We start from the raw sequence: 72,089 nt of genomic DNA on the forward strand, positions 1-72,089 counted from the left end.
TTAGAGTCCGGAAGAGATTTCTTTGGGACCAATAAGAGTGGGCTATTGTAAGGTGAAATCGATGGTTCAACAATATTTTGTTCAATTTCTTGTTTTCTTTTCTACTTGTTTTTTAATTTCTTCGGTTTGGCTATGCGGACATCGATAGTTTTTTACATATACTGGCTCTTCGTCCTTAAGTCTCAATTTTTGTTTATAAAAGTTGTTGGTTGTGATTGGTTCCGTTTTGAAGTCCGAACACATCACTATACTCGGTGCATATTTCCATAAGTTGCTTTTTGAACATGATTGGAAAATTTTTCTTTAGTTTACTAATAACAGACTCTGTTCTATTGTTATTTGAAGTTTGAACCACATCGTATTTTGAGAGCGGTTCGTATTTTATTTTATTAATGCCTACTAGTTGGCATTTATCTGTCGTATTTAAAAATCGGACAAAAGTATTTTTGGTTTGGGCAATAGTGTTTGCAATATAAACACCATGCTTGATTTCTTGATTTGGGATGAAAATGCTTTCTTCTGAAGACAAATCTATTTTGCGTATCACTTGGGATCTCGCTGGCAGAAGTGTTGAATTATTACCAGAACTAAATGTTATCGGTACATTAATGGGATACGTTAGGTTTGAAGGTCTGATTATAAACCAATCCTCTGAAGTATTATAATCTAATTGGCAATTAAAAGTCTTTATAAAATCTAGTCCTATTATTCCATCGCAAGGGATTGCAAAATCTGAATGTAGTAAATGAAATTTATATGGAATAATGTATTTCCCTGTTTGTAATTCAATTGAGGCTAGTCCTTTGGAGTTAATTACTCCTTCACCTATGCCTCGAATGTCTATGATTTTATTGAATTGTATGTCATGAAAGACATCGGAATTTTCTGTTATAATTGAAATATCTGCACCTGTATCAATTAGGAATGTAATGATTTTATTTGTCTGAACATTTGTAAATGATACAAAATTATTGAGACTTAAGTTTACAGTATATATTTTACTTTTTAATTTCGAGTATCTGGAGGTGTCTGCGAGTTTCCCGAAGCATCTTGGGCTACTCGGACATAATTGTTTTCGGTATTGCTATTGTATCTGTTTTGGCTGTTACCTCGGTAGTAATTATTTCTACCTCGGCCATTACCTCGACCACCTCTATTGTTGTTTCTGTTATTGTAATTGTTATAGTTGGAGTTGTAGTTTCCGCGGCCATTGCCTCTACCTCTTTGGTAATGGTTACTACCTCCTCTATTATTGCGGCCTCGTTGAAATAATACTGTATTTGCACTTCCAGTCATTTCCGTGCTGCAATGGATATATTTACCCATTACATCATTGAAAGTTACAAAGTTTCCAGCTTCTAATATTACTTTGAGTTTTTCGTGCTCGCAATTTTTATTCATTGCAGAAACAGACTCGCTTGTAGAGAATTTTTCCGCATTGATTGGGTCTAATCCGTTATCAATAAAGGCTGCCTCCAGTTGCTTCCGCAAATTATCCATTTCGGTTGCATACTGGGAAGCAGTTTTGCTTTTTTGTTTTATGTTCATTAGTTTCGCCTTTAAAACGTCAGGAGATTCTCCTTTTACATTTTCTTTGAGCTTATTTATTATCCCTGCAACATATTGCCTGTCTAATTCCACTTGGTTAGCCATTGTACTTTCTTCAAGTGTTTCGATGTCACTATCGATATCACTTTCAGTATCAATAATTGGTTTGGACTCGTCCAAATCTGCTAATTGGCTTTCGTCAAATTCAGCTGGCTGACTTTGATCTTCTGGAATTACTATTACAATATTTCGTCTAGTACTAATATTGTTCAATCTTATTTTCAATGATTTTATCAGTTTTTCACACTGATGCCTATGCTCTTTTGCTAATTTCTCATTAACTTTGTTTACTATTGATAATATGTTATTATAATGTGTTATTAGTATTTGAGCATGGTTTATCAAAGTTTCCGGTCTTATGACTTTATCTGAGTTAATACATGTAAAAGATTTTTCAAATTTATCTTTATGATCATTAATCTTTCGTGCTATCGTACTCCACTTCATATTTTGTCTACAACATTCAGCGGTGCAATCGTACCAAAATTATTGTTGTAGAACCAAGTATGTCATGGTTTTCTTCTACTGTTTTTACCATTACACATGGTAATGTACTCATTACTATGCCCTTTTCTATTTTGTTGTTACATATTATTAATGGGCTTGCTGCACAATTAAAAGTATCTGTATTTTCGTCTTCGAAATCACCAATTTTTATAAATTCGTAATATTTACTCAATATTATCAAAGAATTTATTCTAAAGTTGGGTTCTCTATTATACACTTTTCTACTATGTCTATCGTCTTAAACAACATCTAGGTTATCTGCCCTACTGGAATATTTTTTCTTAAGGCACTTATTGTGCATCTTATATAGTTTTGTTAAAACGTTTGTTAATAAAAGAATAACAATTATTACAAGCATTAAGGTTATGATTTTCAAATCAACCGAGACAGTTTCGACATTATTTATGACATTCGCGGTTGAATCCGCTACTTTAGATTCATGATCTAACATATTGTCAACTTTTTCTATGTTACTGTCTTTTGGAATCGCATTAGGGTGCATATAGAAAAAAAAAGAAAAAAAAATACTAACTCAAGAATATATATATATATAAACATTTTTTTTTATTTTTCATTTAAAGTTTTGTTTTTTTTTTTTTTTAATTATTTTTCTTGAAACTATTTTTCTAACGCTGCTGAGTTTTATTCTCAGCGCCAGAGACATGGAAAAGTTATTGTTGTGTTAGTTACACACGATTGGCTGACTTTTTTTATTTAAACAATTAATTGTCCAATCGTGTGTTTTTAGTAGAAAGCCTAACAGTGGTTCTCTCCATATTATGCTGAGCTTCCTGACGAACGTTAGTGCGTTCAACTTCCAGCTCTTCTATGGCTTCCTCTTCCAAAAGTTCTTGTAACTCAGGGAAACTATTAGCCCTCATCTCAACCCCGATTAATAATTTTTCTACTGTTGAGTCCACAATACCTTTATCAACGAAAGATAAACGCGTAGGCCGTTCGTATACTGGGCATTCGTCACTTAATAATATTTTCATTTCGACTGGACTCTTCTTTGACGGTTGTGGTACATAACTGTGAATAAGCTGCTTGACTTCTTTGACGTCCGATTTAGTTATATGGCACAAATCTAATTCACTCTTTTCTTCTTCAGCTAATAAAAACAAACTCTCAAATTCCTGTAACATACCCTTCGGAGTTTTCACTTCATTGTGTGCAGTTTCTTTCGCTTCTGTGTTTGGCATCACTTCTTCTTCTTTAGGCTTAAAAGTAGCATTTCCCTTTGTGATAACCATATCAGCTAATTCTAAAATGTTGTTTCCAATCACTACTTCATAGTCAATATCCTCTTTTCTATAAACATGGAACGTTAAGGGCCATTGAACACCATCAATAGTAACCTGCGCTTTAAAACTACCTATAGTAATTAACTCACTTTTACACACTCCCAATAAACGGTTTCGTTCATCGCTTAATTCTACACCATGAAGTTTTCTGATAATATCATCTCTTATTAAACATAGGTCACATCCTGTATCTATGAGTGCCGACAGCTCAACGTTTTCACATGATATTGTTTTGAAAATAGCTTTTCCTTTTACATTGATTTCCTTTGACATTGTACTTTCGGGCATACTGATGCTTTACGCCCTATCTGATCGCATTTAAAGCACTTAATCTTCGGACACTCACTCATCAAATGAGATACTTCGCCACACTTAAAGCATTTTCTCGGTTGTTTAGATATTTCCGCTTTTCTATCATACTTCTCATTATGATTTCTGTTTCTATTTACCAGTTGATGGCGACCAAAGTAAACCTTTTGGTAAATTGTAATCTGTTCCTTCAGCTGAATGACTGTCTTTGCCTGATACAAGTTACTTTTGTTAGCTTTTGAATCAGGTATTCCTTCTATGAAATATTCTATAAGACTAGCTTCATCTAATTTATGGAACTGCCTATTTCCCTCAGACTATACGGGTACTCACGAAAATCTTAATTTGGGCGTTTACGTCTATTTCGCAACAATTTATGTACTTCAATTGCTGATACTTCTGAGCCGAACTCGCTTAACAAAATTCTTTTTAATGATATCCAATCAGTCACTCCTCGCTCACTACGCACAAAAACTTTTGCTGCACCTTTTAATAATTGATTCGCATAGATAAATTTCTGTAAAGAGTTCCATTGAACTGCTTCTGCATTATCTTCAAAATTCCGTAACCAATTTTCTATAGACGGTTGACCTGACCCACTGAACGAAGAAAGAGAATCCTCAATGTCGCGCAAAGTAAAATTATTTCTAACTGCAGTTGGTGCCGTAGACTGAAATGATCCCGCATCATCACTTTCGGATTCAACCTCGACTTCGTCAGCCACCAAACTGAAATGTTCGAGAAGACGATCTTGCAACGATTGCTTTCTACCAGTTATTGCCAAATTCAAACTGGCCAACTTTGCTTTGAGCTCATTTACATTTAAACTTAATACTGCGTATCTATTCGCAGTGACGCCACCAATCTTGTGAGTCTAATGCTTTCTCGCTCTTGCCGCCAATTGTTGTAGCTTCTCTTGTCGCCAATTTTTACAAGCTTCGCTTACCACCAATTCTCAAGAATTTCCCACTCTAGGTCATTTGCCACATAAATCTACCATCTCAGTGAATAGTTCCCACCACGATACTCCAACACATTTACAAAAATTACGCTATGCCAGCCTCATTGCAAGTAAATTTTCGCAAAATTTCAACGATCGTCAATCTCTTTGCGCTTTCTGCTTCTTTGCCACGCAAACTTCAGTGTTCTCTCTATTCTGTTCGCACCTCCACACTTTTCATTCTCACTTGAACTTAGACGTTTCACTGTCTCTCTCTAACATACAAGCATTCATCAATTGGGGTGGTTTTTTTTACCGCTGTTTGTACATTAAGGTTAAATCAAACACATATTTTTTTCGAACTTTTTCTGTCCTTGGCGACTCAATTTTAATGAATTTTTCGCTTCGAACGTTTTTTATACCCTTGCAAACAGGGTATATTAATTTTGGTCAAAAGTGTGCAACGCATAGAAGGAAGCATCTCCGACCATATAAAGTATATATATTTTTGATCAGCACGACGAGACGAGTTCAAATAGCCATGTCCGTCCGTCCGTCCGTCGTTAATTACACATATAAACGACTATGCCAAATTTGATCAAGATCGGGTGACTATATCATATAGCTCCCATAGGAACGATTAAGAAAAGTAACTTCGTCCTTTTAACGCGATTGCTTTCAAATTAAATATTTTTTAGTTTATTATATCTGTTAATGACTGTGCCGAATTTGATAAAGATCGGGTGACTATATCATATAGCTCCCATAGGAACGATCGGTGGAAAACAGTGACTTTGATCAATATCTTCGTTATTTCTTATGCTAAGATTGTAGGCCGTTCTTTCGGAAACTTTAGCATTTTTAGGAAAAACGTTTTTCCATTTTGATGGCTATAGGTAAGGAATGAGTTACCAAAAAAGTTGCAAGGGTATACAAACTTTGACGCGGTCGAAGTTAGCCCCGGCCCTAAGTATAATTAAAAAAGTAAATATATTGAAAAATATGAAAGAAACTAACTTCGGCTATGCCGAACTTTATATACCTTTGCAGTATGCTTGGCAATAATATTTTTTCTTTTTGAAATTTCTTGCCCTGCAACTCTATTCATCAATTCACAAACACAATATTACTTCTCTTTTAAGTACAATTTTTTCTTGTTCCATTATTCCCTAAGCAAAGCACGGCACGCATACACATACAGTTCATGTAGCGTTGCGTCTCTGTGTGTGTGCGTTTGCTCTGTTGATTTGATGATGACGTAGTAGGCAGCAAGCAGCGCTGCCGGCAGCGTTTAAACCGATTTATATTGACTGTAACTTGTGTTTTATTTATACGATCAGATTCAAATTTTGGGATCTGATATTTTATTCAATACTATCATATTGGTAAATTTCATGGGGATACTCCAATTTTTGCGAAAATGTTTCTTCTAGAGCTATATGATATAGTTTTCGATCCTAAAGATTTTCATACTTTATCTTACCCGGGTAATATAAAACCCAAAAAATTTCATCCCGATAGCTCTTAAGACGGCTGAGTAAAACGCATACGCACAGACGGACATGGCTATATCGGCTCAGCTTCTCATGCTGATCATGAGCCAAATGACCTGTTTTCAAGGAACTTAGAAGGCGGTATAAATTTTCAACTAATTTTCAAAGTTTCTCATATCATAGCAAGTCAATCTAGTTACCTAGAAATACTCACTCACAAAAGGTCATATGAGTTGAAAGAAAATATTTCAGTCGAATAGTAACATTATTGCTGCGAGCTTGAAAATTATTAAAATAAAAAGTTTCAAAAATTATCGTGTTTGTGCTTGAGACAAAAATTAAAAAATAGATAAAATCCTCACACGAAAAACACGCGAATTTTAAAAAATATATAATAAATTTTGAAGTCCAGTCCTCGTAAAACAGGAAACAGATTTCTTCCTTTACATCAAAATTACATACCTATGTCAATTGCAAAAAGTTACAAAAGTTGAATATTGTCCCTTTGGCCACACTTAAGTTAAACATATAAAATTCTACATCAAAATTAACTACAAATTTTAGCATACATTCATCCCTCTAATCTAAACATTTTAAAAATCCTTATTGTTCCTTTTTGACAAAAATTGGGAAATACAAATTTGGAACATAATACCCAAAAAGTTACAAAAGTGGTTACGTTTAATCCTTTATATCAAAATTAAGTAAAATTTTAACACGGAATAAGAATAAAACTCTTCATCAAAATTAAGTACAAATTTTAAAATTAATTCCATAAAATGTTACAAAAGTTAAAAGTTATCATTCATTATACGAAATATGTGGGACTGGGGTATTGTATTATGAATAAACACAGTCCCGGTTATAGTTTTATATTAGTTTTATTTAATGTTAAGATAAGTATTGATTTTTAGTTAATAGTAGATATAATTATAATTAATTGTTTAATGTCTTTCGCGTTTTCGTCGTGTGTACGTCTTACACTTTCGGCTTTTCGTCTTAAAACTCGTCTTTTCGTCTTTAACTTTGTCTTCTTAATGCGTCTCTGTCTGACCGGCTTGCCAGATTGTCTTGAGCTTCTTCGAGTCAGCTGACTCAACTAGGGCTGGCTGAATAGGATTGCCAGACCATTCCCACAAATCGGCCATCCTACACTTCATTCGCCCCGAATGCATCGTCGTCGTCGTCGTATGGTACCCATGGTTTCATATACTCAGCGCAAGTGCTCGTCTGCCTTGGGCCTTTGTAGCTGATTGTAACCTCCGCTTGCTTACAGAAATCCTCGCCAAGAACAATTTCCACATCCATAAATTGTTGCTCCACTGAGAGAAATGTCAAACAGTATTTCTCACCGTTAACATCGACCGTATATTTAAATGAACCCGATGCTTTGATCTTGTCTGTGTCTTTTTTCTTTCCGAAACCGATTAAATAAACGTTAGAATCACTCAACATTGGATTATTCATGTTTTTCAGCATTGCTTCAGATATTAAATTGTACTTGCTACCGGTGTCTAAGAACGCGTTATAATTAATATTATCGATTTTAACTGGGATAGACATAAAATTTTGAGTTGACGTAATTTTGCATGTATTGGCTTTATCATTTTTGGCACTGCTTGTTGGGCAATCTTTGGCAATATGTCCGAAATTATTACACTGAAAACATTTTCTGCCCTTATTTTTATAATCGCAATTAACTGATGTATGGCCCTTGGCGCCGCAATTAAAACATTTGAGTTCTTTGTTTGCACTTTTCTTTTGCACTGCTTGAAACTTATCATCGTTTTTCGGATACTGCTTGCCAACACCATTGTTATATTTGTTGTCATTTTTCGATTTCTCGCGCATAACTTCAAAAATTTTTAGCTTCTGCTTGAATTCATTTATATTATTAGACCCGTATAAAATTGATTTGTTATTCACCGTATCGTCTATGCCATCGATCACATATTGTATCAGCGAAGAGTCTTCAATATTTCCGCGAGATGACATTTCTTTCATGCACAAAAAATACTCCTGCAGACTTTCGTTTTTCTTTATTTTTCTATCCGACATTGACTTATGTAACTGTGCGCTATTTGTTGTTGATTTAAATTCAGCAAGAAGTGCGACTTTTAGTTTAGACCAGGTCGTTACATTTCGCTCACTATTAGCAAACATTTTTGCTAGGCCTTTTAACGATCGTTTGGCAAAAATAAATTTTTGTAACTCGTTCCAACACATAACAGTTGCCATATCTTCAAAATCTTGGACCCATATTTCGATAGATAGATTATCTTCGCCACTAAACAAACGGATTGAGTCTTCTATATCGCGAAAGTTTAAAGCGAACCTCGGGACTTCGGAAAAACTGCTTGGATTTTGCACACAGCATGTATTTTGCACACTGCATGAATTCTCGCTTCGCACACTTATATTTTCGCACACTTCGTCGTTTTGTGACTCTTCGTCTTCACTTTCGTCGTTATTTTCCGTTTGAAAATCGGCATCTTTGAGCAAAGAATTCTTTTTTAAATTGCAAAATATGTGTTTCGTTAAATCGTTTTTATTGTGAGGCAATCGAAGCAAATTACAAATTACAGCCAGATCCATATCTGACAGATTTTCAGCAATATAATTAACTTTATCATTATACAAATTGTCCGACTCAGCAAACTCATAGCCCTCAAACTCGCGCACCCGTTTTCTATTATTTCTATCTCCTTCTTTTTCAAAAATAAACTTGTGCAACAGAACGATATTCTCTCTCTTTTCCAGCCGAAGCATCTCACTAATACACTGAAAGTCATTTAACTGTGCCATTTTCCGTTTCGTTTTTGTTCGTTGCTGTGTGTGTATGGGTAACCGACGCGGTAAAAACGCGGTAAAATGTGGCGTCTCTTTTTGGCTGATGCAATTTCCAAGAAATTGTGAAATAAAATTGTTTTCTTTTATACCGATTCGACTTTTATTGAACTTTTAGCATTATTCACCATTTTCATTAAACTTTTAGAGAGACTCGTATTATTTAATTTTGCGACTTTTTACACTTTATTTTAATTTTCCGTTATACTTTGTTTTTAGGTTGAGTTCACTTATAGTTTTTTCACGTCAAGCCTCAATATGTCTGGGCTACTTCTTTACACTTTTAAATCTTTTTCACTTTTTTTGTGTGTGTCACCTCTCTTTCACTTTTTATTCTTTTAAAGTTGAGCCCAAATGTGAGGGTCACTTTTTTTTCACGTTTAATTCTTTTTAGGTTGAGCCCCCAAAATGTGTGGGACTGGGGTATTGTATTATGAATAAACACAGTCCCGGTTATAGTTTTATATTAGTTTTATTTAATGTTAAGATAAGTATTGATTTTTAGGTAATAGTAGATATAATTATAATTAATTGTTTAATGTCTTTCGCGTTTCGTCGTGTGTACGTCTTACACTTTCGGCTTTTCGTCTTAAAACTCGTCTTTTCGTCTTTAACTTTGTCTTCTTAATGCGTCTCTGTCTGACCGGCTTGCCAGATTGTCTTGAGCTTCTTCGAGTCAGCTGACTCAACTAGGGCTGGCTGAATAGGATTGCCAGACCATTCCCACAAATATATATTTTTTAAATTACATTACATCAAAATTAAGAACACATTCCATAAAAAATGGTTAAAGGTTACGAAACATATACATAATCCTTTATATTATATCATTGTGATTTTTAATGTCCCAAAGTTACGAAGTACATATAATTAGGCGAAATTGTAAAAATAAATTCTTTTATTTGGAAATTTGGCTAAATTTTAAAAGATCCTGTAACCTGTATCCTGTAAGCGTACCAGTCTTATCCAAGATTATGTGCAGCAAGGCGACAGACCGTCAGCGCAGATTCTAGGATTGCAGGATGCTCACAGGCATGCTCATCGGACACACAGCTCATGTGAAGGACTGCAGAAAATGAAAGGTTGCGGATGTTCCAGAAACGCTTGCACACCTCCTGTGTAGCCTTGGCAGCGATGAGGCTTAGGTACCTAGGAGTCCATCTGCTGAAAACGCTTCAGGATGCAGCCAAGCGAACAATATACCAACTCTTGACATTGTGGGATGTTCCGGATGTTCAAGAAATGCTTAGACATCCTGCGCAGCCTTGGTTACGAGGCATAGCTACGCCATCTAAGAACTGGCTTCAGGATGCAGCAAAGCGAACAATTTATCAACTCTTGATGTTCTGTCAGCCCCCGCTCCCGCACCGCACGCACGAAAATCTGTCTGTGGGACTCCTAGTGGATGGCCTGCTTAAACTAACCTAACCTATATCTAGAAAATCTAACCATTATATTTAACAATTGCAAAGTAATAACTTCTTTACATCAAAATTAAGTGAAAAACAAACGATTCTTCATCAAAATTACACAAAAGCACAAAAATCGGGAAGTAATTTTTTAATTAAACTTAGTGTTCGTTAAAATTTCAGAATTTAAAAATTTAAGTTTATGGTGTTTCGTGGTTGTTTTGTTTAAAAGTATCTATATATCCCGTTTATATTAGTGTTTCCTAAAAACGCGAACTAAATTCAAACTTCGAAACCGCGTCTACGATATTCATACAACATTCAAACATCGTTTCGAAAACAAGTCACAAATTAAAATTTATGACCACATTAAATTTTTCGCAGATATTTACTTTAAGGTGCACGAAATTCGCCAAATTCGTCTTGTTCTCTTAGGTTCAAAATCAAATGTCAAAAACGTGCAGCAGCAGTTTTGAATTACGACGGCTTTGATTTTATATCGATTTGGAGGATTTTGCAATTTGATTGAACCGATTACTCATTGAGGTATTTAAGAATATAGGCATATCATTTCTATGAATATATTTGTGGAATTAAGTCCAGCATCATATATTTAAGAAGCCCTTTTCTATGGTGAACAAATACTGACTGCATACAATGGAAACTTGCAGTCTCTGCAGTCAACGGATGTCCGACTTCCCATACGAAATCTAGTCCAACTATTGAATCTAGGTAGGTAGGTGCCTTTTGGCCACATTGTTTGCCAACCAGTTGGGCAGACAAATTACAGTTTGAAAGGTCGCCAGCGGCAAACTTGAAAAGGCCGACGATGAGATATGCATGTATATCTTTTGTTTTGTCAATCTCTATTGCATATTTAAAATTCTTTTATTTTCCACCAAAATGAATTCAGTTTTCTTGTTCGTTTTCATGAAACGATCGTTTTGCAAAAAATTTTTTGCTTTAAAGGATGGATAAATTTTCATTCGTAAAAAAAATTGTGTTCACTCCAATCAGCTAAAGCTGCAAGGCTCACATATAGAAGCTAATAATGCAGTGTCAACGGAATGTAAGAATGAACGATTTAATCTATCTTCAGCGGATTAGAGTTAATGATTATTAAAATTACCAAAAACTCTTGCCAGTGCATAAGCTGAAGGTACAAACAAAGTAGTAAAATTTCGAATTTTTCTGTGGCAGCGGCAAGGGGATTCGAACCCGTTATCATCGAATATATATAGCGGAGTAAGCAGCTCAACGCGTTCGACCATCGTATGAAAACAACTTATTGCTCGGTCGGCAACAGTTCTAAATTAACAGAGCTTTCTTTGCATCTGAAATGGCTCGCAAATGATGCTGTTAACTTAACATTAGATACAACTATTTCCGTTAAGCACCGAAATAATTTATTCAAACTTTCTTTAATTTGTGATTTAGTTACTAATTTATAACCTGCAATTATAGATTGAACAGTATTTCAGGTGTTTAGGTCAAACTCACAAACATGGGAGTTAAAAATTAGTAAATAACATGAATTCGTAACAATTTTTAAAAATAGGCAGAAAATAATTAGTTTTTTGTCAAGACATAAAATTTTGTGATTTATTTTTAACCATATCCTTGCTCAATAAAATTTTTAAACTGCGAAGTGCGAAGATCGAAGCTTAGAAGCAGTGTTAAATTGCTCTAGTCGAATTAGCAAAAGTCATAAACTTTGTGCTATTCATTGCTGTGACTGTTTAGAAAATATGAAAACAAATACTTTGTGTTGCTTTTGCTTCCGAAAAAAACCGAAATTAGAAAATCTGACAGCAAAAGCAGCAGCAAATAACCGAAATAGAAAATTTTGAGAGCAGCAGCAAAGAGCAAAAATCCGAAAGCAAAAAACCCGACAGCAGCAGCAATAGCAAAAACCCGAAACAGATTGCTTCGATAGCAACAGCCAAGTTATACATTTTAATACTAGGTACTGTTCCGACTGTTGCTATTGGCCAAATTCGGAAGTCGACGAAAGCAGCAGTCGGAAAAATAGTCGCAGCAGACTACTTGATTCTTAATTTTTGACCTACTTTGATTTTACCTATACATACGAAATGACCAATTGATAATTTACATGTATTTAAAGAGTATTGAGTACTTTCATGTGTTCATAGTTTCCGAAGCAGAAGCAACAGCACACAGCAAAACTGTTGACAGTTTTCGCAGTTTTCAAACCCTGCTTAGAAGTTGGTTTCTGGTGTTAATTGTTTAAACAGTTTCAGTTCTGCCTTGTCCCATTTTGTTAAGATTTGCCTTCTTGACATTTCAGATAATTAATCAAACTCTCCAACTCGAAATGTGTCAGTGGCATGCAGCAACGCCTCGTCACGTTCTTGCATGTGACAATAAACGGCAATTATTTGTATATTACCAAGTGCTTAAACAAAAAACAAACCGAAAAAAATAATGTGTGAAATTCAAAGTAAGGCTTACATATGGTGGGCGTGTTAACCCATTGCACTTCAGTTTACTTTACTTCACTTCATTCCATTTGAGGCTTTAGGCTCTTGCATAAATTTTGCATTGCAATATTGCGAGAAGTGACGCATGGTAGGAAAAGTGGGCTTAAGTGTGTTATTAAGTCGTGCCTGAAAAGCCACAGAGATGGCTCAGAGCACTTTCCCGAACGGCTTGTTAAGTTTCCTAAAAACGATGCTGTCCGTCGCCAGTGGGTTTCAAAATGTAATTTGCAATCTGACGTCAATGTTGACAAGGCGTTGATTTGCAACTTACATTTTGAAAAAAAATTTGTCCGCGTAAAATATCTGAAAACAGGTGCTTTACCGACTCTTCGCTTATTTGAAGAAACCGACATAAAGTTGAATATCTCGGAAAAAGATAATAATTATGAATTGTGTGATTTTTGCACAGAAGAAGATTTTGAAATTTTGAATTTTCCAAATGCTGCAACCCAGGTTGGTAATGGAAATAAGAATAATTGCAGCTCTATTGAGATACAAATTGAAATTTGTGCAAATTGCCTTAAAAAAGAGCAAAATGAAGCGTACTACAGAAAAAGTACTTTGAAATGTCAGAGAATTTAAGAAAAGAAAAACAAAAAGTCAAACTTTTCAATAAAAAAAATCGACATTTAAGAATTCTTTTGCAAACGGAAAATGCACGAAAAATTAAATATCTTTAAGAAAAAAAGACCCAAACAAAAATATTTTTGAAAATATAAAGAAAAAATGCCTATCAAAGAATTCAAACATGATTTGCACTGTTACTGAAAAACAAGCTATAATTGCTCAAAGCATTAATTATACTATACACCCATAGGTATTAGTCGCCAAAATGTATGTAACAGGCAGAAGGAAGCATCTGCGACCCCATAAAGTATATATATTTTTGATCAGGATCAACAACCGCGTCGATCTAGCCATGTCCGTCCGTCCGTCCGTCCGTCCGTCTGTATGAACACCTAGATCTCGGAGACTATAAGAGCTAGAGCCACCAAATTTGGTATGCAGTCTCGTGTAGTATGTACGCTTATCGAGTTTGTTTCAAATTTTTGCCACGCCCCCTTCCGCCCCGGAATTCACAAAAAACAGATTTTCTTAAAAACTATGTAAGCTACCGACATTAAATTTGGTATGTAAGCTAGCTTAATAGACGCGCAGATATTGACTATTTAAAAATTTTTCCACGCCCATTTCCGCCCCCAAAAATTAAACAAAACTGATTTTCTCGAAAACTAACAAAGCTAAAGTCACCAAATTTTTCCTTTTTGCAACGCCCCCTTCCGCACCCGAAATTTACATAAAACTGATTTTCTTAAAAACTATCAAAGCCACCGACATTAAATTTGTATGTAAGCTACCTTAATAGACGCGCAGATATTGACTATTTAAAAATTTTGCCACGCCCATTTCCGCCCCCGCCAATTAAACAAAACTGATTTTCTCGAAAACTAAGGTCACCAAATTTAGTATGTGTACTGGCTTAGTATGCGCGCGGAATATATATATATTTTAAAATGTTGCCACGCCCACTTACTCCTCCATAATTTATAAAAAACCGATTGCCTCTTGCAATTTTTTGACCATCGCAATAAAATTTGGCGGACTAATTAATCTTATCTATTTCTACCAAACTACCAAATTTTAATTGAAAAAATTGAAATCGGACTAGAATCATGCAAAATATGCGTATGAACGTATTTTGCTACGCGATCCATAAGGGCAGAATTGGCCGTTGGCTAATGGCGGCGTTAGAGTGCTCGTGTGTTTGTAGAGTGAGCGAGATAGCATATGGTTATGAGGCATGTTAAAACAATTTAATAGACATACATTTTGTTTTCGAAATTTCAAATATTTGTTTCACCTGGTGTATGGTATACCCAAGTCGACGAGTCGACTTACTTACTTCATTTTTATTCTTCGAAGGCCTACATGACTGAGATTGGATAAGTGGAAGGATTTGTGGATGATGGCTACGAAAAAAACAGACTCTTTATATAAGCAAATATGTGTTTTCATGGTAAGAGGGCTATATGCCAACTGGAAATTTGTATTGAGCTATGTAGCCGCATCTACTGGACTCTCTGCTCATAAGTTAACACAATTAATAGATTCAAATATAACAGCCGCAAGAACCCTAGGCTTTTTATAAGAGCAGTAGTATGCGATCAAGGCCCAACAATCGAGGGGGATTCAATAAACTTGGAATAGTTAACGAAGCACCCTATTTTTCTCTGGATGACCAGAAAATATAAATGTCTATATCGCAGAAAAGTTTATTGTTTAGATGGAATAGTTCTATCAATAAACGCAATACTAATGCTTACAAGCGATATTTGGAATGAAGGGCACGGAGTATTCTTTTTAATGTTGTCACGTCTAAACCAAGATGCGCTAGAACATGTATTTTACCTAATAAAAAGCAGGGGTGGCACAAACAATAATCCTATGTTATTCGAATTCAATGCAATAATATCAAAAATGTTGTCAATGAAATTAATAACTTTAAAAAACGACAACAGGTAATTGCGTGCCAGATGAAGATATGCTAATAAATGTTATTGAAGAAACAAAGCATGAACTGGCAATTGAAAACGTAAATGACCAAGATCAGGTGTATTACGAAGATTTTAACATAATCTTAGATGAAAATATGAAGGATGAAGTAACCGAGGCTGATAAAGAACAGCCAACTGAAATCAGTATAGCCACTGAGAAATCATTGAAATATTTCGTAGGATTTGTTATGCATAAAGCCCAACAAAAAATCAATTGCGATACGTGCAAAGAACTTTTAAAAGAAGAGATCGCAAATTATGAAGAATCGGAATTTTTTATCATTAACAAAAATTTTAAAACTATAAACAACAACCTAAAGCTTAAAGCCCCACAAAATCATTTATTTAACCTGATGAAGCAGCATTATAAGTTCTTTAAAAATTTCCCACATGCGCGCAAACTAAAAGAAAAAAATATTATTGAATGCCTTTCGAATATTGAGAAGGACCCGAATTACTTAGATTGGTACAATGAATCGCATGAATGCAGCGAGCATCGAAAATTTATTCTAAATTTAAAAAAAATAGCAAATGGCTGATGGAAATTTTATGCGGTGCTTCTAAAAAGCACAAAAGCAATAGGAAAATAGAAATTTTACAACGAATTGCGTACACACTGACTATTCGCAGCAGACGAGACTTACGGTCCGAGTTACAAGTCTTTTCGTTTGACAATAAGCGGTCCAGCTCATCAGACGATTATTCAATTGCAAAGCGTGCTAAAACGTTGTCAATCAAATGTTACTCATGTGGGAAGCTTGGACACAGGAAGTCGGAATGCAGAGGGCAGAAACCTTCTACATCTGGAGAAGATCAGCGAGCTTCGTCAGTGCGTGCTAAAGTCGTGACATGCTATCGATGTCACGAGCCGGGACACATCTCTACTGAATGCCCCAAGAGTTCGGATGGTGACGCAGGATCACGTGTGCATAAGAGGGTTAACCTATGTGTCGTTGATAAACCAAAAGCAATTATGTTGCGCCCAGGTAAGATTTTTCCGATTACATATGATTCAGGCGCAGAATGCTCGTTAGTCAAAGAGAGCATAGCACACAAACTGTCTGGGAAAAGAACAAATAACGTAATCATTAAGTGGAATTGGTAATGTTAGTGTAGTTTCGTCAATTCAAATCACAAGTAATGTAATGATAAATGGAAATTGTATCGAAGTAGTATTTCATGTAGTCCAACATAATAATAAGAAAAATAATATTGTAATTTGCCGCGAAATTTTAGCACAAGGATACTCTGCAATAGTATCAACTATTGGTGTGGAAATAATTAAAGACAAAACAGTTAACGAATGTTCTGTAAAAAGTTACGAAAATGATTTTAATAATTTAGCAACTGAAGCACAGGGAGAAGATTAAAATCAATTGTTAAGATTGTTAAGAAAGCATTCAAAATCATTCATTCGCGGAACTCCTTTAACTCGCGTAACTACTGGTGTAATGTCAATTCGATTAGTAGAACCCACCAAGACTGTGCAAAGACGCCCTTACAGATTCAGTCCCAGTGAAAGAGAATTACTCCGGTCAAAAGTTCAAGAGCTAATAGATTATAATGTTAAAAGGCCGAGCAGTTCACCTTATGCTAGTCCAGCACTTTTATATATGGATGATATAAAGCATGATCGTGGCGTCTACTAAGGAAGAAGCTATTGAAAGATTAGAGATCGTCTTGAATATTTTTACTAAAGCAGGCTTTTCGTCTAATGTAGAGAAATGCTCATTTTTGAAGGATTCTGTTTAGTATCTAGGATACGAAGTACAGGCGGGTGAGATTCGCCCAAATTTGCGTAAAATTGAAGCATTAAGCGCATTGCCACCACCCAGGTCAATTACAACATTACAACTATTAAAATTAATTTTGATTGGACGAATGAACATGAGAAGGTTCGCAAAAAAATTATTGATATATGAATAGGGATTCCCGGAGAGAAGGAAAATAACCCAATCTTCATTCGTTGAATTCAAAATATGAACTGATTTTATTTACTAAAGTACGGAGTTTATATAGGAAATCTTAGGCTCTAGTAGGTAACAATTGTTCTTAAGTAGATCTTATTCTAGTACGACTCACCCCACGCATTCGGGGGTTTAAAAATTATGATTATTTTGGGCACACCGTCGGCCACTTGACATCCTGCCGTTGTGATCGTTTTGGGTTAGTTTACAATTATAAGTGCTTGTTCCCACAACATGTGTGGCTGATTGTAATTCTAGTCATATGCTAGGTTAGTTGTTTGTGACAAAAGTACAGTTGTATTATATTTTCTTTAGTGCATCTGATTTGGTGAAGCCGCTTCAGATGAACCCGATGTTTATTCTTAAACATTCTGCAAGGGGCCACCAAATGGGGCGAGTGGGATTTATTTGTATAGTATGTAATTAGTTTTTTATTTAAGCGACCTTTAAATTGTTAGAAAACCATGCTTTGCCTCCGCTCGCCTCTCCTTAAACTCGTTCGAACTCCGCTCGCCTCTCCGATCTGCTCCTGCGGCCACCTGGCACCATCCTTTTCGTCTCTGAAACTATGTTGGTGCTCTTCTGCTAACGTGTTGCCTCTTTGCAAATATTTCATTGCTCTTCTGCTGTCCTTTGTTGGCTAATTGCAACTGTTTCATTGCTCTGCTGCTGATCTTTGTTGCCTACTTGCAACTACATACAGCGTTTGCAACGATATTAGTGTACATACACACTGCCGAAATTACTACAGTTGCTCCACTAGCCAAACTGCCTTAAGGGATTCCCGGAGAGAAGGAAAATAACCCAATCTTCATTCGTTGAAGTCAAAATATGAACTGATTTTATTTACTATAGTACGGAGTTTATATAGGAAATCTTAGGCTCTAGGAGGTAGCAATTGTTCTTAAGGAGATCTTATTCTAGTACAACTCACACCCACGCATTCGGGGGTTGAAAAATTATTATTATTTTGGGCACGGCGTCGGCCACTTGACATCCTGCCGTCGTGATCGTTTGGGTTAGTTTACAATTACAAGTGTTTTTCCCACAACGCGTGTGGCTGATTGTAATTCTAGTCATATGCTAGGTTAGTTGTTTGTGCCAAAGTACAGTTGTATTATATTTTCTTTAGTACATCTGATTTGGTGAAGCCGCTTCAGATGAACACGATGTTATTCTTAAACAATATCCTTACAAGCAAACCAGTCTTGGTAATATTCGATCCTAAATACCCCATAGAACTGCATACAGATGCAAGTGCCATTGGCTATGGAGCCATACTTTTGCTTCGAATTGAAAATAAACCGTATGTGGTTGAATATTTCAGTAAAACTACTAGTGTGTGTGAATCGAAATACACGTCTTATGAGTTAGAAACACTTGCGGTAGTTAATGCAGTAAACCCCTTTAGACATTATCTACATGGTAATAGGTTTGTCATTCGTTAAAGGCTTCGAAAACAAAAATTGAGCTATCACCTAGAGTGTATCGCTGGTGGGCATCCCTTCAAGCATTCGATTTTGATATTCAATATCGCGAAGGCAAACGTATGGCCCATGTAGATTTACTGTCAAGGAATCCTTTGCTTGATAAGATAAAATTGAATCAAAATAAACCAAGTACATGAATCGATCTTACACTTAGGTTGGGAAAAGACCCTAGATAAAGTGTACGAGCATTACTGGTTTGCGGGAATTGCGAAGTACGTTCGAAAGTTTGTGGAGAATTGCATCACTTGTAGGGTGACAAAATCAGCGTCCTGAAAAGTCCAAGTGGAACTGCATTCGATTCCGAAGATTAGCATTCCTTGGCATACGTTGCATATAGATATCACTGGAAAACTAAGTGGGAAGAACGATTGTAAAGAGTATGTCATTGTTCAAATCGATGGTTTTACAAAATATGTTTATTTGTACCACACTTATAAGCTTGACGCAGTTAGTTGTATTGACGCATTAAAGTCATCGATTGCGCTATTTGGACCTGCTCAATTAGTGGCTGATCAAGGCAGAAGTTTTACGGGATCGAAATTTTTCGAATTCTGTGCTTCTCAGAAAATTCAGCTTCACCTGATAGCTATAGGTGCTAGCCGGGCAAATGGACAGGTCGAAAGAGTGATGAACAACTTTACAAAATCCATTAACTATCGTTGAATCCAGTGAGCGTTCATGGCAAGATGCTATAGGGAACGTTCAATTAGCATTAAACTGTACAGTTAATCGAGTTACAAAATCGAGTCCGTTAGAATTATTAATCGGTAAGAGTGCTCGACCATTAGGATTAGTTCCCATTGATGATAATGAGACAGCGATAGATTTAAATGACCAAAGATCTCAGGCTACAAGAAATATGGAAAATGCAGCAAGCTATGACAAACTTAGATTTGATAAAGACAAGGCAAAAGTAGTTAGATTCAGTAAGGGAGATTATTGTTCTGATCAAAAATAGTGAGAGACAACAGACTAAGTTGGACACTAAGTTTCGTGGACCTTTTATGGTCATAGAAGTATTAGAAGGCGATAGATATACGTTAAAGTCCATGTCAAGTAAAAGACAGTATAACTACCCACATGACAGTTTACGGAGAATGCCAGAGGTGCAGGTACCAAGCGAGCTGGATATCGACGGAGATGAGTATGATTCATCTGGTGAAACAGGTGAAACAGACCGTAATGGTACAGTTGGAAGAGACTGTGTTGAAACGGGTGAAACAGACCGTAATGGCACAGTTGGAAGAGACTGTGGTGAAACGGGTGAAACAGACCGTATGGAAACAGTTGGAAAGGACTGTGATGAAGAGACGGGTGAAACAGACCGTATGGAAACAGTTGGAAAAGACTGTGATAAAGAGACGGTTTAAACAGACCGTTTGGACTAGTGAATGAGGCACTAGGGGAAATGGGATGGAATGTAGGGATGTTTTTAGAAAGAGTGTTGTTGTCCATGCTACGTGGTGGTACCTTGCCGTGGATTCTTGAAACGTAAATGAGAACATAAAGAAAAGACAATGTTTGTAAAACTAAAAGCGAAAATGTTGTTTGATAAGAATGAAAATGTGGAGGTTATAAAATAAGAAAATATTGAAAACATTGTAATGTTTAATGAATTGTAAAAGAAATATGAACAAACAAATGTTGAAATAGGCAAGTAGAAAAATATGAAATAAGAATTTTTAGTTACGATATATGTTATAGCAAATAAGAGATTTCGAATTAACATTAAACTGGATTTGTCAAACTGCATAAAACAGAATGTTTTTTCAGATAGTTAAAACAAAGATGTGAAATTGATGCTTGTAAAAGTGGTTTATATTCCTGCTACACGAGGACGTGTAATTTGTCAGGATGACCGTGTCAGAGATTGTAAAGGTGGTTTTTACTCCTGCTACACGAGGACGTGTAATTTGTCAGGATGACCGTGTCGGAGATTGAATTAGGCATTTCTAATAATTTGAATTGTGTGCCTACTGTTAAGGCGAATTGATCAGTGTTAAGTAATGAATATAATGACTGATGTAGAACGGTTTAACACTAGATATGTGAGAGAGAATTCAGTCTCTTTTCCTTCTGGAAGTCAACCGTAATGCACGTCGAGACTCGCTGCACAAAATTAGTGGAAAAATGGAATCCAACAACGGAATCAACGATTCCGGAAACCCTGAATTCCTCTCTTCGCCGATAAGTACATATAAACCTCTACATCAAAATGAAGTCCCACAACAATAAATTCTTTTGGAAATTAGGCGAAATTGTAAAAATAAATTCTTTTATTTGGAAATTTGGCTAAATTTTAAAAGATCCTGTAACCTGTATCCTGTAAGCGTACCAGTCAGATCCAAGATTATGTGCAGCAAGGCGACAGACCGTCAGCGCAGATTCTAGGATTGCAGGCATGCTCATCGGACACACAGCTCATGTGAAGGACTGCAGAAATGAAAGGTTGCGGATGTTCCAGAAACGCTTGTACACCTCCTGTGTAGCCTTGGCAGCGATGAGGCTTAGGTACCTAGGAGTCCATCTGCTGAAAACGCTTCAGGATGCAGCCAAGCGAACAATATACCAACTCTTGACATTCGTCTGACACCCATATCCTGTAGTCGGTCTATGTGGGATGTTCCGGATGTTCAAGAAACGCTTAGACATCCTGTGCAGCCTTGGTAACGAGGCATAGCTACGCCATCTAAGAACTCGCTTCAGGATGCAGCCAAGCGAACAATTTATCAACTCTTGATGTTCTGTCAGATATAAGCCCCCGCTCCAGCACCCCACGGACGAAAATCTGTCTGTGGGACTCCTAGTGGATGGCCTGCTTAAACTAACCTAACCTATATCTAGAAAATCTCACCATTATATTTAACAATTGCAAAGTAATAACTTTTTTACATCAAAATTAAGTGAAAAACAAACGATTCTTCATCAAAATTACACAAAACCACAAAAATCGGGAAGTAATTTTTTAATTAAAAATTAAACTTATTGTTCGTTAAAATTTCAGAATTTAAAAATTTAAGTTTATGGTGTTTCGTGGTTGTTTTGTTTTAAAAGTATCTATATATCCCGTTTATATTAGTGTTTCCTAAAAACATCGTTTCCAAAACAAGTCACAAATTAAAATTTTATGACCGCATTAAATTTTTCGCAGATATTTACTTTTAGGTGTACGAAATTCGCCAAATTCGTCTTGTTCTCTTAGGTTCAAAATCAAATGTCAAAAACGTGCAGCAGCAGTTTTGAATTACGACGGCTTTGATTTTATATCGATTTGGAGGATTTTGCAATTTGATTGAACCGATTACTCATTGAGGTATTTAAGAATATAGGCATATCATTTCTATGAATATATTTGTGGAATTAAGTCCAGCATCATATATTTAAGAAGCCCTTTTCCGTGGTGAAAAATACTGACTGCATACAATGGAAGCTTGCAGTCTCTGCAGTCAACGGATGTCCGTAGGTGCCTTTTGGCCACATTGTTTGCCAACCAGTTGGGCAGACAAATTACAGTTTGAAAGGTCGACAGCGGCAAACTTGAAAAGGCCGACGATGAGATATGCATGTATGTCTTTTGTTTTGTCAATCTCTATTGCATATTTAATATTCTTTTATTTTCCACCAAAATGAATTCAGTTTTGTTCGTTTTCATGAAACGATCGTTTTGTTTTCGCTTGTCCACATGTTTATTCAAATCGCCACACTGAACATTGTCCATTACAATAAATTCCAAAGTCATCATAGGTAAACTTTTATTATGCCACTGTCAAATTCTCTCTTTAGAATGTAGGCAAATGTATCACCATTTTGGAATATAAGAATTAGTTAGATGGTTTTTCAATTGTAGGTCAAATATGCGAGTAGAAATTGTAATAAATTTCAGTTTTTACAATTCGGTAATAGATAGAGAAGCATAAAAAATTTTTTGCTTTAAAGGATGGAATAAATTTTCATTCGTAAAAAAAATTGTGTTCACTCCAATCAGCTAAGCTGCAAAGGCTCACATCATATTGAAGCTAATAATGCAGTGTCAACGGAATGTAAGAATGAACGATTTAATCTACCATCAGCGGATTAGAGTTAATGATTATTAAAATTACCAAAAACTCTTGCCAGTGCATAAGCTGAAGGTACAAACAAAGTAGTAAAATTTCGAATTTTTCTGTGGCAGCGGCAAGGGGATTCGAACCCGTTATCATCGAATATATATAGCGGAGTAAGCAGCTCAACGCGCTCGACCATCGTATGAAAACAACTTATTGCTCGGTCGGCAACAGTTCTAAATTAACAGAGCTTTCTTTGAATCTGAAATGGCTCGCAAATGATGCTGTTAACTTAACATTAGATACAACTATTTCCGTTAAGCACCCAAATAATTTATTAATTTGTGATTTAGTTACTAATTTATAACCTGCAATTATAGATTGAACAGTATTTCAGGTGTTTAGGTCAAACTCACAAACATGGGAGTAAAAAATTAGTAAATAACATGAATTCGTAACAATTTTTAAATCAATAGGCAGAAAATAATTAGTTTAACTATATCATTGCTCAATAAGATTTTTAAACTGCGAAGTGCGAAGATCGAAGCTTAGAAGTTGGTTTCCGGTGTTAATTGTTTAAACAGTTTCAGTTCTGCCTTGTCCCATTTTGTTAAGATTTGCCTTATTGACATTTCAGATAATCAAATTCTCAAACTCGAAATGTGTGAGGGGCATGCAGCAACGCCTCGTCGCGTTCTTGCATGTGATAATAAACGGCAATTATTTGTATATTACCAAGTGCTTAAACAAAAAACAAACCGAAAAAAATAATGTGTGAAATTCAAAGTAAGGCTTACATATGGTGGGCGTGTTAACCCATTGCACTTCAGTTTACTTTACTTCACTTCACTTCATTCCATTTGAGGCTTTAGGCTCTTGCGTAAATTTTGCATGATAAAACTTTCAATTGGCTGCGTCTGCTGCAATTTCGTTTGAAATATTGCGGCTATATGATATTTCACTTTCAATTAGTAAGACTAAGAAGTAAAACCAGAGGGCCGGGGCTAACTTCGACCTCGTCAAAGTTTGTATATTCTTGCAACTTTTATAGTAACTCTTTCCTTACCTAAAGCCATCAATGTGGAAAAACTTTCAAGCTAAAAAGCCTAATGTTTCCGAAGACCCTTAAGAAGCAGTCCCATTCTCTACGGCTGGGCTGAGCTAGCGCGGCCAACTTAACGAAGGGCTTGAAAGTTTTCGCTGCCGCCAAGACAAGGAAAATAAAGAGATTGAATAAACGAAAGAAACTATCTCTGTTTTCTTTGCGATTCTGCTGAGTTATCTTAGGCCTGACGATCGAACGCCCAACCGTAAACCAACCGCTCGGCCACGGGTGGCGTCATTTTGTTCCACAAAGGCAAAACACGTTACAATACTATACACCCATAGGTATTAAAGTCGCCAAAATGTATGTAACAGGCAGAAGGAAGCTTCTCCGACCCCATAAAGTATATATATTTTTGATCAGGATCAACAACCGCGTCGATCTAGCCATGTCCGTCGGTCCGTCCGTCCGTCTGTGACTCGTGTGATATTTAAATATATAGGTAGAGTTAATTGGAATTTTGGCCACGCCCCCTTAAGCCCCCAGAATTTACACAAAACTGTTTTTCTGAAAAAGTATAACAGATAGAGACATCAAAATTGCTTTGTATACTCGTTTAGTTAGCGCGCAGAAAAAAATTGTTCCAACTTTTTGCCACGGCCCCTTCCGCACCCGAAATTTACATAAAACTTATTTTTTAAAAAACTAAGCTACCGACATTAAATTTGGAATGTATACTGGCTTAGTATGCGCGTAGAATATATATATTTTAATATGTTGCCACGCCCACTTACGCCTCCTTAATTTATAAAAAACCGATTGCCTCTTGCAATTTTTTGACCATCGCAATAAAATTTGGCGGACTAATTAATCTTATCTATTTCTACCAAACTACCAAATTATATTGAAATCGGACTAGAATCATGCAAAATATGCGTATGAACGTATTTTGCTACGCGATCCATAAGGGCAGAATTGGCCTGTTAAAACAATTAAAACATGTTAAAACAATTTAATAGACATACATTTTGTTTTCGAAATTTTAAATATTTGTTTCACCTGGTATATGGTATACCCAAGTCGACGAGTCGACTTACTTACTTCATTTTTATTCTTCGAAGGCCTATATGAATGAGATTGGATAAGTGGAAGGATTTGTGGATGATGGCTACGAAAAAACTGACGCTTTATGTAAGCAAATATATGTTTTCATGTGCTATATGCCAACTGCTCATAAGTTAACACAATTAATAGATTCAAATATAAGAGCCGCAAGAACCCTAGGCCTTTTTATAAGAGCAGTAGCATGCGGTCAAGGCCCAACAATCGAGGGGCATTCAACAAACTTGGAATAGTTACCGGAGCACCCTATTTTTCTCTGCATGACCAGAAAATATATAGCATATATGATGTCCCCCACCTCACAAAATCCATTAGAAACATTCTAATGCGAGATTCTATTGAGACTCCTGATGGTACAGTCTCCTGGCATGTAGTGGTGAGATTGCTTGAAATTGACACGAGCAACACTTCTACAAGAATGTGCCCACAATTAACAAGGAAACACATATTTCAAAATTCTTTCGAAAAGAGGTTAAATATGCAACGCAGGTATTTAGCCAAACAGTATCATCCGCCATTAAAACATTGATTCAACATGGCAAATTTATTGACTGCGAAGATGTGGCAATCGCTACATCTAAATTTATAGAAAAAGTAAACAGGTTGTTTGATTGCTTGAATAGCAGTAATATTTATGATAGAAATCCGAATAAATCAGCGATCCAGAAAGACAGTGACAACGTGTAAAAGTTCTTTCGCTTCATGCAAATAACTTTTAAAAGATGAGATTGCAAATTATGATGAATCGGAATTTTTTTTCATTAACAAAAATTTTAAAACTATAAACAACAACCTAAAGCTTAAAAGCCCCACAAAATCATTTATTTAACCTGATGAAGCAGCATTATAAGTTCTTAAAAAATTTCCCACATGCGCGCAAACTAAAAGAAAAAATTATTAATGAATGCCTTTCGAATATTGAGGAGGACCCGAATTATCGAGATTGGTACAGTGAATCGCATGAATGCAGCGAGCATCGAAAATTTATTCTAAATTATTTTCTACTCGTTCTGCTTAAAAAAAATAGCAAATGCCTGATGGAAAGTTTATGCAGTGCTTCTAAAAAGCACAAAAGCAATAGGAAAATATAAATTTTACAGTCTTAAAAATAAAAAAAGGTCAATAAGCAACAGAGTCGGTATTCTGGGAATGTCCGTCCGTCAGGGGTAATTTTTTAAAATATTGATTTGCTCAGGATTTATTTATTAGCTTTTTTGAAGATGTAGATGTAGGTAGGTGTAGGTGGGGAACATGGAGAAGATTAAATGTGAATTTATTCATCTCAATTTGACTCGAAGGTCATTCGTAAATGACCCCATTGCTATTGCAAAGGCCTCCTCGTGGTGTTCCCTGGATACCGATTGTACATACTGTACATTGCAATTGGTAACGAATTCGAGCGCGACCTTTATTGTGCAGGGTTTCAATATAAATATAAATTATAATATAAGCAATAAAGAAGAATGAAAAAAAGCGCGGTCAAGAATAGTGCAAACAGGAGGAGAAAAACTGGTAGATCAAAACAAATAGAGAAAGCGCGCCAAAACTAAGATGAGGGGAGGGGGCACGACTAAAACCAAAACAAAAGAGATAACACTCCTCAATTGCTTGTTTATTGTTGCCATGTTCTTATTATTAAAATTGTTTATAGTATATTAAATAAATAAATTATATATATGAAATATAAATTTAATTAAATATATATTATTAAGTATACAAATAAAAGAAATATAATTAAAAATATAATTGCAAAAAGGGTATATTAATTTTGGTCATAAAAGGAAGCATATGCGACCATATAAAGTATATATATTCTTGATCAGCATGATGAGACGAGTTAGCCATGTCCGTCCGTCCGTCCGTCTGGATCAACGCAAACTCCTCCTAGACCGTAAGAACTACAGAGCTGAAATTTTGCATGTAGGCTTGTATATACTGCAGGGGTTGTAAATCTCGGATTCAGTCGGATCGGATCACTATATCATATAGCACCAATACAAATGGCAAAGTTACGAACAGTGACTTTTCTCAATAACTTCATTATTCTGAGCTATTGTCGTGAAATTTAATATTGGTGAGTTAATTACACATATAAACGACTGTGCCAAATTTGATAAAGATCGGGTGACTATATCATAAAGCTCCCATAGGAACGATCTTTCGAAAACCGTGACTTTTGTGAATAACTTCGTTACTTTTAACGCGATTGCTTTCAAATTAAATATTTTTTAGTTTAATATATCTGTTAATGACTATGCCGAATTTGATAAAGATCGGGTGACTATATCATATAGCTCCCATAGGAACGATCGTTGGAAAACAGTGACTTTGATCAATATCTTCGTTATTTCTTATGCTAAGATTGTAGGCCGTTTTTTCGCAAACTTTAGCCTTTTTAGAAAAAACGTTTTTCCATTTTGATGGCTATAGGTAAGGAAAGAGTTACCTAAAAAGTTGCTAGGGTATACAAACTTTGACGCGGTCGAAGTTAGCCCCTGCCCTAAATATAATTAAAAAAGTAAATATATTGAAAAATATGAAAGAAACTAACTTCGGCTATGCCGAACTTTATATACCCTTGCAGTATACTTGGATAATATTTTTCCTTTTTGAAATTTCTTGCCCTGCAACTCTATTCATCAATTCACAAACAAAATATTATTTCTCTTTTAACTACAATTTTTTCTTCATTTATTCATTATTCTCTATGCAAAGCACGGCACGCATACACATACAGTTCATGTAGCGTTGCGTCTGTGTGTGTATGCGTGTGCTCTGTTGATTTGATGATGACGTAGTAGGCAGTAAGCAGCGCTGCCGGCAGCGTTTAAACCGATTTATATTGACTGTAACTTGTGTTTTATTTATACGATCAGATTCAAAATTTGGGATCTGAGATTTTATTCAATACTATCATATTGGTAAATTTCATGGGGATACTCCAATTTTTGCGAAAATGTTTCTTCTAGAGCTATATGATATAGTTTTCGATCCTAAAGATTTTCATACTTTATCTTACCCGGGTAATATAAAACCCAAAAAAATTTCATCCCGATAGCTCTTAAGACGGCTGAGTAAAACGCATACGCACAGACGGACAGACGGACATGGCTATATCGGCTCAGCTTCTCATGCTGATCAAGAATTTATATACTTTATGGGGTCGGAAACGTCTCCTTCTGTGCGTTACAAACATCTGACCAACTTTATAATGACCTCTGCAAGGGTATATGTGGGCATACATAATATACACATTGATGGGATAATGTTTAATGGTTATAGATGATGTCAGAGCAGATATATTTGCAACCTGTGCAGAGCAATTTGTTACTAGACATCGACATTTAATGTGATTACAAACATAATGTAACATTTTATTTCGAGGGCCCCAGTCAAGTGACCTGTTTTCAAGGGTCTTAGAAGGCGGTATAAATTTTCAATTAATTTTCAAAGTTTCTCATATCATAGCAAGTCAATCTAGTTATCTAGAAATACTCACTCACAAAAGGTCACATGAATTGAAAGAAAATATTTCAGTGGAATAGTAACAATATTGCTGCGAGCTTGAAAATTATTTAAATAAAAAATTTCCAAAAATTATCGTGTTGGTGCTTCAGACAAAAATTAAAAAATAGATAAAATCCTTACATGAAAAACACGCGAATTTTAAAAAATATATAACAAATTTTTAAGTTCAGTCCTCGTAAAACAGGAAACAGATTTCTTCCTTTACATCAAAATTACATACATATGTCAATTGCAAAAAGTTACAAAAGTTGAATATTGTCCCTTTGGCCACACTTAAGTTATACATATAAAATTCTACATCAAAATTAACTACAAATTTTAGCATACATTCATCCCTCTAATCTAAACATTTTTAAAATCCTTATTGTTCCTTTTGACAAAAATTAAGAAATACAAATTTAGAACATAATACCCAAAAGTTACAAAAGTGGTTACGTTTAATCCTTTATATCAAAATTAAGTAAAATTTTAACACGAAATAAGAATAAAACTCTTCATCAAAATTAAGTACAAATTTTAAAATTAATTCCATAAAATGTTACAAAAGTTAAAAGTTATCATTCATTATACGAAATATATATTTTTTATATTACATTACATCAAAATTAAGAACACATTCCATAAAAATGGTTAAAGGTTACGAAACATATACATAATCCTTTATATTATATCATTGTGATTTTTAATGTCCTTTCGGCCAAAGTTACGAAGTACATATAATTAGGCGAAATTGTAAAAATGAATTCTTTTATTTGGAAATTTGGCTAGATTTTAAAAGATCCTGTAACCTGTATCCTGTAAGCGTACCAGTCAGATCCAAGATTATGTGCAGCAAGGCGACAGACCGTCAGCGCAGATTCTAGGATTGCAGGCATGCTCTTCGGACACACAGCTCATGTACAGGGCTGCAGAAATGAAAGGTTGCGGATGTTCAAGAAACGCTTAGACATCCTGTGCAGCCTTGGTAACGAGGCATAGCTACGCCATCTAAGAACTCGCTTCAGGATGCAGCCAAGCGAACAATTTATCAACTCTTGATGTTCTGTCAGATATAAGCCCCCGCTCCAGCACCCCACGGACGAAAATCTGTCTGTGGGACTCCTAGTGGATGCTGCTTAAACTAACCTAACCTATTGCAAAGTAATAACTTTATTACATCAAAATTAAGTGAAAAACAAACGATTCTTCATCAAAATTACACAAAAGCACAAAAATCGGGAAGTAATTTTTTAATTAAACTTAGTGTTCGTTAAAATTTCAGAATTTAAAAATTTAAGTTTATGGTGTTTCGTGGTTGTTTTGTTTTAAAAGTATCTATATATCCCGTTTATATTAGTGTTTCCTAAAAACGCGAACTAAATTCAAACTTCGAAACCGCGTCTACGATATTCATACAACATTCAAACATCGTTTCCAAAACAAGTCACAAATTAAAATTTTATGACCGCATTAAATTTTTCGCAGATATTTACTTTTAGGTGTACGAAATTCGCCAAATTCGTCTTGTTCTCTTAGGTTCACAATCAAATGTCAAAAACATGCGGCAGCAGTTTTGAATTACGACGGCTTTGATTTTATATCGATTTGGAGGATTTTGCAATTTGATTAAACCGATTACTCATTGAGGTATTTAAGAATATAGGCATATCATTTCTATGAATATATTTGTGGAATTAAGTCCAGCATCATATATTTAAGAAGCCCTTTTCCGTGGTGAAAAATACTGACTGCATACAATGGAAGCTTGCAGTCTCTGCAGTCAACGGATGTCCGTAGGTGCCTTTTGGCCACATTGTTTGCCAACCAGTTGGGCAGACAAATTACAGTTTGAAAGGTCGCCAGCGGCAAACTTGAAAAGGCCGACGATGAGATATGCATGTATGTCTTTTGTTTTGTCAATCTCTATTGCATATTTAATATTCTTTTATTTTCCACCAAAATGAATTCAGTTTTGTTCGTTTTCATGAAACGATCGTTTTGTTTTCGCTTGTCCACATGTTTATTCAAATCGCCACACTGAACATTGTCCATTACAATAAATTCCAAAGTCATCATAGGTAAACTTTTATTATGCCACTGTCAAATTCTCTCTTTAGAATGTAGGCAAATGTATCACCATTTTGGAATATAAGAATTAGTTAGATGGTTTTTCAATTGTAGGTCAAATATGTGAGTAGAAATTGTAATAAATTTCAGTTTTTACAATTCGGTAATAGATAGAGAAGCATAAAAAATTTTTTGCTTTAAAGGATGGAATAAATTTTCATTCGTAAAAAAAATTGTGTTCACTCCAATCAGCTAAGCTGCAAGGCTCACATCATATTGAAGCTAATAATGCAGTGTCAACGGAATGTAAGAATGAACGATTTAATCTACCATCAGCGGATTAGAGTTAATGATTATTAAAATTACCAAAAACTCTTGCCAGTGCATAAGCTGAAGGTACAAACAAAGTAGTAAAATTTCGAATTTTTCTGTGGCAGCGGCAAGGGGATTCGAACCCGTTATCATCGAATATATATAGCGGAGTAAGCAGCTCAACGCGCTCGACCATCGTATAAAAACAACTTATTGCTCGGTCGGCAACAGTTCTAAATTAACAGAGCTTTCTTTGCATCTGAAATGGCTCGCAAATGATGCTGTTAACTTAACATTAGATACAACTATTTCCGGTAAGCACCGAAATAATTTATTCAAACTTTCTTTAATTTGTGATTTAGTTACTAATTTATAACCTGCAATTATAGATTGAACAGTATTTCAGGTGTTTAGGTCAAACTCACAAACATGGGAGTAAAAAATTAGTAAAATTTTAAAAAAATTTTAAAAATAGGCAGAAAATAATTAGTTGTTTGTCAAGACATAAAATTTTGTGATTTATTTTTAACCATATCCTTGCTCAATAAAATTTTTAAACTGCGAAGTGCGAAGATCGAAGCTTAGAAGCAGTGTTAAATTGCTCTAGTCGAATTAGCAAAAGTCATAAACTTTGTGCTATTCATTGCTGTGACTGTTTAGAAAATATGAAAACAAATACTTTGTGTTGCTTTTGCTTCCGAAAAAAACCGAAATTAGAAAATCTGACAGCAAAAGCAGCAGCAAATAACCGAAATAGAAAATTTTGAGAGCAGCAGCAAAGAGCAAAAATCCGAAAGCAAAAAACCCGACAGCAGCAGCAATAGCAAAAACCTGAAACAGATTGCTTCGATAGCAACAGCCAAGTTATACATTTTAATACTAGGTACTGTTCCGACTGTTGCTATTGGCCAAATTCGGAAGTCGACGAAAGCAGCAGTCGGAAAAATAGTCGCAGCAGACTACTTGATTCTTAATTTTTGACCTACTTTGATTTTACCTATACATACGAAATGACCAATTGATAATTTACATGTATTTAAAGAGTATTGAGTACTTTCATGTGTTCATAGTTTCCGAAGCAGAAGCAACAGCACACAGCAAAACTGTTGACAGTTTTCGCACTTTTCAAACCCTGCTTAGAAGTTGGTTTCTGGTGTTAATTGTTTAAACAGTTTCAGTTCTGCCTTGTCCCATTTTGTTAAGATTTGCCTTGACATTTCAGATAATTAATCAAACTCTCCAACTCGAAATGTGTCAGGGGCATGCAGCAACGCCTCGTCGCGTTCTTGCATGTGACAATAAACGGCAATTATTTGTATATTACCAAGTGCTTAAACAAAAAACAAACCGAAAAAAATAATGTGTGAAATTCAAAGTAAGGCTTACATATGGTCGGCGTGTTAACCCATTGCACTTCAGTTTAGTTTCATTGAAGTATTGCGGCTATATGATATTTCAATTTTCAATTAGTAACACTAAAAAGAAGTAGAAAAAAAAAACAAAATGTGTACGTTTGTACAGCGAAATTCTGTCGACATGTGGCCCACGAACAAGATTTGACTTTTGCGTGATCTTTGAAATGCATTTCTGATTTGTATCAGTTTCTTTTCATTGTGGGTCAAGGAGTCAGTTTTGCTGGAGAAGTGACGCATGGTAGGAAAAGTGGGCTTAAGTGTGTTATTAAGTCGTGCCCGAGAAGCCACAGAGATGGCTCAGAGGACTTTCCCGAACGGCTTGTTAAGTTTCCTAAAAACGAGGCTGTCCGTCGCCAGTGGGTTTTAAAATGACGTCAATGTTGACAAGGCGTTGATTTGCAACTTACATTTTGGAAAAAAATTTGTCCGCGTAAAATATCTGAAAGCAGGTGTTATACCGACTCTTCGCTTATTTGAAGAAACCAACATAAAGTTGAATATCTCGGAAAGAGATAATAATTATGATGTGTATGATTTTTGCACCAAAGAAGATTCTGAAATTTTGAATTTTCCAAATGCTGCAACCCAGGTTGGTAATGGAAATAAGAATAATTGCAGCTCTATTGAAACACAAATTGAAATTTGTGCAAATTGCCTTAAAAATGAGCAAAATGAAGCGTACTACAGAAAAAAGTACTTTGAAATGTCAGAATTAAAGAAAAGAAAAACAAAAAGTCAAACTTTTCAATAAAAAAAATCGACATTTAAGAATTCTTTTGCAAACCGAAAATGCACGAAAAATTAAATATCTGAAAGAAAAAAACTCAAACAAAAATATTTTTGAAAATATAAAGAAATGAAGTAAGTAAGTCGTCTCGCCGACTTGGGTATACCATACACCAGGTGAAACAAGTATTTAAAATTTGGAAAACCAAATGTACATATGTCTATTAAATTGTTTTATTATGCTCATACCATGTGCTATCTCGCTCACTCTACAAACACACGAGCACTCTAGCGCCGCCACTAGCCAACGGCCAATTCTGCCCTTATGGATCGCGTAGCAAAATACGTTCATACGCATATTTTGCATGATTCTAGTCCGATTTCAATATAATTTGGTAGTTTGGTAGAAATAGATAAGATTTATTAGTCTGCCAAATTTGATCACGACGGTCAAAAAATTGCAAGAGCCAATCGGTTTTTTATAAATTATGGAGAAGTAAGTGGGCGTGGCAACATTTTAAAATATATATATTCTGCGCCCATACTAAGCCAGTACACATACTAAATTTGGTGACCTTAGCTTTGTTTTCGAGAAAATCAGTTTTGTTTAATTGGCGGGGGTGAAAATGGGCGTGGCAAAATTTTTAAATAGTCAATATCTGCGCGTCTATTAAGGTAGCTTACATACCAAATTTAATGTCGGTAGCTTTGATAGTTTTTAAGAAAATCAGTTTTATGTAAATTTCGGGTGTGGAAGGGGGCGTGGCGAAATTTTTAAATAGTCAAAATCTGCGCGTTTATTAAGGTAGCTTACATACCAAATTTAATGTCGGTGGCTTTGATAGTTTTTAAGAAAATCAGTTTTATGTAAATTTCGCTTGCGGAAGGGGGCGTTGCAAAAAGGAAAAATTTGGTGACTTTAGCTTTGTTAGTTTTCGAGAAAATCAGTTTTGTTTAATTTTCGGGGGCGGAAATGGGCGTGGCAAAATTTTTAAATAGTCAATATCTGCGCGTCTATTAAGCTAGCTTACATACCAAATTTAATGTCGGTAGCTTACATAGTTTTTAAGAAAATCTGTTTTTTGTGAATTCCGGGGGCGAAAGGTGTACATACTACACGAGACTGCATACCAAATTTGGTGACTCTAGCTCTTATAGTCTCCGAGATCTAGGTGTTCATACGGACGGACAGACGGACGGACGGACGGACGGACAGACGGACATGGCTAGATCGACTCGGTTGTTGATCCTGATCAAGAATACATGTTACATATATTTTGGCGACTTTAATATACCATTTCACCCTATGGGTGTATGGTATAAAAATGCCTATCAAAGAATTCAAACATGATTTGCACTATGTTACGGAAAAACAAGCTATCGTGGATAGAAGATGAAAAATGGTTGGAGGAGAAGATAATAAGGCCAAGTTTTTCCGAATATGCTTCGCCTGTTGTACTTGTAACAAAAAAGAATGGGAAAAAGCGTCTGTGCTGCGATTACAGAAAGCTAAATGAGAAAGTGGTCCGAGATAATTTTCCTATGCCACAGATAGATACCGTATTAGAAAAACTTCAAAGTGCGTTAGTTTATACTACTCTAGATCTAACAAACAGGTTTTTCCATGTTCCTGTTGAGGAAAAATCTCAGAAGTACACAGCATTCGTAACTCAGAATGGTCAGTATGAATTCCTATATGTACCATTCGGAATTTCCAACTGTCCAGCAGTTTTTACAAGATTTATAATGGCAGTAATGAGAGAATCGGTGAAGAATGGAGATGCAGTGGTGTATATAGACGATATAATTATACCAAGTGTTATCGCGAGTGATGGTCTAATTAAACTTAAAAGGGTGTTGAAGATAGCTGCGGAAAATGGGTTGAGAATAAACTGGGAGAAATGTCAGATACTGCAGAGTAAAGTAAATTTTTTGGGCTATATAGTTGAAAATGGAAGCATTAAGCCAAGTAAGGAGAAGACTGATGCCGTTTCAAGATTCCCGATCCCACATGATAAGAAGTCAGTTCAACGATTTTTGGGGTTAACATCGTATTTCCGTAGATTTATCGAAGGATACGCAGTAACAGCTAAGCCCTTGACGGACATTTTGCGAAAAGACAAGTTTGAGTTTAAAGAACTGCAAATGGTGGCGTTTGAGCAATTGAAGTTAGCATTGATCAAAGGTCCCGTTTTAAAGTTATACAATCCTAAGCTAGAGACTGAGATTCACACTGATGCCTCGAAACACGGTTTCGGAGCTGCGCTTTTACAGAAAGATTCAGAAGATGGTTTTTTTCATCCGGTACAATATATGAGTCGGAAAACTAAACCTTGCGAAGAGAAGTATGATTCAGATGAACTTGAGGTATATATGTGCTAGGATTGAGATTTGAGATTGTTACAGATTGTAATGCGTTCACGATGACAATGAAAGGGCAATATACCTACAAGATTTCGATTATCAGATTGAACATCGTTCAGGTTCAAAGATAAGGCATGTGGATGCTCTGAGCCGTTTATCTTGTTTTCTGCTAACTGGCACCATAACCCATAGATTGAGGGAAGCACAGTTGTCAGATGATTGGACTAAATTGATCAGGAGTTTAGTTCAGGAGAAGGGATATGAAGATTTTTACATTGAAAATGAAATATTGTTAAGAAATAATACAGATTGCACACAAAAAAGAACATTTGGAGCTAAAAAGACTCAATATATCGTAGAAAAGTCGTATTATATTCCAAAATTAAAAGAAAAGGTAGCCCGTGTTGTTGAGTGTTGCGCGGAATGTCTTATTGTTAATGCCAAAACCGGTAAAAAGGAAGGATATTTGATGCCAATAAGCAAAGGAGATCTGCCATTGATGACATATCACATTGATCACGTTGGCCCGATTAAGGTCACAACAAAGCGTTACAATCATATACTTGGTATTGTTGATGGGTTTTCTAAGTTTGTATAGTTGTATCCGACTCGTGGAACAGGAGTCGATGAAGTACTTAGTTGTATTAAAAAGCAAGCCATAATTTTTGGTAACCCGGTGAGAATAATCTGTGACAGGGGAGCAGCATTCACATCCAATGCTTTTAAAGAATATTGTAACAGACAGTATATACAGCATTTACTGATAGCAATAGTGTACCCCGCGGCAACGGCCAAGTAGAAAAGATGCAAAAGATAATTGTTCCAATGATTTCAAAGTTAAGCCAAGAGAATGAGGGAAACTGGTACAAGTATGTGGGCCGTGCGCCACAACTTGTTAATAATACTGCTCCAAGAAGTACAAGAGTTACACCTTTTAAGATTTTGATCCCGAAATAAGAAAGCTGACAACCGATTCGTTAGTAGAAGAATTAGACTGTAGTCGTGATGAGATTAGAGCGGTGGCTCGAAAGAATATTTATGAAATACAGCAGGAAATGAAAAGGACGTTTGACAAGAACAGGAAAGAAAATACAATTTGAACGAGTTAGTGGCGATTAAACGTACGCAGTATGGAACAGGTCTAAAGTTGAGAGGTAAATACTTAGGACCATATAAAGTCACGAAGGTGAATAGGCACGGTCTATACTACGTTGAGAAAGTTGGCGATGGTGAAGGACCTTGTAAGACCTCAACAGTGGCTGAGTTCATGAAGCCTTGGCTAGGATCATTCGGGTCGAATGACTTATCAGGACAGCCGATTGTAGGAAATGAAGTGTCAGGCGGGCATAATCATAGCAATCGGGCAGTAGCTAGTGAGCGAGACAGAACGACAAACAGCGGCCGTACGTATCTGGTTGACTCACTCATTAGCAAATAAAGAGAAGCGTTGACACAAAAAGCAAGATTGCGAAATCGTACTCTCGCCTCGATCACATCGCGCACCCAAATTATCACTAAGGCCATTTAAATAATATAAAATATATGTATTCTTAACACAAAGAAACATTGTTAATTAAATAAGACTAAATAAGGAAATCACATCCTTTAATAATATTGAAATAAATAAGCCGGGATAAAGTAAAATCATATTACATATTACACATATATTAAATATAAATTTAATTAAATATATATTATTAAGTATACAAATAAAAGAAATATAATAAAAAATATAATTGCAAAAAGGGTATATTAATTTTCAGAAGTCAGAAGTGTGCAATGCATAGAAGGAAGCATCTCCGACCATATAAAGTATATATATTCTTGATCAGCACGACGAGACGAGTTCAAATAGCCATGTCCGTCCGTCCGTCCGTCCGTCTGGATCAACGCAAACTCCTAGACCGTAAGAGCTACAGAGCTGGAATTTTGCATGTAGGCTTGTATATACTGCAGGCGTTGTATATCTCGGATTCAGTCAGATTGGATCACTATATCATATAGCTCCCATACAAATGGCAAAGACACGAACAGTGACTTTTCTCAATAACTTCATTATGTTCTGAGCTATTGTCGTGAAATTTAATATTGGTGAGTTAATTACACATATAAACAACTATGCCAAATTTGATCAAGATCGGATGACTATATCATATAGCTTCCATAGGAACGATCTTTCGAAAACAGTGACTTTTGTAAATAACTTCGTTACTTTTAACGCGATTGCTTTCAAATTAAACATTTGTTAGTTTAATATTCCTCCTTTTTTAAATTTCTTGCCCTGCAACTCTATTCATCAATTCGCAAACAAAATATTATTTCTCTTTTAACTACAATTTTTTCTTCTTCTTCCATTATTCCCTAAGCAAAGCACGGCACGCATACACATACAGTTCATGTAGCGTTGCGTCTGTGTGAGTGTGCGTGTGCTCTGTTTATTTGATGATGACGTAGTAGGCAGCAAGCAGCGCTGCCGGCAGCGTTTAAACCGATTACTATTGACTGTAACTTGTGTTTTATTTATACGATCAGATTCAAATTTTGGGATCTGAGATTTTATTCAATACTATCATATTGGTAAATTTATAAATTTATACTCCAATTTTTGCGAAAATGTTTCTTCTAGAACTATATGATATAGTTTTCGATCCTAAAGATTTTCATACTTCATCTTACCCGGGTAATATAAAACCAAAAAAAAATTTCTTCCCGATAGCTCTTAAGACGGCTAAGTAAAACGCATACGCACAGACGGACATGGCTATATCGACTCAGCTTCTCATGCTGGTCAAGAATTTATATACTTTGTGGGGTCGGAAACGTCTCCTTCTGTGCGTTAGAAACATCTGACCAATTTTATAATACCCTCTGCAAGGGTATAAAAAGTAAATAAAAATGTATCAAAAAAATATATAAAGCTTTATGAAAAACTTCGACCAAGCTGGGAGAGGAACCCCGGCCTCCCGATCGTCAAGTGGGCACAATACCAACAGAGCTACGCCGACACTTTGTAAAGTGCCGTCGAGTTCTGTAGTTAAGCCCGCATCTCATTTTCGCATTGAAATGCGATGTTGTACAACTTCACGTCACACATACACCACGAAGCCTGAGCATGTACCGACGAGTGTACACATACATATGCAAAACGAGAACACACCCTTCAGTACCAAATTGTCGCCGTTGACAATACACATAGCAGGTTCGATCCCGGGCCGTGGCCATGCAAAAAATTTTTTTCTTTTTTGTTTTCATAATAAATTAATTTCTTTCTCGTGCCTGAAGTTGAACCTTGTTCAACCCCCGGCTGAAATTTTTTTTTTCCATTTTAAATAATCATTATTTAATATTTTTATAATAATATTGCGTTTGCTCACACGCAGAATAATTGAAATATTTGATCTGCGCTGTCTTTATTTCATAGGAATTTTAGCTACGTTACGGCGGTCGCAGAGCAATAATAATTGTTGAAACAATTGCTTCGCGCTGCTTTTATTTCATAGGAATTTAGAAGCGTCGCGGCGGTCGCAGATCAGCTAGAATTATTGTATTTGTTCGGCACATGCAGAATAACTGAAAAATTGTATTTGCTGAGATTCGAAGAAATGTCTCATCATCCAATACACAAATTCTTGGCATCGATTTCAATATGTTTGTTGTGTAACCATCCACTTTACTTTTTCGGTGGGCATTTACAAGAAAAAAACTTTTAGATTTTTTTTTCCACTTTTTACTGCATTTACTTTATTTTTTATTCACTTTATTTTGGGAACACATTCGCTCAAGGCACTTATGGGCAAGAGAAAAAAAAATTTATTATTTAAAGACGCGACGGAAGACGGTCCCTGCTCGGGCGCCCGTTAACTTCTTCTTATTTGAGGAGGTCACCTTGCAGTAGCAAGGATTTGATTTACGTCCCCCAACGGCACGCACACCACCCAATCTTGTAATCTCTCTCGGGTGTTCTCCACCCAGCCACCTCCCGCTTCGGCCTTCCGGTCCGTTCTGCCCACACTCCCGCTGCTGCTGCGGCTGATGCTGCTGCAGCCGCTAATGCTGTTGCTGTTAACTTGTATGTATGATCATCATATATAAATCATAAATCGTTCTGGGAACAGGAAAGAGTCGTCTTTTCTCCTGGGTCTCGTTCGCCAATTTAGTGACCAGGGTTGGTAACTCGTGCCGATCCTGGACTCCAACTCGCGTCTCTGTGCTTCAGAGCGAGAGCAGTGAAAAGCCATGTGCGTCCTCGACGATGCCGGCTCTGCACCACGTGCATTCGTCGGATGCCTCGTGCCCGAAACGCTTTAGATAAGCTCTGAAGCAGCAATGGCCGCTCAGAATTTGCGTCAGGTAAAAGGTAACTTGCCCGTGACTTCTGCCTATCCATTGCTGTATTTCTGGGATAAGGCAGTAAGTCCAACGGCCCTTCGCAGATTCCGTCCATCGTTGCTGCCAACGAGCCACATGTTCGCCTCGTATTTCTTGCCGTATACTGGCTAAGGGCGATCGCTCAACCACCGGTGTGGAGTGTAGCGCTCTGTACATCGCGTCTGCTTCGTACACTAGAACGATCGGAGACAGACCAGCGATGACATGTGCAGTATCGTCTGAAATTGTGCGGAACGCTCTGCAAATTCTCATTGCGCAGAGTCTAAAAACCGATTCCAGCCCTCGCCTACAGCTTTTCATCCGTAGCGCTAGGGCTAGTGCCCAAACAGGGGCAGCGTACTTCCTCTTGCTAATTAAAACGGCTTCAGTCTTGTGGGCTGCCAATTCAAGACCTGCAACAGCCAGCCACCGGCCAATAGTTGCAATGGCGTTGTTGCATTTTTGTTCCGCAAAGCTCCTTTTCCGTTACCACCACCGCGATATCATCGGCAAAGCCGATTATGCGTCTTAAATTAAATTTTCACAGGAGAGGGCCCAGGACTGAACCCTGTGGTACTCCAGCAGAGATGCTATATTCCTCCGAGCCGTCCACTGTCGAGTATCGGAGGCGCCTATTTGTGAAGTAGCTGTCCACTATGTGCAGCAGATTACCCTGAACGCCGAAAGACGCCAGACTGTCCATTATACGACTCCATTCAGCCGAATTGAATGCGTTTCTGATGTCGAGAGTCACCACCATGCAGTATTGTTTGGTTCCCCCTTTCCATCGGTTACCAGATATGGAGTCTCTGGCTGTGTCCACAACTGTGCTTATCGCGTCTATCCTTGATCTTGCCTTTCTAAATCCGTATTGGTTTGGAGAAAGTCCACCTCCTTGCTCAATAGCCCTGTTGAGCCTACGCGCTATGAGCGATTCCAATATTTTCCCTGCTGTGTCCAGAAGACAGATAGGCCTATACGATGAGGCTTCGCCGGGGGGCTTGCCCGGTTTTGGTAGGAGTACCAGATTCTGCCTTTTCCATCTGGATGGAAAATTTCCTTTTCTAAGGCATGCATTGTATATTTTTATGAACACATCAGGGTGCAGATTAACTGCCAGCCTTAAAGCTCTTTTCGGGATGCCGTCTGGGACAGAAGCTTTCTTATTATTTAGTTTGTTGGCGATTTCCAACAGTTCTGTTTTCGTGCACGCTGTTATTTCTATCTCACTGCTTCGAGTTGCCAGTGGTTGTTCCTGTTTTTGTGGGAAAAGTGAGCTGACGATTTAATTCTGACTCGCTGCATCAGATGGTATTTATGTTTTCCCCACATCACACAGTGGGCGAAACGGCTGATTTAGCAGCGATTAATTAATAACTTCTGCAAAAATTATGCTATTTTTGTACGGTTTTTTTTTTGTAGATAAATTTATTACACATCAAAACTAATGAACAAAAATTGTTTCATTCAGTGAAAATATTTGTTTTTATTATTTGTTCCAAGTTAGTGTAAACCTGTTTTATTCTATGTCTGGCCGTTTTCTCTCAATTTTAAGAAATTTCGTTAAACATTCTCAAAATTTTTTTTTTTGCTGTTACTTATAAAGGATATATACACATATAAAAAAAAAATTCAAATAAATTGTATAATACATATATTTTTAAAAAATCTCATCGGAAATTTAATATTCTCTTGCATGTGTACTCATTTTCAGCAAGAGTTATGTTTAATCGAGAAAATATATGCTTGTATCTTAAAAAAAAAAACATGTTTCTTTCTTAAAACATACATTTATTTAATCATTCAATATAGAGTAAATATAATCAACTTCAAAAATATTTTATATACTTTTTTTTTAATTTTTCAATTTTACTGCTAATCGGTATCTGATGTTGTGCAATCTGATAACTCTTCTTGTGCGTCTTTACTTAAAATAAGACTAATAATGTCTTTATCTAAAGACTGATCTTTTTTAGAAAATTTATCTGTGGATTTTGCTAACATTGTAATAAATGGGTCCGATGAAATAGTGTGTGAGCCAAGTGTTCCATTGTGTATTGCATCGTTTAATCGTAACTTTCTCTGGTCATTATTTCTGGCCTCAAGAGCTTCTTCTGACATCATACCTATGGGAAGGGCAAAGTGTTCTATAATTTCTGCACCGTGAATCAAAATTTTATGGACAGATGAAGATTACACTAAATCGAGAATTTAAAAGATAGTTGACTCCAGTTATTTTGGCAGCTAATTTTGCATCATGAAAAAACTTTCTCGCTGTATTGCCGTTATTTGTATTGCCTGAGCCACCTGGCTGGGGAATATCAACCAATATACCCATCTCCTTTCACAAATTCTTTTGTATTTCCAGTTTTCTAATATCAACAGCTGATTTATCTGTACTTCGAACTTGCCAATTTTTAATTATCAGTCTATAGCTAATATGCAGAATGCAATCAAGGAACCGAATCCAAGCATGTAGACTGGATAAACCATATTCGTAGAGATTTTCTTTGCATGGTAAATTTTTAATATCACTGAAATCATTCATTTATTTTGGAGTTGTACCACATATTCCACAAACTGAAGATGACGATTCCGCAAGAACACTAAATACTTTTCCGTCTATCATGGTCATATAAAATTGATGATGTACTTCAAACTTTCTACAATAGTTGGCCGTATTGTTGTTATTTGGCTTTTGAAATTATTTACAACATCAATAACCAAATCTGCTGTTTCCTTTCGACAAAGCACTTTTAATGGCCTGCAATAACGAGTGGATGAAGGTTTCTCATTCTTCCAAACTTTTTCTGATCCACGAAGTATTTCCAATGGTACCAAGTACACCGAAAACATGTGCTGATCGATCATACAAGCGTTTAAATCATTAAAATTTTTTAATAAGTTGAGCGGCCACTAATTCCATCACAGCCACATTTATATATAGCAGTTAGCTGGGAACCATTGATATTCTCTATACTTGGAAAATCTTTATAATGTGCTTTATATATTCGGGATACTGTGTGGTCAAATACATTTTGTAAAGGTACCTCAAATGAATGATCAGTTACTTCTAAACCACTAGGATAGCACAGTTTTTTTGCAGACCGCAATACATCATACGTCGGAAAAATATTTGCATTTCGCTTTTTGGTACCACGCTGCAAGTCCGTGTAAGCCTTCTTTGTGTAACCACCATCAATATATAAGGCTAAGGCTTCCTCTGGTGTGTAGTTAATTGGTTGTTTATCATCGGATTGAATGAACGATATTAATTTCTTGGGAAGACTTTCATCACTTCGCTTTCCACAATTGTACAAACTAGTACTTGCCGCAGAGACCAACTCATTGCTCGGAATTTCCTTGTCCGAAAATGTCCGACAATTTTTTTTTTTTTGTTGTTCCCCGACTATCTCCCTGAGTTTAGGTCGTCCAACATTTGAAATTTGGTCCACCAATACTAGATCGTCATCTAACCACTCTTGGTTGTTTACCTCAAAATTTTGGCAAATTCGGTGGTTCTCTTTTAATTTCCATGTCAATTTTTTTATGAAATTTTTAATTTTCATGACAATATACGCGCATTGGCTTTTGTCGAATTTAGTTTTATCAATAATATTGGTGTATATGTACGTCTCTACCGCAAAAGTTTTTTTGAAGCATCAGGCCCGTATGCCATATTGTAAAAAGTGGCACAGGTCACAAACATTTATTTTGTTAGTAACTACATACCTTTTTCTTTAATTTACAGCAAGAAGTTCAATTGAAAGCAACAACACTAATTTATACAAATTTTTTTTGGCAACAGCTGATGAAAATTATGCTGACTTCAAAGCTTCACTGCTGTTCAAATATTGGTAGAAAATCGAATCGATTAATGTTTTTGGACTATTGAATATGTTAGTAATCGAATGCAAAAACAATTTTGGCGCCAAGTTTTACTTTAAATTTGAATTAATCGGAGCTAAATCAGCCGTTTCGCCCACTGTGCATCAACGCGTTTGACCACGGTCTGGTATGCCTTTCCCCAGGGATCGTGCTCGGCAGAATCGCAAAGACGCAGGAAGCATTCTCTTTTGCTAGTTCTGATTGAATGCTTTAGATCAGGGCCCGGCACAAAGAGAGCGCGGATTCGCGAAAATCTTGACTTTTAGGTAGCGAGTTAACCCTTTTTACCTACTTTTGCTAAAAATAGATTTTTTGTCCCACTTCCCATTCTTTTTTTTTATCGTATGCATTTCTAAACAACGACAAGTGCACTACTTCGGCCGATTCTGAAGATTCGATGATGTAAGTGGAATATATGCATAATGATAATATGAATGTTTTATATACTTGTAGGATTGCGTGAGAACCCCTAATGGTATCAGAATGCCGATAACGATATTAGTTTGATAGATATCGATAGATGGTCTATCGAGGAGAGAGATATGCTTGGGTTGCTGGACGAAGAGGTTGTGTTGGTCTCGTTGAATTAAAAGTGTTCAATAAGATGGTTTCTTTTTCTTTTGTTAATAATTAAATAAAAATGATAAGCTAAGGATACATAAAAGCAAAGTGGTGTGAAGCGTATTTTATTTTGGTCCAGTGTACTCAGCCTTTCTACATTTTGGGGGCTCGCCCGGGATAGTAACAAAGAGCGAGTGAGATAGAAAACTTTATGAAGAAATCGCGCGTAATTGGAAGAGTGACGCCAACATAAGGAAGCATGAGAGCAAGCGAGACAAAAGAAAATGCGTGCTTTAATTTCACCAACGAAAGACAAGAAAAGAGACGAACACATGAGAAATAACAACAAAGACGAAAAGATGAGAAACGCTTAAAAAGACGACAATTTTGTTCAGAGAGGAACAAAATGAGGAAAAGCAACAACAAAGACGAAAATATGTGAAAGACGAACAACATTCCAAAAGACGAAAATTTGTTCAGAGACGAAAAAATACGAAGCATCAAAAGACGAAAGACGACAAAATTTGTTTAGAGAGGGACAAGACGACCACATAAGACGAAAACAGGAGAAAAATTGAACTTGCTTGGATTCGGCGCTATCCAATCATTCATGCAAGCCAAGAAGTAACCTGGAGCAGAGATCGGACTATGAGTCACACGGAGAGTGGCTGCTAATAAGAGGAGTACCAGAGCGAGACGAGACGACCCAATCCACCACTACATGCACAGTCAGAAGGCATCATCCATCCAACATTGTGTGTGTGTGAGTGAGAAGAAGCTAAGACGTAAAGAAGAAGACCCGTAAGAAGACAACTGCATAAAGAAGACGACACGTAAGAAGACAACTGCGTAAAGTAGATCATGAGAAACGGATAACATAGACGTAAAATAACCAGGGCTACATCGCAAGTACATTTATTTTTAATACTAAGAATAGTTTGCAATGACAATTATTGAAATAAGAATAGAAGATTTAAAATTTTAAAATTAAGAAAAGATTTAAAATTTTGATAAATAAGACAACATGATTTATAAGTTTTGAAATAAAAGAACAGATAAATTACAATTTTTAAAATAAGAAAAAAGATTTAAAATTTTGAAAATAGCGGACGTTGACGATACTATGCGCAGTACGTTCAAGTGGCCCCTACGACACCAGGACAAAGCCTGTTACGCGCGAGCCCAAGCAGATAACTGCCCACCTCCCACCCGACCGACCGAGGGGTGCAGCCGTATAACGCACGGCACGAATCGCGTGGACAAAATACACAATAGAAAAGACAGACAAACACATTATACTATAGCTATCTATTAACTAAATGGGATAGGATAGATGTTTTAAGCATATTAATAGAAAACTCTGAGCCGATTACAGGGGATAGAAGATTGTAATCAGAGCAGAGGACCCTAAAAGGTTCATGCATAGCATAGTTAGAAGAACAACGACTAAGGGATAAAGGTATTAAAGGATGTCTACTCCGTCTACATGGTACCGACAGATTCACCTGAGCTAATAACTCTAGGAGCTTGTGCATAAAAATGACACCAAGCATAATTCTACGGTTAGTTAGGGACGGAAGGTTAATTAAGAGAAGTCTACTAGAATACGAAGGCAAATTGACATTGCGATCCCAGCTTAAGCCACGAAGAGCAAATAGCAAGAACTGCTTTTGAACGGATTCTAGTCTAATCTGGTGCGACTCATATTGAGGTGACCAAATGCAAGATCCATACTCTAAAATAGGACGGACAAGCGAAGTAAAAAGAACTTTAGTTGTATAGGGGTCATCAAATTCTTTTGACCAGCTTTTAATGAAACCCAGGACACTCATGGCCTTTGCGACAGTGGTGGAAATATGGGTGTTAAAATTTAACTTATGGTCCATAAGTACGCCCAAATCATTCATATTATGTAGACGTCCTAAAGGGCTGTTGTCTAGAAAATAAGTGACCAGTTGAGGAGAGTTACGAAAAAAAGTCATTACCTTACATTTGGTAGTGTTAAGATTTAGTAGATTAAACTGGCACCAGGATTGAAAGTTTTTAAGATCAGCTTGTAGCCGACTAAAGGAATCTGTATCTTTATAAGTAAGACAAAGCTTGACATCGTCAGCATACATAAGCACACGCGAATGAACAATGACTGATGGAAGATCGTTAATAAATAGTGTGAAGAGCAGAGGGCCAAGATGACTACCTTGAGGTACACCAGAAGTCACAGAAATGGAAACGGAAAAAGAAGACTTAAAAAGTACCTTCTGTTTCTATTTGTTAAATATTCTCGAACCCAAGAAAGGAAAAGGGGTGGAAACCCAATGTCGCTCAGCTTAGAAAGTAATAGGATATGATTAACGGAATCAAAGGCTTTGCTGAAGTCAGTGTATATGACATCAGTTTGTTTACCATTTTTGAACCCCTTGATAATTATTGATGTAAATTCTAAAAGGTTAGTGGTTGTAGATCTACGTTTCACAAACCCATGTTGGGATGGCGAAATAATAGAGCTGCAAAAATGTTGCAATTGAGAAGTTATAATTTTCTCAAAAGCTTTCGGAATAGCGGACAATTTTGAGATACCCCTATAGTTAGAGGCTTCGGACTTTTTGCCATTTTTATGCAGAGGAATAATATACGACTCCTTCCAAATAGATGGAAAAGAGGAAGATTCTACAGACAATAGAAACAATTTTAAAATGGGTTTACATAATGCGTTTGCACAGAACCTGAGTACACATCCAGGAATACCGTCTGGCCCCGGAGAATAAACAGGTTTAACTAATTTAAGTTCGCTAAGAATAGAACTTTCATCAATCACTGGATTGAAAATGCATTTAGCCTTTTTTAAATGATAAGGATACGGACTTGCTCGATATTCCGTTGAGGAATAAGTTGTTTTGAAAAAACTCGCAAACATATCGGCAATTGCCTGATCAGTGCTCGCTTTTTTATTTTGAAAAGACAAAAAAGATGGGTGCACAGAGGTCTTACGTTTAGAATTAACAAAATTATCAAATTGTTTAGGGTCAGAAGAAAACTGAAGTTTACACCGCTGAAGATAATTCTTATAGCATTGTGTATTAAGCATCATGAATTTTGAACGAGCGACTGTATACAGAGCATAATCTGATGAACGACGTGTTTTTTGAAACTTCTTATAATATCGTGTCTTCAAATTTTTCAAATTGGATAGCTCGCGAGAGAACCAGGGAGGTTTGTTAAGCCGCTCCAGCCTACCAAGAGGCACACAAGTATCAAAGAGTGAATTCAGAGTATCACAGAAAAAACGAACAGCCGAGTTCATATCACTACAATTGTACAGATAAGACCAATCGGTAGTAGCAATGTTTTCATTAAGGCTGGCAAAGTCAGTCTTACGAAAGCACCTAGTTAGTGGTAACTCATTTGAACCAAGTAATGGTGAAAGCAAGGGCAAATCAATTTTTAAATTTAATGTAGGATGAAATTTGTCTTCTGGAAGAACAAATGGTTCGATCCTAGAAACCTCACAATAAGAAGAATCCAATACAAAAATAAGATCTAACGATTTTCCATTAGAATTTAAGACAGGATTGACTTGGGATAAAGATAAGCCTAGAAGGCCATCAATAAAGTCATGTGACAAAGAGGGCAACAACGTGGTAGATTCATCTGTTAGTGACCATGCTAAAGCGGGTAAATTAAAATCACCTACAACTATGAGCATGTCTTGACTCGAAACTAAAGAGGAGACAAACTGAATTGCCTCTAAATGATTTAAATATACCACCATGTCTGACAATGGTGGAATATAGGAACAAGTAATGAAAGCATTAAAAGATTTAAAATTTACTTTAACACCGACAAACTCAACCTCCTGGGTACTAGAAAATTGAATCATTTCAGATGATAAAGCAGCATCAACAGCTATCAGAACGCCACCACCTATGCGAGAAATCCGGTCACGTCTGAAAATAGAAAAGTTTGTGGAAAAAACCGATGCATCAGCAATATCAGGTTTTAGCCACGTCTCTGTGAAAGCTAGAATGTTATGATCAAAAGAAAGACTATCTACATAGAGATTAGGAAGTTTAGATTTTAGTCCTCTAACGTTCTGGTAACCCAGGTTAAAGCACGAAGCTAGTTTTTTGACACACCAGCAGATGCTGATGTGGCAGGAATAGTATTAGTTGTTGTTGTAGGCAAGCGAATCGGTTGCCGATTTTTCTTTTTTACAGTATATTCCTTAACTATCATATGTTTAGGCCAAAAATCTTCTCGACATATAGTGTCGAAGATATTGGCAGAAACACTAATTTTAAAGGACGAAATGACCCGAGAATAAGAAAATTTAAACTTCTCCACCGCAATATTCGAGACGTTAATTTTAAAGGACGAAATGACCCGAGAATAAGAAAATTTAAACTTCTCCACCGCAATATTCGAGACGTTAACTTTCTTCCGAATATAGGCTATTACATCATCAGATGTGACAACAGGGTCTAGCCTAGAAACAAATATATGTTTCTTTGGTGGTGTGCCAACGAGAGGCCGCGGTCCTGAAGCGTCATCCGCAGCAGTAACGTTGGACAAGTCACCCACTGCAGCAGTCAACTTGTTTACGGGGCCCTCGATACTTTTAGAACTATCGGCAATTTCCATTGGAATGGGTAATTGCCCAGACACATCGGACACTACAATAGGCATCGTTTTTAAGAGATCATTCCCAGGTGATACCGGTAATTCATTACTAATAGCATTCACAACCGGACTCTTAAACGATATCAATTGCTGTACATTAGGAGTGGACGGTGCATGAGACCGGTCGGGGACGATAAGAGACGCTGGCGGATCTACAGATACAGAAACACCCCAAGGACTGGTCCTTTTACGTTTCGGAGACTCATTCATAAGCGATAAACTTCTGAACTGAGTCTCCACCGCAGTAAACTCCGCTTGGAGTTTATTAAAACCTGCCCTTAAAGTGTCAAAACTATCTCTAGTCCGACACATAAAAGAGCGCATCTAATTCTCGACCTCCCTGCAAGCATCACACCCATATTTTAAGCCACCACCTTTAGCAATAGACTCCTTGATTCTGCCTGTGTAACCTGCACACTTAACGTGAACCGCATTGTCACACAACCAACAAAGAATATAATCATGGGAGTCAACCGCATTAGTGGCAACTATGCAATTATTTTTTGAGCAGACAACCATTTTATCAAAAAGTTTAATTTAATTACAAAAGGAAATACAAAAAAATAAAAAATAAAAATTCTAAGGGTAAAAAATCTGTGTATAAGAATATACTGACCAGTTCTGACACAAGGGTTAATGTGCAGAGTAAGCCTTCACAACTAAAGAATAAAAAGAAATGAAAACACAAAAACAAAAACACGTATCACAGAGTCGCGGGTAGGCAAAAGAAGAGAGCGCAAATCAATCAAGAATAGGAAAGAGCGGGATAGCGCGTCAAATTGAACACATGCAACAACAATTTGTACGCAAGAGCGCGAGAGTTAGTTAAAACGGTAAAGACACAAAAGCAAAAGAGATAAACAAAACAACAACACCGCTAATGCAAGTATTGTTGTAAGTTTTGATTTTATTTAAATTTTAACAAAAACGACAGCAAGAATTCGCGAAATGAAAATAAAATTCGGATGTTGTAATTATTATTAATTAAACCGATAATTTAAGAGTTATGTAAAAGTATTTAGTCGCGAGAAAAAATAAAAGTTGATAAGCGCAAAAAAAACACGTCCGTCCTCTGCAACGAGTGAAAGTTTTTATGAAAAGAAGATTTAAAATTTTGAAAATAGGAAAGAAGATTTAAAATTTTGAAAATATGAAAAGATTTAAAATTTAAAAATTAAGAAAAGAAGATTTATAATTTTGAAAATAAGAAAAGATGATTTAAAATTTTGAAAATAAGAAAAGATGATTTAAAAGTTTCGAATTAGAGAAAGAGAAATAAGAAAAGACGAACTACGAGTTTTGGAAAATAAGTAAGAAAGAAAAATTCAACAAAGAGGAATCAGAATATTTGTAATCATATAAACTAACATCTAATTTAAACACTAATTTAAATTATTTTGTAATCAATATTTTTACACATGTTGTATAACGAGATCACCGAACTGACCGTCGCAGGGTTAAAAGAAAAGTTAAAAGAGCTAAATTTAAGTGTAAAAGGCAACAAACCTGAATTAAGAGAGAGATTATTTTCATATTTTGATTTAGACACGAACGAGGAATCCTTATGTTCAGGAGCTAATACCAGTATTCAAGGCGAAGTTGAAGAAGTTGAGAGAGAAGTGACAATAGCGTTCACATTAAAAGATATTCGTGATTCGTTGACAGAGTTTGATGGGAGCAACAAAAAGGATGTACTAGAATGGCTTTCAGACTTTGAGGCTACAATGGAATGATCTTCAGAAATTTATCTTTGGTAGACAGCTGTTGACAGGAGCGGCTAAGTTGTTCGTAAATAGTCAAGAGGGTCTAACAAGTTGGAGTAGCCTTAAGAGCGCGCTACAGGATGAGTTTACTGTTAAATTGTCGGCAAAAGAAGTTCACAAGCAATTAGAGAGTAGAAAGAAGAAATACAACGAGAGTCTGGTTGAGTACTTTTATCTAATGAAGAGTATAGCCAAAAGCGGCAGCTTAGATGAGGAAAGCATTGTCGAATACATAATTGAGGGTATCCCTGACTCTAAAATGAATAAAAGCGTTTTTTACCAAGCGAGAGATTTGAAGGAATTACGAGAGAAACTAACGATGTACCAGAATTATGCTTCCAACCAAGAGTCTAAACCAAAACCACGATTTAAGAAGCTGCAATCGAGGAGTGCTTTGGAGGATTTCAAATGCTTTTAGTTTGGAGGAAAGAATCACATATCTAAGAATTGTAAAGACGATTTCAAATGTTTTAAATGTAATCAGATGGGCCACAAAGCTAATCAGTGTGAGACGAAGAATACAAAGGATACAACGAAGACAAATACAAATTATCAACAATTGACACTTAAGTTTAATCGTTCTTTTAAGGACGTTCCAATAGGCAATGGAGAATTATCTGCTCTGTTTGATTCGGGCGACTCGCTAATATTTCCACCATTAGCGAGAGTACTTATTAGGAAATAAACCCGGTTAACTTAAACCGTGAATGCAACGAGGTAATTGGCGTAGGAGGGAAAAAGATTTGTACCCTTGGATTTTTTAACGTCACTACAGAGTTAGACGGCAACGTCGTGGAAATAGCCTTTCATGTTGTTCGAGATAAAGATACTTTGTACAAAGCAGTAATCAGAAATTATGTTTTGGAAAACTTAAATGTTACCATTGGGAAAAGAGGAATTGTTTTCCACAAAGAAGATGAGATGCCAAAACCATTCAGCACTGATAAGCAAACCGAAACAAAAGTCCCAGATTTGCAAAAGACGGTTGAAATTATGACGATGAAGAGGGTAACCCGTGCCGAGAAATGAAGACTGTAGTAGCAGAAGAGATCCCAATTCATCAGAGGCCAAGACGTTTGCCATATCAGGATCAGACGATAGTAAATCAGCGAATAAAAAGAGAGACGAAGGCTGGAATAGTTCGTCAAAGCTTTTCCAAGCACTTATGTCCTGTGGTGCTAGCATCGTGGAAAGATGGCAAGAATATAGTAAGCTGTGATAATAGAAAGCCAAATCCGAAGATAATACGACGCAACATTGAAGACCACGATTTTGAGATCAAACATCGACCTGGAACTAAGATGAAACATACAGATGCTTTGAAGATGACTCGTTGTTTAATGTCCGAAGAACAGCTTAAAGACGAAATGAGAACGACATATGATCAAGAGTTAAAGTCTCAAATAGAGGAAGAATTATTTATTGATTTACAAGAACTAATTGTACAACAACAACGTGAGCGTCGACTCTCGGTCCAACGCAACAACGCGTACTTTTCGGTGGTGTCGCCGACCCCACCGAATGCTAACGTAAGCAATAACACCGAAAGTGCCAGCCACTCAGCAATTAACAGCAACTTACCGTGGAGAGAGCAGTGTGCTTCTCCATCAATATCGATAACTGGGTCACCGATTGAACCAACCAGCACCGTCAGCTCGTTGACAGCAACCAGCACCGTCAGCTCGTTGACAGCAACTACTGCAACGTCTGCCGAAGTATTGACCTGCCTCAAGCCGTCAACGACAAGTCGCCCAGAGTCAGCCACAATAGTAAACCCAACGACTTCTGTCCAAACTGGAATGGACAGATATATTAAAATAACTAAGCGGAAGCTAAGCCCGCAAAAGAAAAAAAGTGGCAATACGCCGAAAATAACCAAACCAAATGAACGAGTAGCACCCCTTAGCGGGAATCGTTTTAAAATTCTTGCCGATCAGCAAGACGATCAAGCCGGCGCTGTAGATAAAGTTAAATCGGCTAGACCACCCCCTTTATACATCCGTGGAGCCAACTGCAGCGCCCTGATTTCGAAGCTAGTAGAAACAGTAGGGGCAAATAACTTTGTTGTAATCCCTCTCAATAGGGGTAACATTAAAGAAATTAAATGTCAAGCCCAAACTGAGGACAATTTCCGCATCATCGAAAAGTACCTCCGTAATGCTAACATCAACCTCTATACCTACCAACTAAAAAGCAGTAAAGGGCTTCAGGTTGTGTTAAAGGGGATTGAGCCATCGGTCCCTACTCAAGAAATAGCAGACGCGTTGGTCGAAAAAGGGTTTGCGGTCAAGTCCGTTGTCAACATCATCAACAGGAACAAAGTCGCACAGCCGCTCTTTAAAATCGAGCTCCAACCAGATGCAAAGCGGTCGAAGCCAAATGAAGTGCACCCGATCTACAACCTACAGCTTCTATTGCACAGAAGAATCACCGTAGAGGAGCCCCATAAGAGACGCCAACCACCGCAGTGTAAAAACTGCCAGGAAAACAACCACACCTCTAACAATTGCAATCTTAGGTCAGTGTGTGTTGGCTGCGGCGAACATCATGAAGATGGAATTTGCACCAAGACCCAGAAACAACGTCGCACTAAGACTATGCAGCAACTGTGGAGGGAACCACACGGCCAACTACAGAGGATGTCCTGTCTTTAAGGATCTTAAATCACACCTAAACGGGCGCAAACCCCCAGCTGGACCAAAAATCATCTTCAACGCCTCCAAAACTACACCGGAGGACTTCTTCGCCAAGGCTGCTAGATCATCCAACACGACTGCTACAACCAGTCCTAGTGTATCCTTCGCTAGTGTGCTCCGAACTGGACAGACGGAGCCCGCGAAAGAGACCCCGTCACTCCGCCATCTACAGAATCCGCAACCTAGCGACCAGAGCTTGGCCAGCAAACTCCAAGTGGTCTAGAGGCCCTATTGATCTCACTCAATCAAAACATGACCACTTTTATGACGTTCATGCAAAACTGTATGCACGAACTGATGCGGAATCAAAACCTGCTTATCCAGAAGCTTATCGAGAATAAATAATGGCTTCCCTACGTCTATGTCTTTGGAATGCTAACGGCATCTCCAAGCACAAAAATGAACTGCAACTATTCCTAGACTCAAGTGAAATCGACGTTTTGCTGATTTCGGAAACACATTTAACATCAAAAAATAATTTTCAAATACCAAAATATACCTTCTACGCAACAAACCATCCAGACGGAAAAGCTCATGGCGGGACCAGTATCCTAATCAAAAACCGTATAAAACACTCGTTCCTCAACAGATTTGAAACACAGCACCTACAAGCAACTGCTATAACCGTCCAAACCAGCTGCGGCAACACTACATTGGTCGCCCTGTACTGCCCACCACGCTTCTCAATCTCTGAAAAGGAATTTACCGATTTCTTTAACACACTCGGAGATCGCTTCATTGCAGCAGGGGACTATAACGCCAAACATACGCACTGGGGATCTCGCCTGGTAAATCCTAAGCAGTTGTACAACACAATAGTCAACCCTCTCAATAAGATGGATTGCGTCTCACCGGGTAGGCCTACTTATTGGCCCACAGATCCACAGAAAGTGCCTGACTTGATTGATTTCGCAGTAACCAAGAGAATTCCACGTAATCGGATCACTGCGGAAACACTGCTAGATTTAACTTCCGATCACTCTCCAGTGCTATTCACATTATTAACAAGACCTCAAGTACTTGATCGCCCATATAGGCTTACAAACAACAAAACAAATTGGCTTAAATTTAAAATGTACATGAGTGCCCACATTGACTGTTCGCCGAAACTGGATGTTGCAGAGGACATTGATATGTGCGTCTCTGCACTTGAGTCGATGATGGGAGCTGCAGCAAGAGTATCTACTCCACATGCCTCTTCTTACACCAAACCTGTTGACAGGCCTACGAACCGGCGGATAGAACAATTAGTAACGGAAAAACGACATCTAAAAAGAGAATGGCAGATTACTCGATCACCAGCAGCAAAACTTCGCCTAAGGCAAGCTCATCGCAACCTCTCCAAGGCGTTAAGACAAGAGGAAAGCTGGGCTCAAAGGAAATACATAGAAAAGCTCAGTCCAACCAGCACTAAACATCCTCTGTGGAAAGCCCACCCAACTTTAAGCGCTCCTACAGAGACAATTTCACCGATAAGGAGTCCAACCGGTGGATGGGCCCGCAGTGACGAAGAGAGGGCATCCGTATTTGCCACACATCTTAAAATGGTTTTCCAGCCAAATCCAACATCAAACTCATCTGTACTTCCCCTTCGAACACATTAACGGATAGTGAGTACTCGGAACTCCAATCGGACGAGATCACTGCAGTTATTAAAAACCACATAATGCCGAAAAAAGCCCCTGGACATGACCTAATCACACCGAAAATGATCCTAGAACTCCCTATCATTGCAATACAATATATCTGCAAACTGTTCAACGCTATAATAAAAATTGGCTACTTCCCAAGAACATGGAAAAAGTCCACTATCATCATGATTCCTAAAGTGGGAAAGGACAAAACGCAGCCATCATCCTATAGGCCAATTAGTTTGCTGCCATGTCTTTCGAAGCTTTTTGAAAAGGTCCTGCAGATCCGCCTAAACTCATTTCTGGCATCGGAGAACACAATCCCTTCACACCAGTTTGGCTTCCGCGAAAAACATGGTACAATTGAACAAGTCAATCGCATAACATCCGAAATACGAACAGCATTTGAACTAAAAGAATACTGTGCGGCTGTCTTTCTCGACGTTGCCCAGGCTTTCGATAGAGTTTGGCTGGAGGGTCTGATGTTCAAAATCCGGCAAAAACTGCCACAGTACACACACAAACTCATGGAATCTTACCTTTACAATAGGAAATTCGCTGTAAGATGTAATGGCTCCGTCTCCGCTGATTTTGAAATCAAAGCTGGTGTACCGCAAGGCAGTGTACTCGGCCCATTGCTCTACCTGCTGTACACTGCAGACCTACCAACGAGTTTAGGACTTACAACGTCCACTTTTGCCGATGACACGGCAATCCTTAGCAGATCCAAATGCCCAATACAAGCCTCTGCAAAACTAGAGGAACACCTTAAGGTGGTAGAGGAATGGCTAGCAACCTGGCGTATCCGGGTCAACGAGCAGAAATGCAAACATGTTACATTTACGCTTAACAGAAGAAACTGCCCAGCTCTAATGCTAAACAACGTACCAGTTCCTGAAGCCGTGGATGTCACTTACCTTGGCATCCACCTAGACAGAAGACTAGCTTGGCGCAAGCACATCGAAGCAAAAAAGTCACAGCTTAAACTGAAAGCGAGTAGCCTACATTGGATCATCAATGCTCGGTCCCCTCTACGTCTGGAGTATAAAGTCCTCCTATACAACTCCGTACTGAAACCCATCTGGACTTACGGAGCCGTACTATGGGGAAATGCAAGTACCAGCAATGTCGATATTATACAAAGAGCGCAGTCGAAGATTTTAAGATCAATCACGGGGGCCCCGTGGTATATACGAAACGACAACATTCAAAATGATCTAAATATACCTAGCGTAAAATCTGAAATAGGTACTCAACAACTAAAGTATTCTGCGAAACTGGATGCACACCCAAATGTTCTTGCCAATTCCCTTACGCGAACTAATAATAGAACTCGTCTTAAAAGAAATGACAGACCAACCCAATAACAAGTGATTAGGGCCGCCTGCAACATCCCCAGGATTTATCTTAAGTACTAGTCTAAGAAAAATATCTCAAACTTGTTGTTAGGCTCTAATTTAAGAGTAGATTCAACAAATATATATTAAACGTTAAAAAAAAAAAAAAAAAAACGAGGAAAAGATGAAATTCGTAGAAGAGCAAAATATGATGTAGAGAATATTGGGGAAAATGAGGTCCCAAATAGGACCAATACCGTAGCAAAGTACATGAAGATGTAGTGACCATCATTCGGGACGAATGAGGCTGTAGAATGGCCGAATGTAGGATTGCGTGAGAACCCTAATGGTATCAGAATGCCGATAACGATATTAGTTTGATAGATATCGATAGATGGTCAATCGAGGAGAGAGAGATGCTTGAGTTGCTGGACGAACAGGTTGTGTTGGTCTCGTTAAATGAAAAGTGTTCAATAAGATGGTTTCTTTTTCTTTTGTTAATAATTAAATAAAAATTATAAGCTAAGGATACATAAAAGCAAAGTGGTGTGAAGAGTATTTTATTTTGGTCCAGTGTACTCAGCCTTTCTACATTACACATTATTTTTGCGCTTGTGCTTTAAATTTTCAATTAAAAATATTGTATCATAATATTTTTGCAAAAGTTGCCAGTTACATAAAAAGAATGAAAGCATCGAGCAAAGCGACATAGATGTGCTTGCGTCGAAATGCTGAGGGCAACTAAATCAACCCTAATGCTCTGTGTGAGGACTTCGGCAGCCGTTCGGTTACACGCATACAAGGTGCCGTACGTGTCGTCCCCCGGGGGATATGAGTGCCGGGCTCTGCTTTAGATCCAGACGTTTGCTATGGTATTCAAGCCTTAGAGATTCAAAACTTTCTGTACCTCTTGAACGCTGAAACAGTCGCCGCGCACGGAAACACGCTCGTCTGGCTGCCGCTATATTGTCGCACCACCAATGTGCAGCCGCATAGGGGCGTTTGAAAAGTTTTCGACGTGTCATGCTAGCGTTGCAGGCTGTCTCAATGCTATGCATAATACTGTTCGACATATTTTCTGCGCTGTTTTCACTTATGTTGAACAGCAGGTTTCCACGGAAAGCAGGAATGCTCAAAGTATCCACTCTGAATGCTCCCTCGCTTATAGTAGTATGGTGAGGTGTACTACGGCCAATGGAGAACAATATAAATATCGCATACTTTCCAATTGGAAAATCGCACCAGTGGATCGCTTACAAACGTTAAGTCTATTATTGATACCATACCTGCTCTGTTGAAGGTTTTCTTGGACCCTGTGTTGAGTAACGAAACGTTGAGAGTCGTCAGAGCCTCAAGGGGCAAACGGCCTCTTCTATCTGTATGACTTCTGCCCCATTCCGTGGCCCATGCATTAAAATCGCCGCCAATTATAACTGGGGTGCGGCCCCTAGCATCGTCCACTAGTTCGTCAATGACCTCTCGAAATCTAGCGATGGATAAGCTGGGGGGTAGGTAGCAGCTATATACCCAGTAGCTACCGCACATCTACGCTCTGACGAAGCCATCGTATGATCGCATATTAACCAGAGGTGCTTGGAGTGCGCTGCAGTTCCAAATAGAAGCCTTGTTTGTCGAGTCTGAGACCCAGCCTCCAATACTTTCCATTCTGTATGGTTCGCTGAGAATTGCAATATCTGCTGATACTTCGCGGATTGTTTGGTGCAAAAGATCTTGAGCCGCAATTCAATGGTTCAAGTTCAGCTGTATCACTTTTATTTTACGCGTCATCTTAATTTTTTCCGGTCCCCCTCAACTGAGGGCATAGCCGACTATCAGCTCTGTGGCCTATTTTGGCCCTGTCTACGTCTGCTTCAATACAAAGGAAGCAAGTTTCTGACCCATCGCACTTTGCAGCCTTATGGCCTGGCTGTCCACTTTTGAGGCAGCAGTTCGACCTATCGGTTTTGGCTGCTGCATTTGGGTGTGTAACAACTCGTAATTTATAGTTTAATTATACTTTATTTAAATATTAATTTATTCTTTAGTTCTTTGTACATCTACACTTGTTCGCTGTCACGCTCCAAGTCCCCGAGCATTGCCACCTTTTGTCCGATATCTCTTCGATATTCGTTATCGGTCTGGCAGGGTTGCCACACTTCTCCTTTTCTTATAAGCTTCAGTTTTAACCCGGTCTTCGGTTTCTCTGGAGTTGAACGTCGAGTCGAAAGATACATTTGCTCTGAAGATGGATCGGAGAGTATCACTTGAGGTTGATCAGGAATCACTGAATATGGTGATGAGTGTATTAAGCGTTGAGAATCAGTCTGCGTTAGTGCGTCCTCATTCGAGTTATTAGGCGGCCCCTCATTCGACGGTATTCTCTTGCAATGGCTCACGTTCCGTCTGACTTTCCTCCCATTTCCAAAAAGCTCCACTTCATTTCCAGTCCTTTCAACAACTTTATACTCCGTTGTTTCAAAGTTGGGTGCCAATTTGGAGGGAAAAATACCGTTCTTTAGCAAAACTTTGTCGCCCACCTTTATGTCGGATTCCTTAGCACCTCTAACCTTGTCACCTGTAAGCTTTCCTTTTTGTTTATTGATCAGGTCATTATCTCTTGCCGAGGTGTCTACTACTTCTTCTATAATATCTCGAATGTCCGGCAGCTTGTCTCGAATGGTCCTATTAAACATAAGTTCCGAAGGTGTAGAGCCAGTAGTTCCATGAGGTGTCGTATTGTAGGTTAATATAAATTTTTGTAGCTCCTCTTCAAAATTTCCTTTATTTAACGACGCAATTTTAAGGCGTTTGCCCAATGAACGATTCATGTTTTCTACTTCACCGTTGGCTTGCGGCCAATAGGGAGAAGTCGTAATCAAAGTGACTAGCTTCACAGAAGTCCTTGAATTGGGCGCTAGCGAACTGCCGGCCGTTATCTGTCCTTAACGATCTCGGTATGCAAGGCCTGGAAAATATTTCCTTAAATGCCGTAATAATTGTTTGCGATGATATTGAGCCGATGAATTTTATCTCCTGATAACGCGAAAAATAATCTATCTATCGCTCTCATTCGTCGCTTCATAGCTGATTCGACATGGTGTCCTTCCTGCCCTAACACTTTTAGAGTTCTCTGCCGTAGAACTTCTGGTATCACTATACGGGTACCACGCAACAGAATGCTACCCACTGTTGATAGCTCAGCTCTAAACGGGTAATAACAGCTTGATAAACCTTCATTCCAGTTATCGTCTTTAAGATGTGAAACAACAGCTGATATCTCTCGGTCCACAACACTTGTTATACCCTTGCAGAGGGTATTATAAAATTGGTCAGATGTTTGTAACGCACAGAACGAGAAGTTTCCGACCCCATAAAGTATATATATTCTTGATCAGCATGAGAAGCTGAGTCGATATAGCCATGTCCGTGTGTCCGTCTGTCCGTCCGTCTGTGCGTATGAGTTTTACTCAGCCGTCTTAAGAGGGGTTTTTTATTACCCGGGAAAAATAAAGTATGAAATTCATAAGGATCGGAACACTATATCATATAGCTCTAGAAGAACTAGAAGAAACATTTTCATAAAAATCGGAGTATGCTATGAAATTTACATATGTGATAATATTGGATATAAAACCCCAGATCCCAAAATTTGAATTTGATCGGATAAATATAACACACACGGGGATCCGGGTTTATATACTGTAGCAGGGTAGTGTTGGCTCTCAAAAAAAAACTGACACCATGATATTAAGATCTTACGGCGGATCGGGACCCTAATTTGTAACCGTAGCTCTTCCGGGTGGGATGGGTTGTTGCTGCAGTTTTCGAAACATCTCGCTACATATAATTTATTATAGAGTCCCTAATGAAGCTAAAAGAGAGAATTGCATTCTCAAAAAAAAAGGACAAACATGTGGCTTTTTAATGTCGCAAATAACAGGACAAAACAAAATACCACTAAGTTAATCAACTAGCTATCTAACGCGGACTCCTCCCAATATATGATGTATAACTCTAGTATGGCTTAGATGTTGGCTGCCATTATGCATCTATACCCTCCCGTCCATGGCCAATAACAAAAGACAAAAATTTGGATATGTTAAAGGACCCCAAATGCACATTCTATTTCATCGGTTTTATATAATCATGTTGTGGGAACTTAGACTTCTATTCAAAATACATTTTTCTTATTTGCTTATTCTTCAAAAACAATTTCATTCGCCAAGGGCATTTTTCTCTTCACCGTATATAAATTCTCCCACTACTTTACTTAAATCTACGCTTCATTATTAACTATTGTATTACATATTTTTGTTGTTTTCTTTAATTTTTGTTTGTTTTTTTTTCTTTTCTTTTTTTTTTTTTTTTTGATTATTGTCAACTATATAAACGAACAGATTTTACCCCGCATCTAGTCTGATGCAATATAATATTAAAAAAAATTTTTTTACAAGGTTATTCAAAAAAATTATTTGCGACACCGAATTATTGATAGCACTTATATCTTTTAATAATTTTAATTTAATTAATTCAAAAATTTCATGATCATTCGTTAGTGTAGTTTGTATGTGTGATAAAGGCAAATAAAATTTAGAATGCATAAAACAAATAAAAGAAAACAATAATAGCGAGTGAGCAGCATAACATAGGTTATCCGCTCTAGCGGTAAAAAGGTAAAAGTGATAAAAAGAATACACTTACATTTTGGAAAGTCCACCGATGAAGGCCTTCAGCAGCTGGATCATGTGTTGGTTTTTGATGTTTTTAAACATACTTTTTATGGTTTGGTTTTACCGAATTATACGATTCTATTAGTGTTTTAAATGCTTAATACCGACACACAAACTCACAATAAAAAAATTTACTCTAACATAGGTGCGCTGAAAAAGGGTATCTTTCTTTCCGTTATAGAATTGACACTTTTAATTTCGATAAAAATTTTCGTTTCTTCTGCAATTACAATTTTTTTTTCGTTTACAACCCCGACCACTAAAATTAATATTTTTTTTTTTCCAACAATTTAACTGAGTATGTTCATTTACAAACAAAAATGTTCTGTATGACCACTTTATAATTTTCTCTCCTTTTACACACAACTTTTCGCCTTGTGACAGCTAACATTCAAACTGGCCAAACTATGACGTCACTGTTGACTGATGTTTAACACGAGCGAATTAATTTTCTCCTTCTGTAGAGTTTGGTTGAATTGTCGTCTTGGCCATGTGGTGTTGGTGATAGGCCTTTGACGGATTATGCCAAAATTTACGTAAATTTTTCCTAGATCGAATAATGTGATTTTAGACGAATGTAAAAAAAATATTCTAGTCGACATACCTTGTGAAATGAATATAATGTAGAGGCTGACTAACCTAAGGTTCTAGGGTTCACCACGAGGTCTTTAGGTTAGGCTTACTCCTCCTATGCCTCTATGTCGAGATTGACATCCAAAAAATTTAATTATTGCAGCTGCCTTTTACTTTTTGGCTTGTTGCTGGGCTTACGAATATTTTATTTAACCCGAGTGAATTTATTTATTTGGTGAATTTCACAAAACAAATTTTAACTGTTCACTTTATTCTTCGGGGAACGAAAGCAATTCGTCGTTAAGCCAGAATAATGAAAAGAGGTGGAAGTGTGGGTGGAAGGTTCTTATATACCCTTTCCCTTCTATTCTCAAAGCCCTCCCTTTTTGAAGTTAGCTGCGGTTACGCTGCAAAGCTTCTGCAGAGATGCATTATTACTATAAACGGTTATGAATTCGCCACATATTTTTGATCGCACTCGATAGTTTGCGATAAACTCAAATATGCGTCGGATAATTAGTATTTAAATTTACACGCAACCATTACAAACACAGGTAATTCTGACGACTACCAGGAGGAAGATTAACTGGAATTTTAAGGTCGAATGTCCTTCGCATGATAAGTTCCAATTTCTTTCCCCTGCAAAGTTTCCAATAAATAATACGCATTTCCCAATTTCTTCTTAACTCGACATTGCGAGAACTGAGGTCCTAATTTCTTATTATAGTTCTGACTAAAATTGCTCAAGTTAAAATTTCTTTTAAAAACTTCTTGGCCGACCTTTAATGAAACGGGACTGGATCTTAAATTGTATTACCTTACATTACATTCGTATGCTTTTTTACTATTGTCTAGAATATCCTTACGAATCAAGGTAAGAGTATCTGTTCTACTAAAGGGTATGGATTCTTCTAACAATTGTAAATTTCTCAAAAGTTTATATTCGTCGCCATGACTAATCATATTGAATCCAAATAGAGCACAAGATATATTTGTTAAATATTTATCCCATTCTCGTTGATCCTGTTTTAAATATGAGCGCACCGGGGACAAGAGCGATCTATAAACTCTTTCAGCTGCGTTACTCTGCGGTGAGTATAGCGCAGTAAAAATATGCTTAATTGCGTATTTAGATAGAAAGGCTTCAAAGGCAACCGGCTTGAACTGGGATCCATTGTCGCTGATAATAATTTCTGGTACTCCATAACAGTGAAAGATTTGCTTTTCTAGAAATTCCTGAATCAAATTTGATGTAAATTTTTTCATTGGGCAAAGCCAATGGTATTTGCTAAAATGGTCAAGAACTATAAGCAAACCAATATGTCCTGATTTACTTCGCGGGTAAGGTCCTAGTAAGTCAATATACAATTTTTGAGACGGTCTGACTGAAACACTTTGTACTCCCATTGGAGGTCTTAATATTTTGTTGGGAGCTTTCGTTTCTTTACAGGTGACACAAGTGCTTATGTATTCTCGAACCTGTTTGGATAATCCTGGCCAAAATAAATTTCTTCTTAATCGCTCTATAGTTTTTTGAACACCTCCATGTGACGATAACATATTATCATGAGCTTGTTCTATTGCTATTAATCTTAATTTCTCCGGTACCCATAATTTCCAGCAGTGTGAATTATCTTCTTCGCTTCCACATGAATGTTCGGTTCGAATATATACAAATTTGTCCTTCACTTGTAAGTCTGGGAATTTTTCTAAATTCTCACAAACCCTTTGTTTGAGTTCTAAATATTCCTTATCTAAAAATGCTGATGATTCCAAATCTATTATTGGTTCCATCTTTTCCAGAGAATCTATGTCTGCTTCCCAAATTCTTGACAAAGCATCTGGAACTATATGATCTTTTCCTTTTCGGTGTGAAATCGTAAACTTAAACGCTTGTAAACGTAATATCCATCTGGCTAATCGACCTGATACGTTTTGTTGTCTCATTAGCCATAATAAACTGGAGTGATCCGTTACAACTTCGAACTCCTGTAACTCCAAATAACATCGAAACTTTTCTATGGCTAGAATGACCGCTAAACATGCTTTGCAATGGGTATGCATCTTTGTGAGTTACTTCATTCACCTTTCGCGCGTCCAGGCATAACCTCACTTTGTTAGGCTTCACTACCATTCTCATTGGAGAGCTCCAAGCGCTTTGAGATGGTTCTATTACTCCTAGGCTTATCATTCTATCTACTTCTTGGTATAAAAGCTTTTCTACTGCAGGACTTACCGGATAATATCTCTGCTTTACTGGTTTGGCGTCCCCTACATCAATGTGGTGTTCTAGCAAAGACGTGCGACCAAGGCCCTGTTTTTCAAAGTTAGGAAAAAACTCCTTGACTATCTCTAATTGTTGCAACTCTTTTTCAGTTAACGGACATGTTTCTGTTTCTGTATCTAATTGAAACTCAGATAAGCGTTCTACTGAACTTATAATTCCTGGAGCTAGATTAAAAATTCTCCAAAAATCTATGCCTAGTATCAGACGTTGCTTAATAGAAGGTATAACATATAATTCCATATCTTTCTCTTGGTGCTTATATTGGAGCTTTACTGGCATAACCCCTAAAACCTTATGCTGCTTTCCATCAGCTGTTTTCACATTGGAACCCATGCTTTTAAATTGTTTATATTTGGACCATTCTTGCTGGGCTAAATCTGCACCCACGCAACTTACATTTGCACCAGTGTCTAACAAACCCAATTCAGAAAATTGTAAAAAGGAGACTTGTGCATAACTACGCATATCAGTTTTGTCCTGGAATATTGTAGATATAAGTATCTTACTTTTAGCTCTTATATTTTTAAAAAACTTCCTCCTTCGGTGTGTATTTCTTTTTATTCTATTTTTCGGTGCTTCAAAAATTCTATTCTTAATTTCTAGATAGTTTTTCCATTTTTCGTGATAAGGCAAAAACCTAAGGTTATGATTAACATTGATTTAAATAATCGGATAGGCTTGGTTTTTTGGTTTCTATTGGTTGTGGGACAGCCTCACTGACTGGGATGCCCCTCCTTGCCGGTTTTCCGAACGCTTCTTGCAGTTCACACAATTGGCCTTATAAATGTTAGGCGTACCGCACCGGTAACAAAATATTCTTCTCTCTTCTAAACAATCTTCCCACTTATGGCCTTGAGTACAACAGTTCCAACAAGATAATTTCTCAGTGTTTTTCTGCAGAACTGCTACTTGAGAATGACCTTCAATTGTGCTTGCTTCTTCTTCTACTTACTCTAATGCATATACTCGGTGTGATCCTAACTCTTTTCCTCGTGTATTTGAAAACTTGATACGACTCGATTCTTTAAGAAAATTCTCTCTCTTTTGTACCAGATGACGTAGGTGACTGATTGACCGTATTTCCTCGAAAAATAGTCGATCCTTTAGATCAGCTAATAAATTACCTTGTACAATTTCTACTAATTCGTCTTCTTCTAATCTTGTAGGCAATCGATCCATTAATTGACATATTGCTTCGTAAAAACCTTCGAAAGTTTCTCCAGGTTTCTGTTTGCGAGCTCTTATTTGTTCCCTTATTTCATAATTGGACCGACTGTCTTTATATTGATGGCGTATCGCTAAACAAAACTCTGACCAGGTAAGATGGTCAATTCCCTTATGGTATCGCCAGTACCAATCTTTAGATTTGCCAATCAAAACAATGTTTATATTCCGACATAAAGCTTCAAAATCTCCTCCTAAATGTTCTCGAGTCAACGTTTTTGCTCTATATAGAAATTCTTCCACGGGTAACCCGTTAGAAGATCCATCAAAATGAAATCCCCACTTCTGAATCACCTCAGCCACTTTATTTGTGCCTATTAATTGATAATGAGTTCTTCTGCTACTACTCTGCGATCTGTTTAGTCGAATATGACTGTTTTGTTGCACGTTGCTACTTATTGAAGAAATAACCCGTTCTACTGTCTGCTGAATAAGAGATTCCATTTCCGCTCGATTAATTTCGTTACGTAAAGGCTGATTAACGGGACGTTCTGTTCTTGGGTCTTCATTTACGCTACGTGCAAAGGATCTGGTGACGGGTCTAACTTTTTTTCCTTGCTGGTTTATTTTAATTACCTTTAAGTCCTTCTCCTGCACTTAAGTAAAACACGCTGGACATTCTTCTTTTTCTTTTATATAATTTAGGATACAAGCTTTGTGAAATGAATGCTTGCAAATAGTAATAACTCTGATCTGCGTTTGTGTTTGAGTTTCGCTACAGACCAGGCAAATATTTTCCCCAAAATTTGCGGGATTATTTACTTCCTCTGTACTGTGTTGTAAAAGCATTTTTTTTTTGTTTTTTAATTTTTCCCACAGAACAAGAAAATATAATTTGTGAAATAGATTTAGATTTTTTTCTAGAGCTTTTTATCGTTTTCATAGATGGAGTTTAAATATATTATCTATTGAATCTAGTTCTCTGATTTCCAAAAGTGTTAAGAAATGTCTTCTAATAACTCTGCTCATCTTTGGACAAGTTTACGCTTAGGCATTACCTTGAGATTCCAAAAGATTGTGCATGTATGTATCCTTTCAAACATTATCTTTAACTAACAATTTTTTTAATCAGGGTAAGTGCAATTAAAAATTTTTCTTATGCGAAACGAAAGTAACTTTTGACTTTAGTTTATACCGGTAACATTGGTCGATGGTAATCACATGCGCAATCACTCGAATTCCGAATGTGTATATAAATCAAATCGCGACTACTACGTCTTCTAATTAAAAAAAATTAAATTCACTCTGAAGGCAAAACGAGCTAATTGTGATCCGTCTAGGCTTTAAACCTGAGCGAATTAAAAAAATGCTCTAAATATATTTTTTTGGTTCTTGAGTTCTTTAATTAAATATTTTTACTAAAGTGTTGGTTGACAACTATCAGCTTCTGCTAACTAGCTCAAATTCCATACACTGTGCAAATAAATTAATAAAAAAACTTCCCTTTGACGAGTCACATTATCATGAGCCACTCAAGACCAAATCCTTACATTTAATCTTTCGATTTATACCTAATATAAACGTTGAACTTGACCTGTGTGTCCCACGTGTTGGGCGCCAAAATTATGTACTGTAGCAGGGTAGTGTTGGCTCTCAAAAAAAAACTGACATCATGATATTAAGATCTTACAGCGGATCGGGACCCTAATTTGTAACCGTAGCTCTTCCGGGTGGGATGGGTTGTTGCTGCAGTTTTCGAAACATCTCGCTACATATAATTTATTATAGAGTCCCTAATGAAGCTAAAAGAGAGAATTGCATTCTCAAAAAAAAAGGACAAACATGTGGCTTTTTAATGTCGCAAATAACAGGACAAAACAAAATACCACTAAGTTAATCAACTAGCTATCTAACGCGGACTCCTCCCAATATATAATGTATAACTCTAGTATGGCTTAGATGTTGGCTGCCATTATGCATCTATACCCTCCCGTCCATGGCCAATAACAAAAGACAAAAATTTGGATATGTTAGAGGACCCCAAATGCACATTCTATTTCATCGGTTTTATATAATCATGTTGTGGGAACTTAGACTTCTATTCAAAATACATTTTTCTTATTTGCTTATTCTTCAAAAACAATTTCATTCGCCAAGGGCATTTTTCTCTTCACCGTATATAAATTCTCCCACTACTTTACTTAAATCTACGCTTCATTATTAACTATTGTATTACATATTTTTGTTGTTTTCTTTAATTTTTGTTTGTTTTTTTTCTTTTCTTTTTTTTTTTTTTTTTTTTTGATTATTGTCAACTATATAAACGAACAGATTTTACCCCGCATCTAGTCTGATGCAATATAATATTAAAAAAAATTTTTTTACAAGGTTATTCAAAAAAATTATTTGCGACACCGAATTATTGATAGCACTTATATCTTTTAATAATTTTAATTTAATTAATTCAAAAATTTCATGATCATTCGTTAGTGTAGTTTGTATGTGTGATAAAGGCAAATAAAATTTAGAATGCATAAAACAAATAAAAGAAAACAATAATAGCGAGTGAGCAGCATAACATAGGTTATCCGCTCTAGCGGTAAAAAGGTAAAAGTGATAAAAAGAATACACTTACATTTTGGAAAGTCCACCGATGAAGGCCTTCAGCAGCTGGATCATGTGTTGGTTTTTGATGTTTTTAAACATACTTTTTATGGTTTGGTTTTACCGAATTATACGATTCTATTAGTGTTTTAAATGCTTAATACCGACACACAAACTCACAATAAAAAATTGACTCTAACATAGGTGCGCTGAAAAAGGGTATCTTTCTTTCCGTTGTAGAATTGACACTTTTAATTTCGATAAAAATTTTCGTTTCTTCTGCAATTACAATTTTTTTTCGTTTACAACCCCGACAACTAAAATTAATATTTTTTTTTTTCCAACAATTTTTGTAACTGAGTATGTTCATTTACAAACAAAAATTTTCTGTATGACCACTTTATAATTTTCTCTCCTTTTACACACAACTTTTCGCCTTGTGACAGCTAACATTCAAACTGGCCAAACTATGACGTCACTGTTGACTGATGTTTAACACGAGCGAATTAATTTTCTCCTTCTGTAGAGTTTGGTTGAATTGTCGTCTTGGCCATGTGGTGTTGGTGATAGGCCTTTGACGGATTATGCCAAAATTTACGTAAATTTTTCCTAGATCGAATAATATGATTTTAGACGAATGTAAAAAAAATATTCTAGTCGACATACCTTGTGAAATGAATATAATGTAGAGGCTGAATAACCTATGGTTCTAGGGTTCACCACGAGGTCTTTAGGTTAGGCTTACGCCTCCTATGCCTCTATGTCGAGATTGACATCCAAAAAATTTAATTATTGCAGCTGCCTTTTACTTTTTGGCTTGTTGCTGGGCTTACGAATATTTTATTTAACCCGAGTGAATTTATTTATTTGGTGAATTTCACAAAACAAATTTTAACTGTTCACTTTATTCTTCGGGGAACGAAAGCAATTCGTCGTTAAGCCAGAATAATGAAAAGAGTTGGAAGTGTAGGTGGATATTATATACCCTTTCCCTTCTATTCTCAAAGCCCTCCCCTTATGAAGTTAGCTGCGGTTACGCTGCAAAGCTTCTGCAGAGATGCATTATTACTATAAACGGTTATGAATTCGCCACATATTTTTGATCGCACTCGATAGTTTGCGATAAACTCAAATATGCGTCGGATAATTAGTATTTAAACTTACACGCAACCATTATTACTTTCACTCGTTGCAGAGGACGGACGTGTTTTTTTTGCGCTTATCAACTTTTATTTTTTCTCGCGATTAAATACTTTAATATAACTCTTAAATTATCGGTTTAATTAATAACAATTACAACATCCGAATTTTATTTTCATTTCGCGAATTCTTGCTGTCGTTTTTGTTAAAATTTAAATAAACTCAAAACTTACAACAATACTTGCATTAGCGGTGTTGTTGTTTTGTTTATCTCTTTTGCTTTTGTGTCTTTACCGTTTTAACTAACTCTCGCGCTCTTGCGTACAAATTGTTGTTGCATGTGTTCAATTTGACGCGCTATCCCGCTCTTTCCTATTCTTGATTGATTTGCGCTCTCGTCTTTTGCCTACCCGCGACTCTGTGATACGTGTTTTTGTTTTTGTGTTTTCATTTCTTTTTATTCTTTAGTTGTGAAGGCTTACTCTGCACATTAACCCTTGTGTCAGAACTGGTCAGTATATTCTTATACACAGATTTTGTACCTTTAGAATTTTTATTTTTTATTTTTTTGTATTTCCTTTTGTAATTAAATTAAACTTTTTGATAAATGGTTGTCTGCTCAAAAAATAAGTGCATAGTTGCCACTAATGCGGTTGACTCCCATGATTATATTCTTTGTTGGTTGTGTGACAATGCGGTTCACGTTAAGTGTGCAGGTTACACAGGCAGAATCAAGGAGTCTATTGCTAAAGGTGGTGGCTTAAAATATGGGTGTGATGCTTGCAGGGAGGTCGAGAATGAGATGCGCTCTTTTATGTGTCGGACTAGAGATAGTTTTGACACTTTAAGGGCAGGTTTTAATAAACTCCAAGCGGAGTTTACTGCGGTGGAGACTCAGTTCAGAAGTTTATCGCTTATGAATGAGTCTCCGAAACGTAAAAGGACCAGTCCTTGGGGTGTTTCTGTATCTGTAGATCCGCCAGCGTCTCTTATCGTCCCCGACCGGTCTCATGCACCGTCCACTCCTAATGTACAGCAATTGATATCGTTTAAGAGCCCGGTTGTGAATGCTATTAGTAATGAATTACCGGTATCACCTGGGAATGATCTCTTAAAAACGATGCCTATTGTAGTGTCCGATGTGTCTGGGCAATTACCCATTCCAATGGAAATTGCCGATAGTTCTAAAAGTATCGAGGGCCCCGTAAACAAGTTGACTGCTGCAGTGGGTGACTTGTCCAACGTTACTGCTGCGGATGACGCTTCAGGACCGCGGCCTCTCGTTGGCACACCACCAAAGAAACATATATTTGTTTCTAGGCTAGACCCTGTTGTCACATCTGATGATGTAATAGCCTATATTCGGAAGAAAGTTAACGTCTCGAATATTGCGGTGGAGAAGTTTAAATTTTCTTATTCTCGGGTCATTTCGTCCTTTAAAATTAACGTCTCGAATATTGCGGTGGAGAAGTTTAAATTTTCTTATTCTCGGGTCATTTCGTCCTTTAAAATTAGTGTTTCTGCCAATATCTTCGACACTATATGTCGAGAAGATTTTTGGCCTAAACATATGATAGTTAAGGAATATACTGTAAAAAAGAAAAATCGGCAACCGATTCGCTTGCCTACAACAACAACTAATACTATTCCTGCCACATCAGCATCTGCTGGTGTGTCAAAAAACTAGCTTCGTGCTTTAACCTGGGTTACCAGAACGTTAGAGGACTAAAATCTAAACTTCCTAATCTCTATGTAGATAGTCTTTCTTTTGATCATAACATTCTAGCTTTCACAGAGACGTGGCTAAAACCTGATATTGCTGATGCATCGGTTTTTTCCACAAACTTTTCTATTTTCAGACGTGACCGGATTTCTCGCATAGGTGGTGGCGTTCTGATAGCTGTTGATGCTGCTTTATCATCTGAAATGATTAAATTTTCTAGTACCCAGGAGGTTGAGTTTGTCGGTGTTAAAGTAAATTTTAAATCTTTTAATGCTTTCATTACTTGTTCCTATATTCCACCATTGTCAGACATGGTGGTATATTTAAATCATTTAGAGGCAATTCAGTTTGTCTCCTCTTTAGTTTCGAGTCAAGACATGCTCATAGTTGTAGGTGATTTTAATTTACCCGCTTTAGCATGGTCACTAACAGATGAATCTACCACGTTGCTGCCCTCTTTGTCACATGACTTTATTGATGGCCTTCTAGGCTTATCTTTATCCCAAGTCAATCCTGTCTTAAATTCTAATGGAAAATCGTTAGATCTTATTTTTGTATTGGATTCTTCTTATTGTGAGGTTTCTAGGATCGCACCATTTGTTCTTCCAGAAGACAAATTTCATACTACATTAAATTTAAAAATTGATTTGCCCTTGCTTTCACCATTACTTGGTTCAAATGAGTTACCACTAACTAGGTGCTTTCGTAAGACTGACTTTGCCAGCCTTAATGAAAACATTGCTACTACCGATTGGTCTTATCTGTACAATTGTAGTGATATGAACTCGGCTGTTCGTTTTTTCTATGATACTCTGAATTCACTCTTTGATATTTGTGTGCCTCTTGGTAGGATGGAGCGGCTTAACAAACCTCCCTGGTTCTCTCGCGAGCTATCCAATTTGAAAAATGTGAAGACACGATATTATAAGAAGTTCCAAAAAACACGTCGTTCATCAGATTATGCTCTGTATACAGTCGCTCGTTCAAAATTCATGATGCTTAATACACAATGCTATAAGAATTATCTTCAGCGGTGTAAGCTTCAGTTTTCTTCTGACCCTAAACAATTTTATAATATTGTTAATTCTAAACGTAAGACCTCTGTGCACCCATCTTTTTTGTCTTTTCAAAATAAAAAAGCGAGCACTGATCAGGCAATTGCCGATATGTTTGCGAGTTTTTTCAAAACAACTTATTCCTCAACGGAATATAGAGCAAGTCCGTATCCTTATCATTTAAAAAAGGCTAATTGCATTTTCAATCCAGTGATTGATGAAAGTTCTATTCTTACCGAACTTAAATTAGTTAAACCTGTTTATTCTCCGGGGCCAGACGGTATTCCTGGATGTATACTCAGGTTCTGTGCAAACGCATTATGTAAACCCATTTTAAAATTGTTTCTATTGTCTGTAGAAT

General features: G+C 36.9%; 1 long non-coding RNA gene across 1 annotated transcript; it reads left to right on the forward strand.

Moving 5' to 3' along the window:
• The first annotated feature begins 29,932 nt into the window (after positions 1–29,932).
• Positions 29,933–30,724, forward strand: LOC124461170. Its single transcript, XR_006954955.1, has 2 exons — positions 29,933–30,294; positions 30,352–30,724. It is a non-coding gene; the product is annotated as an uncharacterized LOC124461170 (long non-coding RNA).
• The last annotated feature ends 41,365 nt before the right edge of the window (positions 30,725–72,089 follow it).

Source organism: Drosophila willistoni, unplaced genomic scaffold (genome assembly GCF_018902025.1).
Source record: "Drosophila willistoni isolate 14030-0811.24 unplaced genomic scaffold, UCI_dwil_1.1 Seg227, whole genome shotgun sequence".
Taxonomy (NCBI): Eukaryota; Metazoa; Arthropoda; class Insecta; order Diptera; family Drosophilidae; genus Drosophila; species Drosophila willistoni.